Source organism: Tinamus guttatus, unplaced genomic scaffold, assembly GCF_059628265.1.
Source record: "Tinamus guttatus ecotype Peru unplaced genomic scaffold, ASM5962826v1 Tinamus_guttatus_pri_ptg000366l, whole genome shotgun sequence".
In the NCBI taxonomy this organism is placed as follows: domain Eukaryota; kingdom Metazoa; phylum Chordata; class Aves; order Tinamiformes; family Tinamidae; genus Tinamus; species Tinamus guttatus.
The window spans coordinates 307,896-379,984 of record NW_028288900.1 but is presented as its reverse complement, the minus strand read 5'-3'; the positions used below and the strand labels follow the sequence as shown (position 1 = coordinate 379,984).

The 72,089-nt window shown below is 41.1% G+C and overlaps 2 protein-coding genes across 5 annotated transcripts; both read right to left on the bottom strand.

Annotated features, from left to right (window-relative positions):
• Positions 1 to 17,263: 17,263 nt before the first annotated feature.
• Positions 17,264 to 28,184, bottom strand: KIAA0408 (KIAA0408 ortholog). The gene is made up of 6 exons (XM_010213315.2): positions 28,079 to 28,184; positions 23,821 to 24,018; positions 21,810 to 22,151; positions 21,373 to 21,452; positions 19,262 to 20,627; positions 17,264 to 17,437 (listed from the first exon to the last, which is right to left on the bottom strand). The coding sequence occupies exons 2-6, from the start codon at positions 23,953 to 23,955 to the stop codon at positions 17,264 to 17,266; spliced, it is 2,097 nt and encodes a 698-aa protein (XP_010211617.2). The 5' UTR covers positions 23,956 to 24,018; positions 28,079 to 28,184.
• Positions 23,903 to 62,929, bottom strand: MTCL3 (MTCL family member 3). Of its 4 annotated transcripts, XR_015913682.1 has the most exons (8): positions 62,030 to 62,926; positions 61,335 to 61,559; positions 57,706 to 57,864; positions 39,620 to 39,691; positions 37,761 to 38,936; positions 36,041 to 36,375; positions 28,079 to 28,185; positions 23,903 to 24,018 (listed from the first exon to the last, which is right to left on the bottom strand). XR_015913682.1 is itself a non-coding variant. In XM_088530319.1 (6 exons), exons 1-6 carry the CDS (start codon positions 62,924 to 62,926, stop codon positions 36,265 to 36,267), a joined length of 2,640 nt encoding a protein of 879 aa, XP_088386445.1. In that variant the 5' UTR covers positions 62,927 to 62,929; the 3' UTR covers positions 36,174 to 36,264. The 4 variants fall into 4 exon arrangements, 3 of the variants coding, with proteins under 3 accessions (XP_088386445.1, XP_088386444.1, XP_088386443.1); XM_088530319.1 differs by lacking the exons at positions 23,903 to 24,018; positions 28,079 to 28,185 and having other exon boundaries at positions 36,174 to 36,375; positions 62,030 to 62,929; XM_088530318.1 differs by lacking the exons at positions 23,903 to 24,018; positions 28,079 to 28,185 and having other exon boundaries at positions 36,290 to 36,760.
• Positions 62,930 to 72,089: the final 9,160 nt, after the last annotated feature.

The following is a 72,089-nucleotide window of genomic DNA, read 5'->3' as shown; positions in this document are numbered from 1 at the left end:
GGAAGCCCGTAACGGAGCATGTTCCTGGGAGACAAGTGGCTACAGATCCAGCATGGCAGAAACAGGAGGGCTGCCCCAGGGGCACAAGACCTGATCACAGATGTGTCCAAGGACACTGGTGGACATGGAACATCTCAAGCAGGTTTTCCAGCGCCAGGCTGAGGAATGAGCCTACCTTTTGCAATACAGAACTGATCTTCACTGACACCATGACCATTTTACATGAGGCAGAAAGTGTAAAATATCATGAAGGAGACATAAATTCTACATGGATTTGCTCAGAGGATGCTTTTACTCTGTAATTTGCAGCCAATGAGAGACAGATCCAAAATGCCCAAGTTAATATATCAATATGGTTCCATGCTGTATTATACCACGAAGAGCAAATGAAGGGTCTAATCCTGTCACAGTATTCAGGGCCTGTAGACAGACCTCATTGACTGTTTATAGCAGGGTGCCCATCGCTCCACGGGGCTCAGAGGTCAGGGTCTGCTATGGCAGAAGGATTCACGGTCAGCAGGAAGCTGTATTTGTTCATGCTTAGTAAATAACAGAGCTTGTTGTAGCTTGTCTTCCACTGCTGTTTGCCATTGTGATGGTGGCCACTCAATTTTAAATACTACCCATTTTCCCTGACAGAAAAGTAGGTAATTATTAGTAAAGAGTAGAAAAAAATTACACTGCCAAAGTAATTCTTACTGAAATGCAGGCCCCTCTAAGGTGTGAATCACACCAACTTAGCCCTGCATAGCTATGCTAGGACACAAGAAAGGGAAAAAAACAGAATATTATATCCAGCTATAGGATCGTAAAAGAATTTTCAAGAGTGCTTCCAGTAACACACTCTTTTTTTCCTTTTTGGTTGAAGGCTCCTTTGCTATCACCTTTTTCATTCTTTGGCTCCAGTTCAGTGAAACACTTAAGCACATGTTTAAATTTAAGCAGTTAATCTTGTCCTTATAAGTGTTTTGCTGAATTGGGGCCCTGATTATTAACTGCCTGCTTCATATCACTAAGGAGGGTTCTGTACTATAGCAAGCATTTGTTAACCTTCCCTCTGAGGCTCTGTGAGGTTACTGTAAACATTAACCCCAACAGATTTGCTTGAGAGCATTACAAGTTGCTATTTCCTTGAACACCCGCGCTTGCTGTCTTAGCATCAGTCTCAGCTCACGTACATCTCACCCTTGGGATGGCAACTCTGCGCGTGCTCTGCAGAAAGCAGACTTCGTGCCGGAGGCTCCATGTGACTCTGCTCCACCACCTTCCTGCTGCAACAGCACTGAAGACAGTGGTCTCCAAGTGAAACCCTCCACAGCGTTGAAAGCAAGGAGCAGGACGCATGTGTTACCTGCACATGTCTTTCGCTGTGACTGTGCATGTGTTTGCGCTGTATTAGCCTATTTTCCCACTTGCATTCCTATTAATTTATACTTCATTCACCTGACATTTGTTTCTCTGTTTCTGTATTACAGTTTAAAGCATAATGGATTTGACCGAGCACAACCCTTGTGTTCCTCTGCAAGCAATTTGAGAACAGCTTCTCCAGGGACTGCAGGTTCATGGAGGAGAAAGCTGCAGAGCTGGGCACAGAGCCACTTTTGCATGGAGAAAAGACCCAGGTAGCACCATCTGCCCTGTAACCGTTTCTGGCAGTGCAGACATGCATATCACGTCCCTAATGTGTAGCACTCCCCCCACGCACAGAGAAAACTAACAAACATCCCTTGTTAAATCACACTCTCTTTTCCCTGGATTCATTTTGCTTGGAGAGTCTCGTACAGCAGAACTCCTTAAATGTGAAGTTCGCGGACTGGTTTTAGGCACTGCCATTGACAAGCATGAGTTAGCGTGCTAGCAGGAATGAGCATTTAATGCTTTCTTCATGATTGTGCAATAAGGATGGAAAAGCTTTAATGATTGTTCCATGATGTAGACACTATAAATAGAGTCTATTATAAAGGAGGCTCTCTAATGCATTCTGTTCTAATCAATAACAACAAGCCGACTCCAATTATATTTTATTGTGTTTGAGTGAGAAAAGTATTTACATCGCAGAACTGGTGTGATTCACAGCAGTGGTTTAGTTAGGAGTCACTTTCAATTAGGAAAGATTCAGACTAACAAGTACTGTTTTCTGCACTCCGGCTCTGCAGCAGTCACTGCTCTTGCTGCAGTCGGAACGCACGTCCCTTTGCTGGACTCACGTTACTCTCGTACCTGGCTCTCTTCTCAAGAAAGCTCTAAGTTCATTGAAGCAATATGTTCATGTGGCAGCTGCAGGCAAACCCCAACAGGCATAAGAATTCTTCACATGGTGAAGTCCAAAGATCCCAGTGATCTTTCAAATTTTTATTATCTAAGTAGATGGAAAAGGAAAAAAAAAAGAGTATGGTAAATACAGTTATAAATAACTCATATTTACGTTATATAGCAGCATTTGCATGCCTCGTTTTTTCAGATCACTTAATACGTGACACTACTTGTGCTATCACGATTTTTTTTTCAGTTGCTGGGCAAGAGAAAAATATGTGGAGGGGAAAGAGGAGGCAGAGAGAGAAAAACAGGTAGCACTCTGACCGAAGTATGAAGTAGCCTCAAGAAAAAAAGTGTCCTTTCTCTTTTGAATACTGTTATCTATTGATGATGAGAGCCTTTGCTTTCAGTGAGTTACAATCACCAGAAGCCAGGAACTTGCACATTGTTAGCAGGCTTAATCCACAATACCTTTCTCTTTGAGAAATAAGACACTGGCATACTATTAGCTTGTGCTTCTTGACCATTGGGAGTATGAGCCATGACTCCGTCCTGGGGTCTTCCTAACATCTGGAGCCCAAATTCCAGGGAAACTGTGCATTGTTGGAGGCCTGAATTAGACTGACATTTTGCTGCTGCCCCTCTCTGAAGCAGAAGACTGTTTTCTCTCCATTTTGCAAAGTCTTGTTAGCACTCAACATGTGCCAAGTTGTACTTCCATTGGGGATGTTCAGTGGGTTTTGACATGAAATGGGAATTCACATTAGCAAATTCTTGCTTGCCCCATGCTTTGGGGATCTAACAAAACACACCAGGTATTCCAAATGTGAAAATCATTGGCAGCTGATGACATCATCATCATCATCCTCCTCCATTCCTGGCAACACGATCCAGTTCCCAAGGCAGCCCTGAAGCCCCTAGGGACGGCATGTCCACAGCTATGTAAATAGCATCACCAGGGTGAATATGTCAACACACAATGTTAGGAGGTGGCAACACCTGATATTCTCAGTACATACCAGACTATAGTTAGTACCTCTGCCTTGACCTAGTCACTCAGAAATGAGTTATTGCTGATCTCTTGAACTTGTCGAGCCTATGAGCTCATTTGGTAGATTTATCTCATTTTGCATTAAGGTGTCTCAATATTCGCCTGCATAATCATAAGAAATGGAAGGCATAAGACTCCACTTGATGAGATAAGTTGCACTAGAGTATTTGGAGATGCAGCAGTTATACATATTTTTGTTACATTGTTTCCAGAGATAGCTTCCACTTAACTCTGTCTACAGTAAGAACATTTAGCACAAGGACAAAGCAACTTTTTCTCTACCCATTTCTTCCAGTTGATTCTGTGTACTGTTCACGGCCACAAGTTTTGATCAACATGTGTTTATATGTGTCTGGAGTTATGCAGCCCACATCTCCCCTGGTGCCGCCAAAAGATCCCACACCAGATTTATATTTTACATATGAAAATACAGTTCTATGATATTCAGATGTTTTCAAACTATTACCCAGCATGTGATTACCCTTTCGTTTTACTTTTTCTACTCTATTTTAAAGTGCATCTTTTCTTTGAATTCAGCTTGTTTTCGTAAACCTTAATTTTCTAAACACTAAATGCCTTCTTATAATCTAAGAAAACATTTCCCTCACTGGAACAGAATTATCCACCTAAAACACATCTTTAGATCAAGCTAGGAATCAGAAACACTAAACAGGATTGAGACCTGAGCAACTGGTTTCTGTGTACTGCGTCTGCATGTTGGGTTTCTCACCTTCTTTAAAGGGTGACCTGGGTGATATTATACAAAAGGAGAGAATCAGCAACTTCAAATGAGCATGTGCCACAAAAACTTGCTAAAAGTGCATTTCAGAGGAGAGACCTGCTCCGTCCCTGAGAGGTTGAAGTGGTGCCCTGCTTGTGCAGGCAGCAAACGGAGGCTCCTTTCAGCAGAGCAAGCTGTGCAGGCCCAGCCCAGACAGTGAATTACTTATGAGCAGGACTACTATATAGGCATATAATCTCCATTTTATATATGTATTTGAAGAGTAGCTTTCAGCTAGATTTTCCCCATACTTTTACTGCTCGTCTGCCCCTGAGGAATTTGTAGCATTTCTACCAGCCATTGGCAAAATGCCCTTGGCCTTCAATGTGAGTTAAATTTGGCTGAAGGAGACATGTCATTTAGTCTGTGTGATGGTTTTCAGCCTTTCATTAGCATTTGCTGCCCACTGCTATACAAAACAAAATGACAGGTTTCTAAAAGGAAGGCTGGTTCTTTTGTATGCATGTTTTCTAACTACATGAGCAATAAATAGACACAGCAATTTCCCTGGCTGCAAGTGAGTATCATCTGGAGCCTCTAAACATCATCTTTCAGAGCCCATGAGTGACCCTGTGGTGTTTTGTGGCCATGCCCTGAGGCACCATGGATGTCAGAGGTGCAAGTTCCATTCCCTTCTCTACCAAGCAGTTGCAAGGCAGGAGGAGAGGCAATAGGAGGCCATAGGCTGAAATGTGGTTTGGAAACCTAAATCCCATGAGAAGTCTCCACAATCACACACTTCAGTGCCTTTAAAACATGGCTATAAAGTGGGAACAACAGCACTGCACTCCGTCCAAAAAATCCGGGAGGACCTATCCTTCAAAGCTGAGGAAGCGCACGAATACAAGCAGACCTGGAGAGCAGACCAGGGGACTGAGATATTCTCTTCAGAGCAAATTAGCTCAGTTTCTCACTCCTAGGTCCTTTTTTTGTCCTCCCAAAATACATGAAAGCGCTGACCTCAGCCCAGGTCTAGCTGGGCTGCTACTGTAGCAGCAACGTTCCTGCCTACTGGTCTAACACCAGCGCCAGTACCACGAAGCAAAAGGAGGGTGATTATAGTGTCAGTGGGTCTTGCCTGGGACTCAGTACCATTATCCCCCTTCCACAGTCTTTAATCTTCAGTGACCAGACTTACATCCATGTGTTTTTTCCCTCATCTTGACCTTCAATAACAAAGCATCAGAAAAGCTAGCAAAAATAGGAGCCAATTATTGTCAACTGTCTCTTTACTTATCTTCAGGAGAGAAATACAGCTCCAAAACTACATGTCCCAACATGCAATCTCACACCTTAAACAGAGTTGAATATTGGTTGTGTAGGAATTAAAAGTATTTGCAGCAAAACTTCTATACTTATGACTATGTGAACAAACATTGTCATATTTGCACTGCTTCTTCCTGTAAACTGCTTGGGGCATTTGGCACAGCTAAGTTTGTAGGTGAGGCGGTTTAAAGCACCAAACAGCTACTAGAGTCACCGGAGGAGAAAAAAAGGAGATGCAGCTTTTTTTTTTTTTTTTTTTATGCAGCATTCTGCACAGAATCGGTATATAAATCACTCGGCAAATATCAGAAGATGGTGTTTGGCAGAATGTCTGACCATGCTTGAATAATCAGGTCATTCTCACTTGTTACTGTTCCAGTCTCTCCTACAAAAACTAGCTTCCTTGTTTTATTGTGGTTCACAAAGGCCCCGCAACCATCTGTGATTTGGCAGCTTCAACTGAGTTAGAAAATATCAGCTGGAAAGAGGAGGGGTGATTAAAGAGAAAAAACAGAAACTTTTCCAGCCGTCAACTTTCCTTATTTTTTTTTTTCCGTGTGCTTTGTGTGAGCTCTGCTGGCAATACGTACAACTTCTTTCTTTCATTAGAACATCTGATTTTGTTAACTGTGGTTGACCAACACTTGATTAAAGATGTGTTTTTAACTGAGAAGAGTTCAATTAAATGTGAGAGTTATATGGATCCAAGACGTTAATCGGAGCAGGAGAATAAAGTGTTGCAGACTTGGAACTTACTGCATGGAATCCGTTAACTCATATTGACTGAGAGAGACCAGCTCAGTTTTGAATCCAATCTGCCTTATATGGTCAGCAGTATTTTAATAACTTTATCCACTAGCTTGATAATACGAAGTTCCTTTTATGACAGTTTGCAAGTTTGTCAGTTGGCATTTTGGAAATCCAAAACATGTTCTCAGTACTATAATTAAAACTCAGCAAATTTTGCCAAAGCAGAATATGGAAATAGTTCCTAATTAAAGAGAAAAAGGGGAGAGGAGGTCAAAACCCTTCTTTGCATCTGTGCAGGTCCCTCTTTCATGGCTCCTTTCCACAGAACTCTCACAAACAAATTCAACAATTGGAAATACTAGCTGAAAATTATCTTCGCCACATGGGGCATGATCCAGGCTAGGGAAGACATTTACCAACTGTGGTGGATTTGGGATTTGTTACTATTCCTTCTGCACTTAAAGGGAGAGTTGTCCCCTGGTTATGTCTGTAGAGCAACTAACATGATCTAAACAGACAAGTCAGCCAAAGAAAGTATTATTATAACCATTGTTTTGCAGAAGGGAAACTGAAATCCAGACCCTTAATATATATATAAGTAAGTGCTTCTCTCACTCCTGTAAAAATAAACAAGTATTAGACACCTATTTCAGAATTTGACCCAGTGATTTGAGAAAGATTAGCTAAGGCATCTTCTAATAGATCGGCAAGACTCAGCATAGATGTCTGAAGCCCCAGCCCCTTGCTCCATCTTGCTGCTGTTTCTATTCTTTGCATTAAGCCCCTATAATGCAAAGACACAAAACTTACAGGTTTGCCCTCTTGACTTTTCTGCTAACACAACATCAGCTACTGCTACTCATCATTCAGGTGACGTGAACCACTCTACCAGAGAAGCGGGGTCAGAAAGTCTTCTGTAGCGGGACAGTAACATCATTGGCCTCGAGTACCTCTCTGGGCAGGAAAATCTGCCCCAGCTCAGGCCACAGTAAGACAGCCATGGCAAGCACATCTAGCTGGAGAGCTTAGTACCTCCTGCTGCAACTGTGTCTCCTCTCCGTGCAGAAAGGCTCGCCTTCTCAGGGAGTGGTACAAGTTCCTCACCCACTTCAATGCAAAATCAGCTAGATTCCCTCTTCCCCACCACCAGGTGAGCTGCCCCAGATGGCATAAATCTGAGTTTGTGGCTTGTGAGAGAGGGAGCTTGTGAGACCTTCCCCTGCTGAGGGGACAACAGCATGTCTTAAATCACTGCGGCTGTTTCTGCTGTGATCTTCTGTTCTATTTCCTAAAAAACGTTCCCAGAAAGTGCTGTTTCCTGTTTGTTTTCTTGGTGCTTAATTTTCCTTCTCTTCAAAAATGCAAGTGGTCATGCTGGCTCTGCAGGGCTGCAGAAAACACAGCTAGCTGGTGTTTGTACAGTGCTTAAAATAAACATGTACCAGTGCACTGCTTCAAGATTTAGCAACTCATAAATAGCGTGTTCTCACACTGTAACCTGCCTGTGAGAAAAATGATACTTTAACCTAGTGATCTTCTCCATCCTTAGATTTATGACTTAGCTGGATCACAATCATTTATTCTACCTCCAAAACAAAGTCTAGCGACTGGAAGGTTTTTTGTGTGATTATAAAAGGGAATTTTGCAGACCAAGATCCGTCTGAAATGATGGAAATGGAAGAATGCCCTGATCCTGTTGATCCAACTGAAAGCAAAAAGCCTTATGTTTTTAAGCCAAATTAAATTTAAGGAAAAATGAATACCAAACTCTCTGCATCTTTGCCAAAGAAATAATGAATTCAAGAATGGCATTTCCTTATTTTAGACCTGCCACATTTGGCCTTTTCTGTAATATTCAATTAGTCAATAGTGGATAATAGTACTGTCATGAAAAATTATCTTTTGTCAGCAGTGACTAAGTGTGTACAAACAGAGAGAGCTGAGAGTTTCACAAAGAGCAGAGGTGAGGATGATTCTCTGTTTCCTTTTATTTTTTTTAACTGTTTAAGAAACAGAACACTCTAAGGTTTACCCTCTGACAACTCTAAACTTGATATGAATGGCAAAATCCTTTCTTTCCTCCTCCTTTTCTTGGTGAGCACCAAGCAGTTCTGCAACAAATAATTAATTACATCAATCAGTACCATCTCATTGCACAAACATATATTTCGGTTCACCTCTGCCAGCTGTTGATCTTAGAGAGAAGTCAGTGAGATCCACCTATGACCACAGAGAAGTCCCTGTGATGCTTCTAAACGCAAAAGGAGGTAACTTTTCCATACCCATCTATGGTGGTGCAGAAGCCAATGCAGTAAAGCTGGCATCAGTTTCATCGCTGTAGTAGACATGTCCCAGATGTAGTTGCAGCTTGGGCATCTTCTTTTGAATTTTTCTGTTCTTGCTCCTGTGGGTGGTGGGACTCATGTCTTACACAGAAGGCTTTACAGGTTACAGTGGGGACTACCAGTGTGAAATATCAGTAGGAAATTTTGAGCAGCACAAAATGCTTTGAGATTCATTATGTCTTTGTATCCTGATTTTAATACAAATGCATCAGATGCGAAGCCTCTCTTTGTGGTCATTTGGAAATGAAACTCTGTGGGAGCTATGACAGTTAGCAGATGATTAATTTGAGATTTGCTTTTGGATTTCAGGAAGTTCAAGCAGCAATTGTAAACCAAAGACCTGAAGCAGAAGACTCCTTTCCTTCCCAGCTTTGGCTAAATTCAGACCGCTTCCTGTTGGCCCCTGTACACAAAATGACTGACCCCAAACCAAAGGCAGTCATCATGAATTTGGGAAATCTTTATTCTTGCTCCAAATCTGTTCTCTACAGCATGCCATTCTCCAAATCAAACGAAAACTCAAGAGAGAAAAATATTAATATGCTCAAAATGGTCCTGTAGAGACAGCTACAAATCTACAGTTCTCAAACAGAGATTCATGAGAAAAGAGTATGATAGCTTTGGCTGAAATGAGTAATAACATCTCCTTTCACTGGGTTTTTGGCTGAGATCCCAAGCCCAGTGAAATGCCACTGTTTGCTTTAGTTAAGCTAAGACTGATTGCAACTGGGCACTGGCCCCACCATTGCTGTTTCCATACAACAGACTAGCAGTGCAAAAGTAGAAAGGAAGCAGTTAAAAAACAAAAGGAAAAAAGCAGCTCCTATATACATGTGTGCGTTGTATACAGCAATGTGTGGATACGCATAAAAGCAAAGTGGGCACCCTGAATTAGTGAGCTCTGATTTCTCAAATATCACAGAACCACAGAGATAGTGTCTCCAGCATTGCACCAGCCTGGTTCTCCCACATGTATTTAAACACATACCTCCTTTGAAACGCAGTTCTCTAGACCAAAAGATATATGAGTTGGCAATGAGTGCCATCTCCCAGGACAGAGTACCTAACGTGGAACTGGAGGCTGCACGAAGAGTGCAGGTTTACTTAAATCACAAGACCGTTGTTATTTGCCTTTCTGAATATTGCAGATTATTTTCCTCATCCTCTTTCCACTCACTACAACAGAAACAAGTTGGCTAATTTCCCAGAGCTGAGCTTAAAGAGACAGCTCAGTTCTGAAAGCCTTGGTGGGCTGACTGCAGATCACTTTGGCCGGACAAACAGCCAAACTTTAAACACTTTTCATTCTTCTTGGCCCTTTGTCCATCTAGTTCAACTTCTGGCGAACTTTCAATAGAATATCAGGAATCCGTCACTTCCGGTCCAAATCGCTGTGAAATTTTGCTGCAAAGTTGATTCACATTGCAGAAACCTATCCCAGAGGTTGTTGAGAAGGAGACAGATTTGTGCACAGAAGACAGGAAAATTTCCTCTGAAGTTGAAAAGGAAAAAATACCTCAAACTACTGAGCCTCAAAGTAGCTGGAAACTTCAGAGAGGAAAAATGGAGGTGCAGCCTCTTTGCATGGATAGCGATGAGATTTGCTATTCTGAGCTGTCAGAGTGCTTTGAATGTCTCACGCGCTTTCACAGAATGATGCTGGTCATTTCTAGTGAGAGCTGGAGGATTGTTCTGACCATCCCTTGTTTCACTTTTTTTTCCCCTCCAGTGCGAAAAGCAAAAAGAGGATCAAAGCCTACGAGATATGCTGAAGATGCTTGGATGGAAGAAATGACATGCATAAACACTTTATTATTATTATGATTATTTAAAAAATTAACTCCACTTACTTGCTCGCATGAAAATGTGTTTTAGGACATTGCAGGATTCCATTGACTCTCATGCTGTTTTTAATGTGCAAAGTATTTCAGCACCGCTCTTTGGGAGGAGTCTGTTTGCATACTATATTACAGATAATTTATTTCTATGTAATACATGCTTGGCTGTCATAGATATATATGTGTATATATATACATATATGCACACACACACACACACACACACATATATATATATATAGTAAATGGTGTCGGACACAGCTAACAAACAGCTCCATAAGGCACTGTGGGGCTTCCAGTGCATGAACATATATACCCCGGAGATGTGCAAAGATAATAGCCAGTTTGTGAACATCTTCCTTCCTTGGGAAGCCAAAGTAGATATTTCGGTTTTGGAAGAACTCCTGGTAAGCTCATACCAGAATAGCTAGGGCAGGCCCCCTGCCTTCAGGTGATTTTGAAAAAAAGCAATCCAACTGCACCCAAACCTGCCAGAACGTCTTTGTGGAAACTGGGAGGTTTCTATAAAAAAGGAGCAGTTCATATGATTAACTGTGCACTTTTACATGCATTTTTCTGGAGTTCTCTTCCAACAGTAATATCTTAAGCAGCTGCATCATAAATGGTACCGGCCTATCTGACCGTCTGCAGATATCTCATGATGTAGAAGTAAAACTCAGTAGATGTCCCGTGTCACCAGGCCAGGCATCAGTGTGGCATTTGCAGAGGGCACATATTAGTGCAACTTTCTTTTTAAGAAACATTCTTCTCTACTATGCGTGTGATTTGGTGATCCAGCAGATTCTTCCCGCTGCAGTGACCTGCTCAGGGAAATCCGAGGGGCGCTGGCAGGACACTGCGCACTGAACGACAGGCGGGTTCCTCCAGGCAGCAGTTTGAGAGGTGGTTGAACCGCGGCTCCATGGCATCGAGATCCCCACGACACGGGACTTTTAGTCCCACACTACCAGAAGCGCAGGCACTCGCTGAGATCACTTATTGAAGCAATCGTGGCTTTACTGGGGTGGGAAGTCAGGGGATTTTAGCGCACGCATTAATGTCAGCCAGTTCAGCTTGCCCACACGCATTTCACACCCTAGGCACACGTGTGCTGTGCCTGCTCTTCTCCCCATTCAGACTGGGATCACTGCTGCTCCATAGCAAAGGGAAACAGCACCCTAGGAAGTAGAACGGATTATTTTGCTGCCACATTAGATAAAGTTATTTTAAAGTGTAAGATATAGGGAGTTTTCCCTAGGGTGTCCTTTTGCAGTGAATCATGGCCATACACACATAAACATGTACCATTAGGAGGAGTCAAACTCTGGCCCCTTCGGCAGAAACGTTGTAGACTTCAGCTGCTTGAGAAAAGGCATAGCACAGCAGCCCCTGGCTAGCTACTCAGAAAATAATAGTAATATACACTAACTACTCTTTTTTTTTCTATTTTTTTTCACTTTTCTCTAGAAAATAGTATTTAACACTACATTAAATGAACCCAATCCAAATTCATAAGGTGCCCTGTCTGCTTCGCCCTGGTTTCCCAGACGCCACTGCCGAAGGCCATCGCTGCAGAAGACACCTCAAGATTGTAACTCACGTTCCCAGTGCAGTAAAAAGCGTCCTGTCCTGAGGAGGGCAGTTGCTTGTACCGTACTCTGGCTACCTGTCATGACCAGAGGAGGTCAGGTGCACCCCGGCTCCCGTTTCACTCAAGCACGGGGTTGGTTGACATTTATTTTCCGGGAACCTCCACGTTTCTGCAGTATGACAAGGTGCGCCGTGATGGGAGTGCTGTGTGGGGCGAACGGCACCGTCTGCTGTGAATTCTGCCATGGTCACGCTGTGTGTGTCACACACCTCCTCGTGCATGCCACATACCTACCGGCAAAACCAAGGAATTAGCAAATGAGGTAAACTATTCTCCAAAAACCACCATGCCAGGAAAAAAATGGGAAGGTATTAATCTGAAATCGGTAATGTGAGTCCTTCAGTAGCTCTTGCAATCACATGTTCACAAAGTAGGAAAAGCGCACACACACAAAGATGCTGATCAGGAAAGAGGCAACACATTGCTGGAAGTTTCAGGTGTATGCAGCAGGTAATACAAAGAGATCTTCAATTAGAAGCAAAGAACCAGCCACAACATTCACTACAAGTGTTGCACCCTCCTATTTGATTCTTCTACTCTCTTTCCACTTCCGCTTTGACCATTTTGAGGATTCAGTCCATCTTACCCCATGGAAATTCTGACACAATTCTTTCCAGAGTAGCACTATTATCAAGGCACCGTAAGGAATGAGATCCACAGCCACACAGCAACTGGATGAGCAGTGCACATTAGAAACGTGTCTCTGCTGAGGGAAGTACTTTGCAAGACAGAAAATAGGAGCAGGGGGTGAGGGAAGGATGTTGAAGGAAGAAATGAGAAGCAAACTCCAAAGCAGATTAATCGTCATTTCACAGTATATACTGTGTACCACTAGCAGCTCATGAAGAAAGTATATTTGTGAAGGTCAGTACTATCATCACTTTTAAGAATAGAATGTCCAAAAAAATATTTTGATAGCAATACAAACAGAAAATCCCATGACATATGCATACAGAAGAGTGGCAAGATACTGCATAAAAACACACATCTACTGGGAATCGAGGAGCAGTAGAAAGGCCAGAAGCAAGAAGGAGTTTTGATTTAGCTGAGGAAAGCAAATGCCTTCTGCCTTCCAGTGCAAAGAGCATGTACACAATCAAGGAGACAGATCAGTTCAACAGAGAATATCAACAGTATAATGGCTAGAGTTGTACAGTACAGGTCCCAAAGCCAAAGAAATTCTTGGCATAGCAGCCCTGTGAGAATTGCATAAGTTCTTGCATGCTAGGAAATTTAGGCTTCATCCAGAAATAATAAAATTTGTAAGGGAATTAGCCTGCCTGCTGCGATGCTGTATAACTTTGCTGTAATGCCGTTGAAGCCATTTGGATACAAAATCCCTATTTACAAAGACAAATTCTTAAACAGACAACTGGAGAAATAACCTGGTGCTCTGATTGCTCTGGGAAATTGTAATACACCAATTGCCAAGTCTTTGCAGTGTGTAACAGCTAATTCCCCTTACCATGTCTGTAATGGTCAGAGATGATTGCATTGCTGCTGGAGAACAAGCAAAGTTCATCCTTTCAGCAACGCTTTAAAGATTCATGAGTAGACTATCGCTAACACAGCAAAGATAAAACACTCATTGGAAATGCACTCTGAATTTGAGGATTAATATCCAAAGGTTAATAGGAAAAGTTTTTTTCTCTATCCCTTCTGCCTCTATGAGTGAGGCATTTTTTTAGCGTCAGGAAGTTTGCTGTGCTGTACGTATTGAGAAAACCTAAATGACTCTTTTCCAAGTCTTACCGCTCTGCCATCCTCCTGCCTTCCGGGAATTTAGGGAAAGATGATGCCTCCATCTCCCACTGCAATGGAGACTTCCTCTTTCTGCCAGCTGACTACCAGCCAGCTGATTTCTGGTGACAACCCCTCAGCTTTGACAGTTTGTGAATATTTCAGTGGGCCGTTTGTTGTTTTTTCTTTTGTGTGTGTGTGTGTGAGAGAGAGGACGCAGTTTAATGTGTCTGCCCTGTTACTTATTTTGAAGTTTTTATAGCTCTGAAACTCCCTGCTGTATTTATTTCATTACAAATGACCCTAAACATGCAGTACAAAGAATCTCAGGCTTGTTCAGAATTAAGTAAAGAAAAGCTGTATCTGCATTAAGACTTGGGACAACATGCAGAGGAACCTGCCATTTTAAGAGTAGGTTTGCAAAACTAAACACTCCTATAGGTGATCTAGGATTAACAGAAAGGTCAAGTTACCCTTGACTGGACTCTTTGTGGTTCTTTATTGAGTATGTGTGCGTGTGTGTGTGTGTGTGCGTGTGTGCAGACTCTCTTACCTCAGAGCTCGCAAACGCCTACGACACTCCTCTGTCGTGGCCTGTGTGGGGACACCTGGAAGCCGACAGAGCTCTTCCCTCCCACAGCAGATAGGTGGGAGCTGTGGTTTAGCAACCCAAGGCCTGGGAACTAAGACATTCACCATGATGCACCAGTCCTGTCACGGGTATGGCTGAAGAGACAAAGCAGTCTTGGGGCAAGTTTCTAAAAATGGCATATCCACCTAGACATCCAGAGGCCGAAAGCACCAGTTTTGAAGATTTGGGCCATCAAAACCAATGTGTATGGACACAAAACATCTTGACAAAAGCGACTTGTCCGTGACCTATTAGTTTATTTCCAAAACCTCCTTTTGATTAAACTTACATACATCAGGGAGTGCTGTAGGTCCTTTCGGTGTTTTTCAACAAGGTTATTTATGTCAAAAGTAATCAAAGAAACTGAAGTGAGCTAAAAAACCACCTTCATTGACTAATAAGGGAAACTGTTCATACAGTTACATACTCCAAACAAAAGTGCACCACCATTTTTTTCAGAACAAAACTGTCTAAGATTACCATGAGGTAATTTCAAGAAGAGTTTTATCACAGTCAACACTGACTGAAATTAAAAATAATAATTTACACAATTCTGTAATATTATCCTCTCCTCAGCTTTAGGCAGTCAAAGCTGTTCAGCTACTCAGGCATTTAAAAGTCAGTTTGCAAGGCATTTGGTTTGCTGATTTTCACAGTTAGACAGAACCTTAAGCAACGCTCCAAATTAACTTAAAAGCATCTATAGTTTTTCTATCTCTGAGGAAGTTTGAACGGAGTGCAATCTGTAAATTAGGGCAAACAGGTGAATCTATATTTCTCTTGAGTTTTCCCTCAAGCACACAAATTTTTGTCTCTATCCAACCAGCAAAAATTTGCTTCAGGATTTTATGTCCTCAAAGCTTTTCCAGTTATAGCTTTGCACTAATATCTGAAGACATTCCCATAAACTGTTTGTCTACTTGAGGCCTTCTTAGGTAGATGTGGGGTGTTCCACCACTCACACATGGAAAGGAGCAGGAACTCTAGATTGGGCAAAGTCTCTGAGCACATCTTTGCCATGCAGGCCACCTCAGTGGTGTGATAAGGCTGGGTTTTTGGCTCTAACGCCTGTTTGCGCCTGCAAAGGTCCTGATACTGCCACCCAGGCTGTGGAGCTCAGAAAGCATGGTCTTCTGTTTGCTCTCCCTGCAAATGTTTAGCTGTGCAGAAAAAGGAAGAACAAGGCCCTGAAAGGAAGCAGGGAGTTGTGGATTCTCAACATGACTGGAGTAGGACAAAAAACCACTATCAAGATAAGCACAGCTAATTTTCTCTATATTGCCACACATACAATTCACTAGGACAAAAAGCCTACACTCTCTCTGAAATCCTTTTTACATTCATGTAGGAAGATGTGCATGTTAATGCATCGTGGGATGATTTCTGAAATGCCTTTGAACACACTGTCTTTATCCAGGGGAAGAAGAAAAGGTGCAAGACATAAGATTAGGCTGATGTTGAAGAAGTGCTTCTTTACTCCTTTGAACCTAGACATGCTGTTTAACGGTAACATTTATCATCATTAGCACACTATGCATCCAGCAACAGCCTGGAGAAGGGTGCAAAAATTCCAGGATGTGGGACACGGTCTTTCTGAAAGTTCAAGACGAGTTTTGGTAGCAGCCATGCATACGCATATCCACACACATCATCTGGGCGGCCAATAACACAGAGTCAGACGATGGCAAGAACAGGCCCCCAGTGCTGTTTGCCTGGGGTTTCTGGCACCACTGTGATCACACCTCCATGCACTAGTTCCACACCATATGCAGCTTGTTGCCAGAGTGTAAGTAAACGTCGTAAGCGACTGCCGTAAGTCAGCCAGGGAGCAGTGAGTGGCGAGAGACTCAGGCACTCTAGTCTAGAAGAGTAAAAAAGAAGGGTGTCTGCAGCACTGCGGACAACAACAGTCCTTGTTCTCCTGCCTTGAGTGAAAGTAAACGAGTCCATTGTTATCTGACTTTGCCAAACCTCAAAGAATAATGCTAGAAGGAAAAATAAGTTTTACAGAATTGAGCATACACAACCCTTCCCTTCATAAACTGTATATTACACTAGTTGAACCTACTAAAGTTAAATGTTTACAATATGCTATATATATATAATGGCACATTTAAGCTTTTTAAGGGGTTGGAATATTTCAGGAATGTCTCTGGTGCTGAAAAAGGCTAACGTGGTATAAATCATATAATATTTTAATTCAGAAAAAATATGTTTGGGTACTTTGACCTAGCATCATATGGATTAGGAAATTGAAAAGGATGCCAACGAAGCATGACTTAGGGATCAGTCAAGCTAGTCTGCTTCAGATACGCATTGTGCAAGGCATTATCGCTGCAGTCAGAGTCACAAAAATGCATATTTAGTTTTTGTACATTAAATACTACACCTGTGAACCTATGTAAAAGATATACAAAATATAAATGTCATCAGGACTGTATATTTCAAACTTTTTAAAATAAACACAAAGTATATATATATGTAGGCATATAAGTTGTAATTTCAAAGTCAACACTAGCACAGTTTGTCTCTTCTAAATACAGACCTGTATACTTCCTATTCCAACACATGCACCTACAAACACATGATCATGCATACAGCTTTACCTTCTGCTGTTTGCAGAAGAGTCAGAATATACAGCACTATACATTGTTTTAACTCAAAATTGAGTGGCAAATTAAGGAAGATGCCATTCAAAAAAAAAGATTATTGTGAGTGATTACCAAAAAAAGAAAAAAAAAACAGAGAACAATGGGGGTATAGTTACTTCATCTCAATAAAAACACTGAAGACTGTGACGATGACCCAGGATCCAAAACGCTTTGTCCGGCAGGTCAGGCGAGGGGACCGCGCTCGGACGAGGGCCGGGGCGCAGAGCTGGTTGCTGTAGCACATCCCCAGCAGCTGCAGCCAGGAGCGGAGCTTTCGCAGCACCGCCCAGCCCAGCTCTGGGCTCACACTGCCGAGGTCTCTGAGCGAAAGGGGACGGGATAGTTGCACGCCGCCCTCCTCGTAGCAGGCGGCGCTGACGGTGACCTGGAGGCCCATCTGGAAGGCAGGCGTCGATTTGCTGGCCGAGCTGGCCGGGAGAAACCTTTGCCACTTGAACACTTAGCAGGCATGGATACCTAGAACACAAAGGGAACTCCTTGCTTTAGCAAGCTACAGCGCAGAAGGCTTCTGTGGAATGCAAAGGGAATGCAGGAACACATTTGGGGTGACCTCAGAACAGGTGCTCTTAAGCTATTAAAAGGCACAGAGTAATGCACAGAACGCAAAAAAACAGATATTTCTGTGCCTAGGGATTCTCATGTCAGTTGCAGCTTCAAACACACGGAGACAAGTGCCACACACATTAAAAGGTGTAAAATGTTAATGTAAGCCAAGCCTGACATTCACTGATCCTGCAGATTTCCTTTATGCTTGGGAGTTTTGTGAATGAACTCTGTATACTGTTCTATATATAAAACTCAGAGTACGGTCTTACATTAGTAAGATTCATGCACTTTTCAGGCATCTTTTTGATAGACTTCATTTCAGCAATCACATCTGGAACCAAGAACTAGTTCCATTAGCGCAACATGAAGCAGTGTATAGCTTGTAAATTATTTATGGTGCTTATTTATTAATGCAGTGCCACGTCTGCACGCAGAGTCTCTATATACAAAGAAAATAATAACAGATTTTGATCTGTTACAACACAAATCTGAAATAGTGAAAAGAACCAAAATCCTTCATGCCTCTTGACATTTGCAATTCTTTACATCTGTGAGAAGGGGGTGCTGTTGCACTCGAAGCTTAATAACGTTACTTACACTCGTGCTGTTACTTACTTAATGTTACTTACACACTGGTGTAAGTAACGTTATTAAGCAAATGTTTTTTTAAACTTTTTCTTAAAACTTTTTTTTAACTTTTTTAACTTTTTTTTTTAACTGGGAATTTTTTTTAACTTACACCATAACTGGTGTAAGTTATGACCATTACGTGGTCATTATTTCTTCCGTACGTATCTACTGACAAAAATTTGTTTTCCTACCAAATCTTCATTGCATTAAAATAAATAAAAAAAAAAGATTCATGTATTTCTTTTCCTTCTAAACTGTAATAAAGATGTTTCTGCTAAGCATGAAGTTGCACCACCGCGAGACTGACATAAAGACATGCAGAAGAAAAAAGACAGGGCCAGATTCTCAGCTGTTTAAGTCCACACAGCTCCACTGAAATCTCTGGACTTGTGACAGTTTTAGGAATACCAGCTGACAATCTGACCCATTTAAGTTTTTCAGCTCCAAACACATTGCCTGACTCTCACCTTAGGTTATAAGGGGCATATCTCTTTGTGCTCTTTGACCAATGAGCTTTTGGGGAGAACTGAATTTTCTTTCTTTGTGGCCATTTACAGAACCTCTAACTAATAATACATTTTCCAAAACATCTGTTTCTCATTTTATTATGAAAGTATGTAGGCAAAGGCAACATTTCTAAACTTTTGCAAATAACATTCAGTCAAATGCAAATTAATTAGTTATGCCATACTCTTCTGTTCCTGTGAGTCTATCCTCCTGGATATATGTTGCAAACCTGAAACTGAGACATGAGTAAGAGGAGTTTACATTATTTTTAAAAGCTTAAAATCTGATTGCAGTTTTCATTAGTTCAGTTTTTAAATATCTGCACTGCAGTGACATTGCAGTTAAGCTCATTTTACACCAAAGCAGCAGAGATCAAAATCTGGTGCATGTCTTCACTGTGGTCATGCCTATTTATATGCTTTTACCTTCCTGTAGCTCTAACTTCAGATGATTTACTCTTGATTCATTCAGATCTTGGCCTAGAATGTCTAATTTTACACCATTATTTACAATACCATGTTAGCTTGCCCCGTTTTAGAATCTGAAGTTTAATATAAAAGTAAATTATTTTGCTTTTGCCAGTCTTACAAATCTTACCTCTGGTAACTTCTGCCTCTCTTTTCCTTGCTTGAATTGCTGCCCAATATGTCTGGCTGAATTCCTTGGAAATTCTTGCTTTCCTTGGTTAGTATGGAGCGTTTCTAAATACTGACTTGATGTCTCACAACCCCCATCACTGAAATGAGAATTTGCCTGTGCCCACCTATCTTTGCAGTATTTTGCAGTACACGGAGAAGTCACTGCTGATTTTTCATAGTTTTTCAAAAGCTTTTCAACAACACCATAGTTTGACCTTGAGTCAGCTGAACGTGGGCGACCAGATAAATTACTTGGTCTCCAGTCATGCTCATGAAGCATGTGCCTGTAACCACTAGTATTTGGAGGTCCATTTAGTTGCTTTTGTTGCCCTGCTGCCCTGATAGCTTTGCTAGGGTTGCTGGTTTCTTGTTCCTTTGCTGTGGAGATCTTGGGATTTGAAATACAGGACATATTTTCAGTCTCTGTCCTGCTAATTTCAGAGTTACACAGAGAGCTGCAAGGTTTGTGATCTTCTGGTACAGTTTGAATAACTTGGTTTTCTGGCAAAGAATTGTTACATTTATCTGTATGAAACACAGTCCGGTTAAACTCATCAATCTTTGCTGCTAAAGTTTCATTTTTGGGGGTCTTTCCCAAAGAACACCTAGAGTCTCCCAGAAGTTCATTGTGCAGGGCAGCAGGGGCATAAGAGTCATTACTGTAATAACGACCGCCATGCGACTTGAGATTTTGTTTCTGGTGTGACTTGTTTTGGGCCATATTTCCATCTGAACAACTCTTCTGGGCTGGCAGTGCGGAGGGCTCACGTTTGCTCTCCTTTCCAAGCTTGCTCACGTCATACGCCCACGTGTTGTGGCAGAAACTCACAGCTACGTTGCACTCATTTTTGCTTACAGGTATTGCAGTAGTTACAATCACAGGACCTTTGACAGTCTGTCCTTCATTTGCACAGGTCGTGAGAGTTTCATCTTGTTTCACAGGTGAAGGATTCATCACTTTATTTCCACTCCTACAATCCTGAACCTTGCAATTGCTTTTGACAGCTGGATCTCTTCCTGGTGCTTCAAAAAACTGTACAACTGCAGCAAGTGAGTTTGTCAGGTGCCGAGAAGTGCTCCGAGGAGGAACCGGTGGAGCTTCTTTTTTTGGCCACGGTCTAAAGTCTGTTCCTCTGTCACCAGCACTGCAAGACAAGTCCTTCAAACCTTTAGCGGAACTCATCAGATTCTTCCTATTATTATGCTCCTCTGTTTCAAAAGCAACTGAAGTCTGTGATTCATTGCTGGACACATGGTTCCTCTCAGGCAGAATAACCGTGTTTTGGGTTTCTCCAAATTCCCCCAGGAAAGGAAGTGACTTCATTCTGCACATAAAAGGAGAGGCATTGCAAGGAAGAGTACTAAGAATATTCCCCCAGGGGACCTCAGCCTGGATTCATTCTTCCCACAAACAGGTGTTTTAAGATTAGCTCCTTAAAAAGGATTTGGGAGCAGTTCTGCTGCAGCTGATACACCCAGAATATTTGAAACATACATGAAGAACTTGAAAAAATCTCAACGAAGGGAATCTTCTATTCCTTTCCTATGTCACTGATATTTATTTTCCAGAGGCTTTTCAGATAATTAGTTTTTAGTTATCCCATAGGAAAATGAGTAAGATCTCAAGGGTTTTAATAACTGAGTGAGATTCTACTTACGAACTGAATGAGGAAATCCTTAATACATAGGGCAGCCCTTGTGTAGCTTTCCTAGCATTCAGCATGACAGTACAAATCTAACTTTTGAGATCTGTTTAAAAATCACCTTCCTCAGCCTGCATTTAGGAACTATTCATCACTTATTACTCTATTTGCTTTAAAGTTATGAGCCATAATCCAATTGCAGTAATAACGTGGAGACACCCAGCAGACTGACTCTCACAGCCTAACATTTCAGCATATTTCATTTAAACATTTTACTCAGAGCACTGAAACACTCAGAGCTCTGATGGAATCCACTCAGACCCTAATAAAGTGAACTGCACCTCCCTACTCAAAATGAACAGAAGCCCAGTAAGTCTCATTATTCATTTTCTTTCTCTAACAGAAAGAGGCCAGATAATGTTTTTACCTTTTGTGGTTGGACTTCTTTCGAATTTCCTCTTGATAGCTGCATAATTCTTCACTAACTCTGGCAAGTTCTTTAAGAGCCTTTATAAATATAAAGATATTTCTTTAACACAGGCATTTTTAAATGGTACCTCCAGAATTATTTTGAAACTTGATTTTGATTTTTGTGTCGATTTACACACGAAAATCAGAGCAAAGTAGCAGAAAGATAGGAAATTGCTCCCAAGTTATGAACTGAGGTAAAGAGCACACTGTTAACACATTTAATCACTGCTAAGACACTCCTCAATATCAAACTGAGGAGAAGTAGAAGATGGAATACCAGTCTTTTGGGAAGATAAAATCAGGGGGATCCATTCTTTACATTAGCCTTGATAGGCCAAAGACTTCATTGTTTTCCTCATCCTTTTAACTAAAACATGCCAAAACTTTACTTACTACATTGAGGTCACCAATATAATTCTTGGTATTCTTCTTGGAAGCTTTGATGCTGAAGTTGTTTTCAGGTTCCTCATGGTTCTCAAAGGCCAGATTGCCCCTCAACAAATCATTGGTTTTCCACTTGGCTCTGGTTTCTTTACAGTCTTGTCCTGTTTTATTGAGCATATTCCCTTTTTCCTTCCTGTCATTTGCCACATTGTATTGATAGTTCAGCTCCACTGTGTCACTCTCTTCCAAAGCAGGGGAATACATGGACAACTGCAGCATCTTGCTATGAATGTCTTTATTATCGAGGACATTCATATTGTTCTCCCGTCTAAGTTTTACCTCCTGGTAAAGCTGAAAAAAAAGAGTAAAATCTTCTATTAAATCAGGCTATCTTGATGATATTCATGATGAAAGAATATACTCATCTTCTGTTTTGAATCATGCTTCACTTAGCAACATTGACTGTGGATAGAAAGACTTGATATATGTGTTAGTAGATGATGGAATTTCCAAGTATGCCTCTTTTTTTTCTAGTCAAGTGACTTTGGGAAAGAAATTTTAGGAAATTGAAATCAAGGCAGCTACAGACAATTTAATAAGCAACCTTTAGGATACCAATATTCTCAGAGTATCTTCTGTATTTTGTCTGGTCCGGAAGTACCTAGATATTTGCTTAATTCTCTTGCCCTCTACTCCATTCCATTCTTCGTGACTTTTTCACCCCATCATGCTTTCCTAAGCCACTTGCTAACGAAAAAACACGTAAAACACATGGTTACCAGGACTTACAATAATGCTATCATGCCAGAACACCTTATCACAACATAGGGCCTTCATTCCAAAACAGCTTATAAACCAAACAAAATGATCTTAAATCAATTACACATATCACTTCATTAACTTTGAAGCACTTTCACCTTGGTGTAATTAAGAAAGACATCACAGAAATGGCATAATGCAAAAGAGCAGAACTATCATGGCCATGACTACTGGCCATGACTATGATACCAAAGTCCAGCAAGACTGCAGGCAAAACTTTAGAGAGCTGACATTATGGAGCTACGCTGCAAAACGAGGGCAGTGTATGGCTGCAATTCACTTGGCGTTGATCTTTTCCTTCTCATATTTTCATGTGAGCAGTCTCTGCCACACATTCCTGTGCTGTTCAGCCACAGGATGGTGTTGGCAGAGAGCAAGCAAAACTACCTCTTGTGTATATTGGAATGACAAATGCGGAAAGCTCACTGATGAATAGCTTGCCCATATATATTACCAAGCAAGATTCAATGTGTGCATTATGGAGTGCCAGAGGGTTCTGCTGAAGTGATAATTTGGGGATAAAAGAATAATAAATAATTGCCTAAAGTATTTCTGGAAAGAGATTCATTAGAAATGGGAAAGAGAGTTTGTTGCTATGTGTAAACACAAGTTGTGTGAGGGATTTCATGATATTTACCATAGCCATTTTCTCTGCTAAATGTCATCCATAAATGGAGCAGACTCTTGCCAGAATAATTCTACATCATACAGTGTTGGATGTATGAAATTCTTTTTAATATTACCCTTTATGCCAGCAGATTTGCTCCAAATAATTACCTTTTACCAGAGAATTATATTATGATACCTAGATTGAAATTTTGCTATTACATATACATTTTCCTAAACCTCATACATGCAGGTCTGTTCAGCATGTCCATGCTTGCAAAAAGTACATCTAAAATGAGCATTGCGGCTTATGCCCAAAGAACTGGCAGCAGTATATGCAGCCAACAATATTATAGCAAATCTGACCCAAAGTGACATTTAAGATTCTGCTCCTTATTTATGAGTATTAAATGAGAAGCTGCAAATACTGCTTCACCCCAGGCTTTGTATCCTATCATCACTTATTAAAAACTCTCAGTGACAGGGATGAATAGGGAGTAGGAAATAATTCACAGAAAAATTCATAGAAGTGACCTCTAGTCACTGACAAGACTTAAATGAAAATGTTAGTGTTCACAGCTTTGTCTAAAAGTACCTCTTCTATTTTCTTCTGCATAATCTTCCATTGACATTCCCATTCTTTCCTTTCATTGTCAAATCTTTCCAGCAATTCCATCTTCTCTTTATTCCAATTCTTCTCAGTATTCTCCAGTTGTTTTTGTAGGTCCATGGCTACAGTTTGTGTAACAGCAAGAAGATAGCTCTGTGTTTTCCCTTCTTCCCCGAATGTTTCCTGGAAGTTTATCAAAATAAGTCTCATCTGTATTTGATTTTAGTTTTAAGGGGAAAAAAAAAAAAACCACCACCACAACAACAAACAGCCCCTCTCCCCAAACAATTAACTTAAATTGTCTTGCAAGAGACAATAAGACGATATCACAGGATTTGCATGATCTCTGTCTGCAGTATGACTGCAGTATCGAAGAACTACGCACCATGGGCAGCACACCCAGGCCCCATCTGAACAGGCAGGGAGGGATGCACATCCAGCACTATATAATCCAGGAATGTCTACTCCAGCACGTTGTGCATCGTGGCCACTTCACATTTTTGCCATCACTCTTCACTAAGCCTGCTTTCAATGAAATTTGAGCCTGCATGACACTGACTGGCACATTAGGGCACTTTAAGACCTTGGCAAGGTCCTGAGGATTTGTGTTTGTTCAAAAGACAACTGTAAATGTAAAGACACAGTGTTTTTTTTTTTTTCATGTCATCTTTTCACACATGCCTGTAGCATGACAAAAACTAGGACATTCTAGTAATTGAAGACTATGAACTTCATACTTGAAGCAAATTTTCATGGTTATATGAATGCCTTAGAATATGTGAAGGAAAACAAGAGAGAAAAGCCATTTACATTTTACAAATATATACAGTAGAAAGCATCATTCTACTATATGAAGAACTATAGGGCACAATAACGAGTTCATGGAAATTGGATATATGGATCTAAATCTACAAACATCAGTTCTATGACTCGCTTAGGAAGGAACATATTCTCTGACTACATCTATTGAAATTTAGCTGGAAATCTTCTAACTTTTGGGCTAAATGGTTCTAAGTTTTAAGGGCTGGCACTCCTCTTGCTTTCTCAGGTCTGAAAACGGAAAATCTGCTGCTATTGGAACACTTACTATGTCAAAAAGGCCAATCACCCGAATTCATTCCTTTACAACAGCTTGCACGTACATATCAATACTCTTGTAAACTTCGGCCGCAGAGCAAGCTGTTGTGCTAGTTGGGAGGACATGGAATCTAGTTCTAATTACCACAGGCTTCTGGCTTTGTCTCCTAGCAGAAGGCAATTGTATGGGCGGATGAACAAATCATCGCAGAGTTAACTAAGGGTAAGCCCATTTCACCCCTCCGAAATTATTCATTTTCCTGACTGCGAGTCAGTGTTTGTCTGCACACAGGAACTGCTCATTTTATCTTCCACATTTTCTTTGATATAGTGAATATTCATTCTTGAGCTTCATTCAAAATTCTTCCTCATTCTGTATTCTGTTAGGCAAATCATGTTGATTCAGCTGTGGCCACTACACAATCACAGCTTACCAGTGTCTGCACTATTTCAGCAGATTTGTGGGCTGATGCCAAACTTGGAACCAGCTTCTTTCATTAACAAATAAGCAGAGAGCTCAGCTGAAGCCCGACAGGTTGCTCTTGTCTCTGGATCATATGAAATCTTGCTACAGGATGTTTCAACTGACAAGGATCAGGTGACCAATTCAAACTCGTGGTAGCAAAACCGTTCATCCCAAAGAGTTTTGGACTGAAACCTTACAGAACAGGCTGATTATGTTCTGAACAGCTCTGCCAGGCTGTTTCACAGCAGTGTCACCAAGCCACCATGTAACATGACATTGGAGCTTAGCTCTTTCAAGCTTTGCCTCCCAGCTATCTTGGAGCTCTGTTCCTGGCAATCTGTTCCTGAACTATCTGCAGATTTCAGATTTTTTCTTTTTCCAGCTGCCTAGGAGCATAAAGAGCAGCTTTACCAAAATATAAAATTCCCTTCAACTAAGAGAGGTGCTGAGAGACAATGCAGTCTTCTCAACATAAGAAAAACCAGGCTCCGTTTTGCTCACGGATTCGCAGAGAAGGCAGGCAGACTGTAGAAACTGCACCTCTCCAGACCAAAGCTCCAGCTTTTTGCCAAAGACTTCAGTAAGTGTTGATGAAAAAGAACTTGCATACAAAATATGTTCTGTGAAAGATCTGTTGCAATCTTAACATCTACTCCTAAAGAACTTTACAACCATTTCAATGCGGTCTCAATTTGCTAGTTCAGAGTTGTAAGTAAGTCATTTACTTTTTTTGGGCTACATTTAGACTTTTATAACTTTTCCAAGACATCCCAGAGAAATATATTAAAATAATTTCTCTATCTCTGCTCCTCTGGATTTTTTCAAATATGTGCCAGAAAGACACAGCTAAACTATGAAACACTGTCACATCATGAACTAGAGATAGAGGCATAATCTGCCTGCAAGCTGCAGAAATTACGAGTCTCCCAGTGCACCATTAGTAGTAATGATCATGATTCAATAAGCATCAATAAATACACATTACTGGAGAAAAACTCAAGACTATTCACTATAATTTTAAATAGACATAGCAGAACAGATATAGAATCTGTAATCCTTTCAAGTATGCATATAGTGTTAAAAGACTGCTCGTAGTTTCTTAGTGCTGGGAACTATTATTGCCATGTTTGCATCCACCTTAATGAGGTATTTATATGGAATTCTAATTATAGAAATAGATTGGAGACCAAATTGGATCAAAAATGCAATCAGATTTTGGAAAAGTTTAGATATGGAGAGTTACATGTAGCTCCAAGTTCCACAGAAAGCTTATACTCCTTCTTACACTTCCCTGATTTCCTTTTGACACAAATACTGAGAAGAGAGCTCATGTTTATTGATGTTAGCAGCTGGTGGATTTTGCTGCTTTTGTATGTTGGGGAAATTCCTCTGAGAGCTTTAACTCCTATATCTTTGTGTCTCCTTCCTTCCTTCCTTCCTTTCTTTTTTTCTTTCTTTCTTTTGTTCTTTTGTTCTATTTGTTCTTTTTCTTTCCTAGGAACCAGGAATAAACTTTTATCTGTAGCCTTGGTAACATACCCTCTCTCTGAGGGCAGCAATAGGATGTCCTCACAGGTATTTCACATCGCTTATGCAACATAGTAAGATGTACAACACCATTTCTCTCTTTTTTTAATTTAAAAATCTATAACATTTTTGTATAAGCAAAAGACAGGCAGGATTTTAATTTTCTGTGTGGATCAAAACAGTGTCTGTGCTCTTGCAGTATTGGCTTTTTTGGGATATGTCCTAGACAAGGTCAGAAACTCATTACAGTAATCAACTTAGAGCAAATAATCAATTTTGTCTGCATCAGCTGCATTTTCCTCTAGTCTGCCTTCCTCTCAAGCAAAAAAATAATATATATATATTTTAAGCTACTATGTAATATCAATGCAACTATCACCCCCATGTCTTATCTATACCCTTTCTATCCACACATTAAAAATGTAAAATAGTTTGAAACCAATCTCTATATGGAGTATGAAAATTCTGAAAATAAGCTGTAGCATCCTCATAGAAAAGACTACATTTTTCAACAGACTAACTAGATTAGGTGTGCATAATCATTCAGATATACAAGGTTTTCCTTGATTTTAGGAAAAAAAATCTATTAAACTATATTTCCAACAAGGTGCTGTATTTTGCATGACTAAGGAAATTATAAATTTATTTATTCAGTTATAAAAGAATGTCAGGTGTTATACTACCTACCTTCACACCTAAAAAGAAATGACGTTTGAATGAGAGAAAAAAAAAGGAAGAGAGGCAGAGAGGTGCAGAGAAAGAAAGCAAGAAAAAAAATGAAAAAGAAAGCAAGCAAGAAAGAGAAAGAAAGCTAGAAAACAAGAAAGCAAGCAAGAAAGAAAGAAAGAGAAAAAGAAAGAAAGAAAAGAACAAAGGAAGAAAAAAGAAAATAAGAAAGAAAGAAAACGAAAGAAAGAGGAAAATGGAAAAGAAAAATACAATGACTAAGTGCTCAGAATGATACCTGTCATCTCTGTTTTGTTAAAATATCCGTCCCTTCTCTGGAAAAACTGACTGAACCCATCAAGAGTCCGTACAAATAAAGAAGAACATACCTAAACACTATATAACATATAAATAGAAATTGTCTCATTAGTAGTTTTCACTGTTTTTTAAATCTTAACTGTTCAAAACTGCTCAAAAATACTAAGTTAAAATAAAACAAGACCATACCTTTCATGGAGTAATAAATCCTTTGAAAGTTTTGCAGTCCGTTTCTAAACAGCAGCAAAAGCAATGAAAGGCATAGCTAGCTGAGATCCAGTTCTGCAAATCTTGATCTTTAAAAGCAAAAAGAAAGCTAAACAAGACACAACCTTTCAAACGGGGCAGCATTTGCAAATCTCTTAGAGTAACTCCGCAACTTTTGCAAACTGAAAAACAGTTCCGTTTAGCATCATCCTAGCAGCTGGCTTCCATGTGACGTCAGTGCGTGGAGGACGGTTTTAAAGCCATCTCTTCCAACCCCCAGCTCTGTAACCTTATATCTCCTCATATTTTGTGTAAACAACTCCAAGTCCAGGACATTTTTAGGTTTTACAGTGCAGCCCAGTCTTTAAAGCTTGCCAAAGCAGCCAGTGTTAATATTAAAGCTATGACAATAGGCAATTTTAGACTTCTTTTATTAGCATCTATGTTGTAAAGGGAGATTATTTTGTGTTGTCCAAAATCAGTTTTCAGGGCTATCGTCTTTTTATTATTATTTTGAGCTTTGCAGCCTGATCATTATAAACTGTTTTGTAAAGAAGGTTGGTTTAAAGAGGCAATTTTATTGATTAACTATCTTAAAGAGTGAAAAGCAAACTGCTCCTTCCTAAATTTTTTTTCTATATTAAAATATATTATCACTTACAGAGGTATGGAATTATTGGGTATTGTGTAATCTTATTGTCTGGCATTCTGTGAATGGTGATAATGGTTTCTTTGAGATACACCCCAACATTCCTGCTACTTTCTAGGGATTCTGAGTTGGAAACTCCAGTCTGTTAAGATAGTTTGTGTCTCAGCAAAGGAAAGTGGTTGAAATTGGATGGAGAATCTCCCTTTCACAGGGAAACTCACCTCCAATGTAAGACTGGCAAGGATGTTTCAGACATGAGAGCATTACTCGGAGGCAGAGAGACTTGCAAACCCTGTCAGATTGCCGTCGCCGCTCGAGAACTTCACTGTAACTGTCTGTCCACTACACGTTACAGGCACGAGGAGACTTGGCCTGGCTTCCACTCCATCCGGGCAATGCCAGCAGGCACAGTAATCACATGTTTTTTCTACCCTGATAATTTTAACTGTAGCTCTTTCCCTCCCCCTGTTTGGGACCCATTCCCGCAGACACTCTTTCAGAGAAAAAAAAAAATCCTTAGAAAGAAGAGCCCTTAGCAGCGTGGACACCAGCTGGTGCCATTTGGCTTCACAACAGCTTGTTGGGCTGCTTTTATTTGCGCCCAATTCTTATTTGGCACAGTGAGGTCATCCCACACAGGCAGAGGCTGCACCCAAGCACCACCACCCTGCTGGGGCCTTGGCCACTGCCACATGTGGATGCATCTGTGGACAACGACTGAGACCAACCACTGTAAGAAATTTCATGTTTCAGGAAACATTTCTCCCTATGTATATCTGGAGAAGGGCCACAAAGTGTTTGCCTCGTGCTACAGGGCCATGACAATAATAATGGCCAAGCGCTGCCATCAGATATGCATCTTCAAATACACTGGAGTGATATATATTTCTGTGGACAGAGCAGATCAGCCGATGACAGGAGGATTTGCGAGACGTAGGACACGATAGGAGGATTTAGGCATCCTTAGCTTAGTCAGCACTTCCCTCTTGAGAACAATGAGCCGGATCTGGGATAAAATCCATGCACGGCATAAAGATTTTAACTCTGGGTGCATTTTGCTGTAAATACCAAAGCAGGTTTCAGGGAAAACACATTTTTTCTCCTTATATGGTCTAGCCGTAAGTCCCAGTGAATACATTACTTGGGTGCTTATTCTGCTCCCATGTAAGAGAAGCAACGGGACTTAGGCTGTTGCAAACTTTTCAAAAGTCACTGAAAATTGAACAAACGTGCTCAAGTACGCAATGAAATGTTCCTGAAGAAAATCCCCAGTCTCTGTACTCTCAGGATTTAAAAACCCTCCTTTGATAAAGTCACAGTGTGCGTTGTAGTCGGGAGGTGGCTTCCAGCGGCGGCAGCCGGCGCGGCGCGGCTGGGAGCGAAGGCGGAGCGCGCGGGAGCCGCCGCGCTGCCTCCTGCCACCACCGCTGCATCGCCCAGAGCAGGGCAGAACCCACAACACGCCTTCTTCACTCCTCCCGTCCCCCTCAGCATACGTTATTATTGTATTTAATACGACCGACGCAATGCCCCTTGTCCTGTTATGCAAAGTCTTTGAAACAAAATGCAGTAGAATTAAAGAAAATAAGAGGCTAAAATAAGAGGTTGAGTTTTCACTCAGGTAAAATCCTACATTCTTGTCAATGTGAGAAATAAGTGGGGAAGAAGCTGTTTATTAGGATATGGGAACTGAACACCACTCAGATCATGGCTTTCACTAAAGAGGCAGAAGATTGAGGTTCACAGGGCTGTGAAGGAGCTCTGCCTTCTCATATCCATGATTCCCTGAACTTAAAACAGTATTGCTTCCTTGTCTGAGAGCAGAATTTGACCCCTAGCCCTATTTTTAAAGCGCTGTCCTACTTCGCAAAAATTTTTGTTTGAAGAAAGCATTTTCTTATTTAATAAAAGTGTCCCCATATGTTCATCATACCTGCTGAAGTCCTCTTCTTAATTTCTCTTCATCATATCCCTGACACATTTCCATAAATGTGGTCATGGTCTAGATAGTAGGCTGTGCCCATATAGGAATAAAGGGGCCAATGTAACATAGGCCTCATTTAATACTTTAAATATATTTTTTATTTTTATTAAATATAATAAATATTTAAATAATCACAAGACTGAAATCAAAGGAGCATGAGTATTAGCACGGGCTATAATATTCTGGATGCTATACAGGATCATTTTAGAGAGGTTTCTTCACCTCTGCTACACTAGGCAGATTACAGCACATCCATTTTGCTGTGCCAGAATAAAACTGGTAACAAGAAGAACAGAACTGCTACCTCTGCAATCAACACAGCCACACATCAGATTCCTGAACAATGTTATTTTTTACACCTCAAGAATCTTAGCAAATAAATCCCAATGGTGTACATGTATAAGTCAGGAAATGGGCAGAAAGGAATACAAATTCAGTCTCCTCTTACCATTGTACACTTCTTCAAATGCATGTATTATATACCAGCAGGGATACAGAGCCAAAGAAGTCTTACGTCATGACACTTCTCCAAGGTTATATTGGAAATCAGTGGTGGATACTTTAGATGTTTACTTTAAATAAAGCCACTGTAATTTTCCCCATAGGCATCTGCATGTGTAATGGCAGAAGTTGGGTTTGAATATCACTTCCCCCAGCATTAAAAAAAAAAAAAAAAAAAAAACGGGAACAGAAATCTAAGCCAAAGGGAAATAGGTCCCTGATACTGACGCCTTTAGAAGTCTCCTACCCACCTATCAAATTCTGGGGTGACTAAGGGGAAGGGCATCCAAAATGCCAAAGCTCTGCTGCTTTTCTGTAAACAACCCAAAGTTCATATGCAGTTCATGTCTTTTTATAACACATATTTAGACAGTCATGGTTTTGGCCATTTTCTGTATTCCGACTGCTGGGCATATTTCTGCACTACGGCACCTGCTGTCTTCTAGTGTTCATTCTGAAGCACTGGTGACATGTGTCAGCAGACACTTACTCTCTCTAACTGGGGCTGCAGGCAAGGCTATTTTTAGTTGAAAGAAATATCACTGATCCTGGAGAAGATGATCTCCCTAGTAGCACTGGATTTTTTCTGTAACAGTGGAGGAATTATTTGTAAAAGTAAATTGTCAGGGCATTCAGAGATGATGCTGAATAGGACACAAATATTTGTATTTCTCTAGTTGCATTGAAAGGAAAAATGCATACCCTAACTGACATAAAAAATCATCTGAGTTACTTCCAATTTATGCAAGTGAAAAGGCATCAAAATCAGATGTATATAGCCAAGAAGATCTGTTCTTTCTGGAAAAACATGGAATGAATGCTGTGAGGACATAAGAAACAAAATTCATCTTTCAAAGTAACGCAAAATTAAGGCAACCTAAGGTTTTTAATTTTTTTTTCTTTTGAAGACTGCAAAATTAATCCTAATATTCTGCCCAAATTTAGATTTGCATTAATTCCATTCCACAGAACAAGATTCCTACATCCAATACAAATGGATGTTGCTTACCACTAAAAGGTTGTGCAGTATTTTTGTGTTCTCTTGCATAATCTTTCGAACACTTAGACCTCCCTATCATGTATGAGTTGCCCCATTTACTTCAATAGGCCTACCAAGAGCAATAAATATTGCACTCTATAGTTTTGTAAGACTGCATACTTGTGTCATTCCTATACTGTGCTCCTGAGGAATTGCACATCCTTTGTACATTAAATGACTTGAGATGAGGTACACGGGTAAGCCGTAATGATGATCTTTGAGATGAAATGTACTACCTAAAAGTTGGTTACCATGATGTGGAAAGCTTCTTTAACATGTGAGCTTTACTCTATAAGCACTCTTACAAATACTAACACTACTTCAGTTAATTAGATCTTATTCTTTACTGTCAAAGGACCTTTCCTTAATTTGAAAAGAAACTATCTCCTCTCATCGTGGGTTTGAGATCAATTATTTCTTTAATCTCTTATTATTATATTATGCATATTAATACATAGGTAGAGTGGCCTCTCAAGTAATTTATGAACTTTGTTATATCTCCTGTGTTTATATTACTGAGGCCTGGATCATTTGAGCAGCTCCGCACAAGAAAAAGCAATGGTAGAGGTAGCTGCCTCTTCACAAGTGCCTTGCTTTTGTTCAGCCCATGACAATTTGGCTGAACAGGTTACTTGGTTAAATTTTCTGTGTTTCTCTGACTATGCTGTATGCTATCAGAACAAACATGGACAACTAGAGAAGAGATCACTAACTGGGGAGTTGAAAATCACTGAAAAGCAAACTGGCAATGTCAGAATCACTCCTCCTTTTATCTGAAATGACAAGAGTACCAACAAAGATGTTCAACAACTGATCCATGGAGGCAAAACTGTTTCACATACCCACTATATTTCGCTACTGCAACACATTCTAAGAAGCTAGTTACTTCCAAAAGGGGATCTGCAAATCTGCCATCAGCATAATTGAAATTTGAGCAGACAGACAACCTGGAATATTTGGCTTGTTTGTCACATAAAAGCGTTATCTTATGTTCTTGTCCTTACTCTTACTGCATTAAGAATTATATTCTATGCAGCAGACAGAACTTAATGAATCAGCAGTGCTCTGCCTGGCGCTCTGGCCGGTGTGACAGTGCTAGGAGAGCAGCCAGGTCCCTTCTTTGCCCGATTCCCATGCACTCCAGGTAAAGGATGCAGATGTGCTGCACTGAACTTACTGGCCTGTGAGCTAGACTTTGCCCACCTGACCAGTAACTGGGCAGGAAGAATCTGCCTCCTTTCCTAACAGGTGTAACTACATTTCTTCGTGAGGCCAAGTAATTTCAATTTAACAAGACAGAGCACATCATATTTCTTTGGCTAGATGTTACCTTTTGGCTATGGATAGATGCCCGGGTTGATTTTATTATCTTTCATGCAGCTTTTAAAATAGTGCAGAAAGGGGGGCTGTGAACTTCTCTGCAGTATTTGGTGTGAAAAAAGATAAGCAGCTCATTGCTCCCTTCAAGCTGGATGCAGTAGACTGTGATAAAAATGTCTCATTTCTCATAAAGGTTTCTCTATACCGAGTTCTGCAGGGGAACTCACAGTTTTCCTCACTCATCACAGATATAAGGCCTGCGGGAAGCTTCTGAAAGGGCTTGGGATGCCTTGGGATCCTTTCATTTCAGCTTGTCAGCTGCTGCAATAGCTCCCTAAATGTCCAAAAATTTTGAACTTTGATTTGCTTTCTTGATGCCTCACTGAAAAAGGATTAGGAAAGTTCAGCTCACATGAAGTGAAACCTAAAGTATAACAAAAAAATTCACAGTGAGAAATTAATGAGGTTATAATTGCCAATCCTGTATATGGGTTTCTCCATTTCTTGACATAAAGGTTCACTGACATTCACCTTTCCTGATACCTGAGAATGAAGCACATCTTGTCCAAATTACTTCAAAAATATATTCAACATGTGAAATCAGTGTATTATGTTTTCTCACTATTTTACATTAGTACTGATAATCTCAAAGTATATCAAGCCCCCTCTACACATCTCAATTTTGTATGACTGAGAAAGGGATGAGTTAAAATCAGAAAGCTTAGAACACCAGATCAGAACTGAGTATAACTTTTTCTTTTAAGGGAATGATTCAATAACATTTAAGAAAATTGCATTTTTCCCCCAAGTGGGACACTAAAAAAGAAAGAAAAACAAAAAGCCAGTCATGTGCTAAGAATTGGTGTGACAAGTTTAATCCTATAATTATCACTTTTTTGACGTCTGCATTGCAAATCGAGGTTACTAGGCTTGAAGAAAGTATACTGAGGGAAAGCTAGAGAAATAAGGAGAAAATATGAGTTTTGTTTAATTCTGAATGTTGTGAGTTTACTACATTTTTAGCTCCCATAATATAAATTGCATTGCCTAACATCTGCTCGCCTGTCAAAATGCAATTATTCCATGCAGCAGGACACAACCTTTGGCAGGATTCTGATTAGCTGGGGAGAGCTGTTCACTTGGATCAAGTGAAGTGAACAGAGTGCTGGCATGAGAAATCAAAGGGAATCATTATTGATATGTGGAAAAGGAGCTACTTTATTTAATACTGGTTATTTATTACTAGAGGCTTTATCATGGCATCTGCCTAATAAAACTTCATTAATAGAAGTTCGACTCTGGAGAATTCCAACCTGTTTCAACACGGGTTGAATAAATTAGAAAACAAAACTGAGCTCTATTGACCACCTCAGATGAAGTTTTCACAGTGGAGGACCTGCTACTCCTGTCACACTGCTCAGATTCAGTGTGACAGGGAGAGATATCATGAGTCACCTTAGTTCTCACGGCAGCCCCTCTTAAGCAAGACAGGAATACAGAGTGGCCATCCATGCAGAGGAACACAGACACGCACCTCACTCGCCCCCGGCATGGCTGGGTGGCAAGGTCACTCATCATGCCAAGAGTCATCGTGTTCATTCTAAACTTCTTCTGAAACCTCAATGCGAGCAAACAGGGCCCTGGCAGCTATCAGGCTACACTGGAAAATGTTACCTGATAAAGGTTGTTCGGTTGTTAGGAAATGCTGTTTTGACACCAGACAAGGTAACTAGTATTGCTCGCTTTAGTTCAAGTCAAAACACTGACATTTGACAATGGACACCATATTGTGTGACACTATTTTTTCTATAATAAATACAAACAGCCTACTGCTCTGATGCACCACCCTGGCCTAGGTCCATCTCAGGGGCTTGGGTTTCTTGCTCCATTTCCAAATGAACCTTCTACATCAATCACTCTTATTTTGCCCCCTCCCTCTCTCCCACATCAAACTCAGTTAACCAAAGAAGTAACTAAGCAGTTCTCTAGGTTCTCCAGTGTGACGTATTGTGTTCACACTACAGAATTAAAATGAGATGTAAATCTAGAACTCTCAGAACTGTAATGAGAAGCTGCAAAATTTCATCTCTTTTGAAGCAGACTAATGCAAAATTGTTACTATAGGATAGAACTTGGGTGTCTAATCAACATAATATCATGCTGAAAAAAGAATATCGTCAAGATCATGCAGAACATACACAAGTCATGAAATACAGCTGCAGAATATACACTGAAAGTTATTTATATATGGCTAGAATACAAATTCATTTTCTGGCCCTGGGAAGAAAAAGGGAACAGACTCCTCATACTCACCATGCACAATTCTGTTTTGCTTCTAGTTTGGTACAACTTAATGAATATTAGTTGAATTTGTTCAATTCACTCAGAAATATTTTATTTTAACATGATAAAATCAGACAAAATGAAAAATACCATTTTCTGTTTGCTTACCTGGAATACCTTGGTGAGAAAATTTCCTGTTGAACCAGGTGACTTTTTGGTATGTTTTGCTTTTTTGGTTTTGTCTTTTTTGTTTTTGGCAAACAAGTAGTCTTCAGTGTTTTTACAGCAGTGGCTATTACAGAAACTATGTCTCTTGCAGTTCTTATCTTGGAGGGTGGACAAAATAAACAAACTGAAAATAATACTACAATGAATAGTAAATGATGAATGGCTTACAGTACAAAAAACAGTGTAAAAAGGAAGACAAGCTTAAATATTGTTGTGTATGAAAGGGATGAAAATAATACAAGGATGAGAATAAGTAAAATGATAGGCTGGAACATCTGGGAAAGTAAATACAAAGACAAAGAGAACAGTCAATTAATGGAACAGCAAGTCCAAAGTTTCAACAAAATAAACAGTGAATTAGACTATGCTTGTGGAGGGACCAGCCCACCTCCCATTGGCTTAAGTAGGAGTTCTGCATGGTCTAGCCCTTAAAAGACAAATGTCACTATTTCTATTACTCTTTTAAAGAAAATACTAATTATTTTACTCTAAATTTGTATAAGACCATGCAGTGCTCTACCTTTAAGTTAATGGGAGCTCTACAAGCTCAGAGCTATTGCTAGATCAGAAAGTGAGCATGCTAAATGCCTTTTCTGTTTGATTTCATGCAGTACATGTATAGTAATTGATTAGCTTTAAACTCACTGCGTCTGTGACTTTCTGATACAAGGAAACAAAAGACTAATTAGTCAGCATAAGAATAAGAAATAATAGCTTTCAGCTTCACTTAGCAAGTATTCTGACTGCAAACTAGCAGGACAGCACAAACTCAATTAACACAGTAAGAGAGTTACTAAAACATTGAGATAATGTTATGAGCAACAACAGTATTTGTCAATTATAGAATTACATGGTAATTTTCATTTCACATTGCAAAAGAAAATAGACAAGAGTGAGAAAGGATTTTACTCCCTAAATCCAATCTGGAACAACTGCACGACATGCAGGATGTTTGCTGGCCCTTTTCTTCAGGGACAAGAGGTAAAAAAGAACTGCAGAAAAGACACAAGTCACTGCTACCCGACAGCAGCAACCCACTACCCATCAACCAATGATGCAGTCGGTTTCAGCAGTTCTTTTATTCACACACTGCAGTTCAGTTCTTTGACTCTAAGAAACAGATTTTTAAAGTTTACTTTTCCCTATGGTTTGTGGTATCTTTATCATTTTGGAAACTGAATATTTCCTCCTCTTTTTAATTATTGGGTCTTTTTTTTCATTCATTTAACAGAAAATCCACTACAAATAAAACATACATGTTCATTTTCATTTCTGTTGTGAAAATACGAAAATAACACCAATAGCAGTTTCACAGCATTGCCTCATGGCAAAACTTCTCTGCTCTGCCTTTGTTCGTGATTATGGCACAATTCTGGCAAATGCAATTGCAAAACCAGAAGGAATATTCTGTCCCTTACAACACTCGTTAACTACAGTTATTCTTTTAATTTCAAGGAGACCATACTTAGTCATTGGTCGCAACGGAAAACTGAGGGAAAGAGGTTTTGTATAATCAGCTGGCTATTTTAAATAATTCAGAACATGGAGATTTCTGTCCATTGTGTAAGATAACAACTTTAATGTGCCATACATAAAATTTTAAGCTTAATTCATTTGGCAGAGCCTTTTTACCTGTAGGCCGTAATAAGTAAAAGTCTACCTGACTCACTGACAAAGGTTCATCTGCACTTCGGTCCTCGGATGACTTTGGAACTTCAAGTCTGTCGATGAAAGTCTGGAGCTCCTTCCTGAACGCCTTCATCTGCGCATTGATCCGGTACAGAAGCTCATGCTCACGTATTCTGCTGCCATCGTCCTCTTCATCCATCAGTCCAAACAGATCCCCATTGGCTACAAATATTCTTGCCTCCGTTATGATGGTACTTGTGTCAGAAATCAGGCGATCTATTGTCTTGCCTAGTCGCTCCGCTTCGGAGCGGATGTCCTTCATCTGCTGCCTGTCGGTGAAGCTCTTCTGCCACCCACTTGGTGAAGGATAAAAAGACCTCGTGGGTGTCAGGCATCGGATATTTCGTACCTCTTCAGAGTCACTTTCCCCACCAATGGGGCCTTCCCTTTTGCGGTGAGGGGGGCGGGAATCATCATCGCTTTCTTTTTTTCCTGCATCGCTCTCAGCATCACTGTCTCTAGGACTGCCACGGATCCCAAGATGAGAGGCCAAATCATAGCGCTGCATGTTGGACATTAATACTCTGTTCTCGTACTGCAATTGCATGACTTTGCCACTCAGCTCGTTGATTTGCATTCGTGCAGCTTTTAGCTCCTCCTGTAGTGCTTCTGTCTTGGCATTATCATGGTGCCTAGAGCTCTCATGGGCCCCAGATTTGTACTTATATTTGTTCAACTCAGCTGTTATGCGCTTGTTTTGTTCTTCCACATCAGCTAAATTTCTCCTCAGCAATTCTGTCTCATCTTCTACTAACTGCAAATGCTGTCGCAGTTCTGACAGGGATTCACTCTGTTCTCCCAGGAGTGGATTAGCAGTCCCTGAGAAATCATCTCCTCTTAAATCATCAAGCTCTGCCTTTAGTCCTCGGTTCTCTACTTCTAGTTCCACTATTTTCCTCCCAAGAATGTTCGCTTCCTCCTCCACAAGTCTCAATCGAAGCTTGAGTTCAGCTTCTCTTGTAGTAGGTGGCCCACCTGCTTCACCTTTTGGCAAGGGACTGTCCAAATCGCCATAAAATGATCTATATTTCTGCAGCTCGTGCTCAAATCTGTCTTTCTCCTTATCAATCTTAGCCATTTTCTTCCTCATCAAGGCCGCTTCCTCTTTGACAAATTGCAACTGGCATTTCAGGTCTTCATTATCCTCCTTAGCAGAAAGAAAGAGAACTACTTGAAGAAACATGATGTAAAACAGGAGACCTCCAGTGGATGATCTCAAATTACAAGATTAATAATCAAAAGTACTCAGCCTTAGCTACTAAGAGATTCCATTACAATCTTTTTTTTTTCATTGATCAGCAAATTAAAGAAAGACAAATACATATTTTCTTTTTAAAAAGAGGTAGAAAGACTATAGTACTTGCAATGAAAGTCTGGACAGTCCCCAGAAAATAACTTATTGAGGCCCCTTACAAAAACAAAATATATATTTTCTCGACTTGCTCTACACAACAGTAAAAACAGTGCAACTTTTTAAAATTATATATTCCAATGTCAGGTAACTAAATTCTGTCTCACATTATAAAGTGTTTAAAAATCCGGAAACGAGGATGCAAATATTGATTCATCGGTGCTCCCATTTATTTATTTTGCCTAAAGAATACAGTACATGAAAGTTGGTGGGCTCTGTTGCAGCGCCCAGCAGTTTATTTAGATGGTCCTTGACACAGACTGCACTACTTGGGTCAGAGTTCTCCATTTCACAGCATGCACAACAACAAAAAGCAAAGTAAACAAGCAAGGGACATCCGAATCTACATATCACATACACTTCCACAGTATCCCTCAAGCCTCAACGTGAGCATCCAAGGTGCTGTTCGTTTAGCATACCTCTGTTGGTGTCTGCTGGGACTTTTTTTCTGATTTTTGCAAGTCTTTGCTCCCTCTTCTTTTCAGTGATTGCTGCAAAAACAACATTATTAGACATGCTGAATATCTCTCTAAAGACATATAAAATTCAGTCATAATTTTTTAAAACATAGTGAGCCAGGAGTAACTACAAAGGAAATTATTTATTGTAATCCTGGAGATATCAAATATAGAGGCTTGAGAAAAAAAGATGACCAAAAATGAGAGAGCAGGGAAGTCACACTAGTAAAGTATTGGTTTAATCAGGCTGTTTCATCTCTTTATTCAACACATTTAAGACTAGCACATGATGAATGCTTAACACATAGGTCAGGAAGGTAGAAAGAAAGTATTTCAAGTTGTAACTAACACATGGGAAAACTGAGAAAGGCAGTGACACCCAGCATCATTCTTGCCCATTGGATTGCATTTTACTCCCAATGGGGACAAGACATTTAAAGACAAATCTACGCATACAAGTGGCCTCAGTCCATGTACCAGGGAAGCTATAAGAAGCAGTGTCACTACAACAGCACAGACTTCTCTCACCAAGTTCCTGCCTGCCCACTTGAGAGGACATCTACAAGTACATACTTCTCTGTGTCCCGACTACAGACAGCTTGCAGTGTGTTTTGGTCACACCTCTACCTGATTTATGTAGCAGATAAATTCTGTATAGCCAAGATCACTTACAGAAGGTGTCACTAGGCTTGTTCTGTTTCCAGAACATATTCAAACAGCTACACTTCAGAGCTAGAGTGGATAGAAAAGCCAGATGTGTTGTAAACATGTTTCCTGATGCTTTAGCCTTCTTTCCTGTTCTTTTGTTGTCTGCAAACAAACCTGAATATATTAGTTATTCAGCAAGGTTGCCTGAATCTTTTAGGTAATTAATCCTTACTCGTGAACTGTCTACAGACAAACCGTGTGCTCTTCTAAGAGCACGACAAATCTATAAACTCACACAATATTATTTTGACTATTCCATTAAAATGCTAAAAGGTATTAAACGGAGAACGGCAAAAGATGATTGCATGAGTAATGGAAATCAAGTCAGCTTCTGGCTTCTGCTCTGCACTTATGTCCCTTCTGCATTTTTAAGATCTTTGGATGGCAAAGAGGGATCAAGAATCTCCCATGTCTTTTTGAGTCACTCCTTATTTTGCATACAGAACTATCAGGAGAAAAAAATCAGGAAAAAAGGAGGAAGACTCTTACAATCCTTACATATAAGAGGGTAATCGCTGAGTCAAAGTGTAAAAAAAAGGCATAGTCTAAGACCAAGGTAAAAGAAACATCACTAAAAACAAGCTTTTTCACCTCCCTGCCTTGTGCTAAGAGCATATGAACCTCGTCGCAGGTTTCCATCAGGTTACTGACCATAACAGCGAATGCTCCTCCTTGAGAATACGTTAATGAGAGTATTCACATGCTGTTGATTCAATACTAAAGTTATTTCTGAAATGTTGAGGAGAAAAATCTATGTGTGAATATTTCTTGAACTTCAGTCAAATAGATATTTGAGAAGAATTCTAAATGACACTACTTTTGCAATATTTAAACAGCTCTAAACAGCTCCAGGTAAAACCACTGCAAATAAAGTTCTTTATAATACTCCTTCCTTTATAATACTCCTTCAGCATGAGATCTGTAGAGCACAAAATTGATCTCTTTGGTGCTGAAATATGCATTACTGAGATGAAGGAATTAAAGTATTTCTGAAAAAGTGCCATTGCCCATCACAGTGGCCAATATACTTAAGAGATTAACAAATTTATTTTGCCATCTAGAGGGTCTTTAGGACATGCACTCTGTGCAAAGCATAATTCTGCATGGTTAGGCAGAAATACCTGAAGTAGCAGAAATGAGCCAGCTCACAGATTGCAACAGCTCTGACTCTGTGTCACCTGCTTGGACAAAACAGCCCTAGTAACAAACAAAACAAAACAAAACAAAACAAAACAAAACAAAAAAACTTTAGAAGCACCAACACATGATCAAGCTCCTTTGGTTTATTCTGCTCTGATTCTGTGCCACTGAGGTAGGCAGTGATACCTACCACCACCACCACCTTCCTCTGAGATTATTCACTAGCAGAAGGAGCCTTTATGCCACAGTGAACTGAGAACCGCACACTTCCTTGCGCCAGCCAGAGGAGAATCCAGACGTTCTATAAAAGTGAAACCACTTCTGCTTAGTAGGAATTAAAATCTATTCATAATCCCCAGGAAACAGACCAAACCTGCAAGTATGTTGTATATAACCATCCTGTGCATCACCTGCCCACTGACTCCAACTGTCCTCTCTCTTCTGCAGACCATCTTCATAGCAAATACTGAGCTCTGCGCACTGTTCCTTCCAAAAGGAAAGTCAGTACCACAGAAATGGCACATACAAACATTAGAAAATAGTTATAATAATTCTTTTTTTTTTCCTTTTAAAATAAAGTAAATGATTTAAGGATCAGTCTATAAGCAAAATAATTCTTCTCCAAGGTCAACATCCATTGCCTTGTTGAAAAACTGGTATGGGCATATGGAAGGACTTTTTTTAAACAATGAATGAGGAATACAATTAATTCTGAAAGTAGATGTCAGAATTGGCAAATTTATAAAGAGTTAGGATTTCAGAGGTGCGGCTTCCTCCTATGTATTACCACTAGAAAACTTCATTTTCAAATCAGTTAGCACTACAAACTTTTCTTTACACCAGACTCTTGCCAACACCACCCACTGGTAAAACAACTAGGGGATAGTGAAATATATTTCTGCTTTATTAACTAAATTCCTCCTATTCATCTTGCAGGGCTTAGCATCTTTTCAGATGCAATGAGGTTCTGAAATGCAGCTTATTTTCAGGTGATAACAACTACATGAGAAGGTATCCTATGACCATAAAAAGAGGTGGGAGAACAGAGAAATCTCTTTTTTTAATAACAAAAGTTCTTTTTCATAGTCAGGACAGTAACATTTTAATTGTAGCAATACTTGTGTCTATCTGGTGATGACACACTTTTTATTCTGCTTTACTTGAATTAAAACAAGCCATTCACAGAACCCATATTATTCTCCAGTGAAATGATGGTGTTTAGCAACATAATTTTATAGCAGAAAGCAATGAAAAATATACACAATTCAATTGGCAGGATAGTTTGGGTAAGCAGATTAGACCCAGCTAGAAGTGGCATATAATCTCTTTTCTTGTGAAAAACACCATGAGACAATTTATAATCATTAGAGGTTAAGATCTCATTTGCACATCTCATCTGATAAATGACATGTTCAAAATTGCCATGCCATAACATGATGTTAGGGCACTGAAGCAATACTCATACTGAAAGAAGAATGCCACTTATCAAGCACTATATCCCATAACCTCTCAATAATAGATTTCTGAGGCTTTTTTTTTCCAGAGAGGTATTTAGCAATTTACAGCAGCTATTGCTTTTATCTGTTCATCTCAAGCCCTGTCCATTCTTTAAAAAAGCCAGTGATCCAATTTTCAACATATTAAACAAGTTAGTGTTGCTAATGAGAAGAAATGCATCAAGGCAAAATAAAAAATTAAATTAAATTCAAATAAATACAGGACAAAACCAAAAACAGCAATCCAACTTGCATGTTAATCTTCAGATTATTCCTGCCACTGAGTACTATTAAAACTGTCTCCATCTTGCTTGTTTTGCCATATTAACAGTTGAGAAGACAAATAATTGACTCTGCCACTACCATTTACAGAATATATTTGCTCAAAAGGTTTTACATTTCGACACCTTCAACACAATTCTCCGTATGGTATGACATACTGAAGTGCCACTAAAAGCTCCCCCTGCTGTTTCTCAATGATAGTAGAAACAAATCTGCCTCTCACGTTTTAGAAGTAGTTTTGAGAGCCATTTGTTATGTCATTAATTTTGCAGCCATGGTAATTTTTCCTTCATAGCTCTTAAATTATATTCAATTTAGTGTAATTATGATAAAAAAGAGAAAAGTAAAACTGATAAACGTAAGATTTTTGCTCTGTCTGATTTGTAATGCTTATCAGACAGTTTTACAGTTTTAATAACCTTGAACCAAGTTATGCATCTGCAGGAGAGAAGTAAAAAATGCATATAAGCCTTTCTACAAATGGGGAGTTCGAGAACTGTTCAAGTAATAATGAAATATTCCAACAGTGCTAGGGATAGTAAGACTGGTGCATGTACCATTTTATTGTATACTTTATGCTTACCTCTGGGAGGCAAGGAGGTAAAACTGGGTCTGGCCTGACTATTCTAGCACTCACAGAGGGCAGCACACATGGGGCAGAACAGTACTGTTCTAGCAACACTGAGCAATTCTCATTGTCCAGATCAGACCACAGACGACACCTGCGTGAGAGGCACTCCAGACCATACTGCCCAAAACAGGCAATTCCACTGCGCTGCTCATCCGATGTCTTGCTGGGGATGCTAAGCCCTTTTCAACACCTGATGGTATGAAATCCTTCTACTGTTAGCCTTAAACTGCAAGTCAATGTGCAGTCCTAACAACACCTGTGATGCTGAGCTTCTCAGAGCATAAAATGATCTGAACTCTACTGTATCATAATTCAGTGCAGAAGTCATGGTAACCTGCTCTGCTGAGTTGCAAAGCTGTAAAATGAACTCAAGTTCTTGCTACCTGATCCTAAACTAATTGATTTTTTCCCTCCAGTTAAAAAAACCAACCCTAAACAAAACATACCAAATTTTCAAGAGATTTTGGTTACATTATTTTATATTTCAAACTCGATTCTAGCGTCAATGATGTAAAAATCCATGTGAGCCACCTCAGCAAGAATTCCCACCAGATAAAGGCTTCTATGGGTGCACAGGCCTTTCTTAATAGCCTTTATCCTCTCTCAGCAGAGCAAACCTGCCTCTGTTTGGCCAGAAGGATCATGATCAGAGAAATGGAAATACAATTTAAGATTATTTTTGCATTTTCCTTCATTGGAGTAGGGAAAATTCTGAAATCCACACTTAGATCTAGAAGCCTGAGTAGTGGACAGGAGATATTCTGTTAACAGGGAGAGAAATCCACCCGCCTTGTCTCTGCAATCATCTTTCTGTCTTCCAGGTATAAGGAAGGGTATTATTTTTGTCTCCTTTTCGTCTGTGTTTACTTCGGAAAACTCTATTGTAATACTAACAGTCTGCAAATTGGCTGAAGAATGTTTTCCATAATATGACATAAGAGGAAACTTAAAAGGTGCTTGGGAATTGAGGTTATTGAAAACAGAGGCGCAGTCTCTGCGGTGTCATCAAGGTATGATACCAGTATGATCATGTCACAAATTAAAACTGAGTTTTAATCTAAACTCTGCTGTACAACTTATATAAAGGAGGTTCTCTGTCAAATATACGGCAGAGGCTAGAAGCAAAAATTGAAGGAAGACATTTTAGCAGTTTGCACAAACCCATACCCACCCTCCTCACTGTATGTGGCATCAGCCTGCCGCCCCATTACCCTGCACCCAGTATTTCCGTAAGGCAAAGATGGACATGAAGGCAAGGGGAACATTGCGGCACTGGCTGGAGCAGAACGGGCCAAGGGCTGCCCTAACTACAGCAGGCTCAGAAGACTTCTGTCTGGCCCCCACACCTCTTCTTCCTAAGTTAAATTTATTCAGCTTTTTATTAGCAGCAAGGGAAGGGGCTGTGGCTCTTTGTTTGACTTTTAAAACCTTCACGCTGCAGCTAATTTAGACTCTTCTTTATTAGTTCTCCTTACTAGGATGGTGAAAATCTCATTCTGAAATGAAATTTGACAGTTTTCAACTCATTATAAACATTTGATCACTAGGATGCATTTTTAACTAGCTATCATGAACAAACATCCAACTCTTTAGCATTTATCACAAATGTCACCAAACCAGCAGATCACCTGCAAATTAATGCCACAGCAGTTCTAATAGGGTCACACAGGAATCAATTTGCAGTCCTATGCTAATTAACATTTTTAGTTGCTGTCTGGAAGAAAACTTAAAATAATCATGGATAAACACCACAGGTAGAATAATGGCTGGAAAATGTTAAATATAAAAAAAAAGGACAGTCACTGACAGAAACCTGGATGCAATAAGATAATGTATTTTAACATGACCAAAAATAAATATTAATGTGGAAGGACAAGGAGTGAAACTTATGTTTAGACTTTAGCAAAACAGCATAGAGAAAATATCTTGCAAGTCACTGTCTCTGAAAAAGACTCTGGAACCACAGAGGTTTGAGTATAATTTTGTATCCAGAAAAGCTTAATTTAGTATCACAATACGCATGCCAAAATTAAGGATCCCTATGTATTCCACAGAAATGGACAGGCATCTCCAGAGGTTCAGCCCATCCTCAAACAAGTAGAATGAATCACTTGCAAGCAGTATTCATCTTTCTGCCTCGAGAAGGGCCCAATTTCTACACAGGTTAACATCTTAAGGTTTATAAGGCTAGATGATGTCTACCCCAAGCAGGTAGATAAAAAACAATGTGGATGTTTGCAAAAAAAAAAATCTGCTACCTGGTTGGCAACCTGTTTTCAGTTAATTCAGGTGAGAGGGGAGGTGTGAATTTTTAATTGCGATTGGAACAGTTCAGGAAGAGTTGGACTAGACTGTTCAAAACTGTCATGTTTAACACAGACAGACCTGCATGCTTTCCTGAAATATTGTCATCAGCTTAAAGAAAATAGCACAGGAGTATTTAGGAAAGTTATGCTGGAGGCCAGAAGTGATTGATCAAATATACCATCCTGACCTCCTGAATATATGATATTTAACTGAATTTGGGAGCATGACACCACCACTAATAGAAGCATGCCACATGGAACATGAACCTTTCAGCGTATGTCTCTGTTTGCAAACCACCAAGGCAATGTTCCATTTCAAAACTCTTTTCTAGGGCACTGTTATTGGTTCCTCTAATTAATCACTTAATCAGACCCCTAAACTACTAGCATCTGTAGAAATTAAAATTATTCAGCCAAGCCTGTAAAATAAAACACTTCTGGTAATTAGGCCTCTACAATGTCATCATCAGTCATGCTTTAGGGGGATGCAGAAGTCTCTCATTACACATAACACTGACGGAAGCAGATGCACGGCAAATATCTTCTAAGTGCAAGTACTCATCTGTGACCTAAGCAGGGAGCTCAGTGATTATCCTAACCTGGATTCATTGCTGAGGTAGCCAAATTCAATTAACACAATCATACAAGCAGAATCAGCCAAAGCGAAATGGAATTGATATCCACAGGTCTCACTCTACACATCTCAAAACATGCTGTTGTTAATAATGGCAATGGAAAAAAACACATACTATGTCAAAACAATTCAACAAAAACAAACACTTCAGAAAAATATGCCTGAACATCTAAGATATAAAATCAATGCCCTTTACTTCAGAATAATAAATGTCAGTTTTGATACTTATGACTGTGGAATACTATCAAGAGATAAATTTGTTAAAATACTAGAGGGCTGAATTTCTTGATGTTATGGCAAGTGCAAAATAAGGCTGTAGTCTGTAATGACCAAAAATCGAAAGCCTGGTGTTCTTTCTCCTAACTCAACACCAGAGATTCAGAAGAGCAGCCTGACTCATCCCAGATGCCAGCACACCCTATAGCTGGTGAGTCACGTGAATCACCTCTATGCAATATGCAGTGACGTACACCACAGAATATGGCCATAAATCTATACAAATGCAAGGAAGAATATGACTCAAGATGTTGGACATTTCAAAGATCATTCAGAGGTAAAGCACAGGTAGTATGCTGACAGTTAATGAAGAAACAACTTGTTATCTTGCACAATCACATACAATCTTTAATTCTGTATGGTCTTGCCACAAAATACACTTGTTAGACAGTATTTCCTATCACTGTGACATATATCACCATTCTGAAAAGGGAATAAATAGTACATGTATCTGAGTTTTGTTGCATATGGCACTGTTTTCTATGTTCCCATTTGAAGTTTTGCCTTTTTCACCTGTTTTATGCTGGAAAATGCACTGGTATTACTCCCTGAGGACCTATGACTTGCTTCAGAACAGCCATCTGTATTATTTCAAGTTTCTTATTCCTAGCTCCGGCAGCTGAGTTCAGCTGAGACACAGCAGTGCCTACTTCTATGGTGCTACCCTCAGCTCAACCTCACAGGCCAGGGATAAACTATCCAAGGCTGTGGGACTTTGCTCAAGGGCTGTAAGGACCACATGAAAGACACACCGGCAAAATCCACGTGCAGAATAACTAAAAAAATCTGCTAGGAGACAAGAGTGTCCAGGATTCTTTATTAACTGCATGCACGCTATCAGCACCAGAGAATGTAAAACAAAAAAATTGATTTCATGAGTGCCTACTGAAGAACTCAACCCCATGAGAAAGAAAGCCCTGAAGAGAGCAGTGAGCAAGCATGCACTAAACAAAAACAAAGCAATGGTAATTTTCCCTTCAATCTGAAACATGCTGCGCTTGACCTTTAGCAAATAGACTTTAGGATTTAAAATACACCCTGCAAATGCTGTTTTTTTCCAGGTGCTTCTTGAAGAGACAAGTGCATTGAAGCAGCGGGCTGAGAGCAGTGGTGTAAGGGGCAAAAATGTATACATATATTTTGCTTTTCTTCAAGGTTGTGGTGAGACTTCCAGCAAAAGATTAGGACATTTGGTGCATATTGATTCCAGAACTCTAAGTGTATCCAGAGATCTGGATTAGCATTAAGAAAACTTCCCTTTCCTGCCTCTGTAAAGCCTTCCAGCTGATAGAGAGCCATTTTAGAAAGTTATCTGGATGACCTATAAAACTAGAGAATCCTGGGCTACCTCTGTATCCATCTTCATACTTTCATAGCACTACGAAGAGGTTGAACTTACTTAGACTATTACCCAATCTCTTTCTTTAAGAAATTAGGCAAATTAAACAAACTGACTGGTTCTTCAAGGATAGAAATTCAGAGACTAACCAAAAAAATAACAAAATGGTCAGAAAAAAATATCACTGTGAATTAAAAAAAAAAGACAAAAAAAAATTTATTCCTATAATTATGGCCAATGCATTACTCAAGGAAAAAACAGCAAAAAGAGAACCAGTGTAGATTATGTACTAGCATGGATACAACTGTGAAAGTTAGTATGACAGCCAATGTAAAACTAGTTAAAATAGCTCATTTTTATATTAGGATTTTAAGTTATCTGGCATCTTTTTTTCATTTGAGTAATCAATTTGGTACCTCTTTGTTTAATATATCTTTTTGGACAACTAAATGTGCACTTCGATAAAAGTATTTTGAAATTGAGAAGTACAAAAATGAAAATGTGTCTCCTGGGACTGAAGACGATACAGATTCCTAAAAAAATGACTTTTCCCAGAAAATAAGTAAACTTCTCAGGCTTACGAAGAGCACAGTGCTAAAAAGTTTAGCAGATGACTTACTGCAAACCAAGCAATAGCAGATCTTTCAAACTTTCCCACATTTGTTGATATAGTATGGTATTTTGAAGACCTTATTGAAATCATTAATTAGCACCACTGCCCACTTGGGTAGTGGGAATCATAAGATGATAAAAAGAATACTTCCTCCTTTAGGTCTCAAGGATATCAGCCATGCCCTACAGTCTCTAGCAATAGAGACGCATCTCTTCCAGGCTGCCCCTCTGGGGGTTCAGACTCACAAACCACTTTCTCTGTGATAACAAGTTCCCAGCCACGACCTGTGTCACAGTCAGTGCACATTCACTTCTCACACAGGCACTTGGCCATACTAGTTGTGGTGGCACTGCGGCTGCTCGCAGTTGCCCCTTGCGAGTTTTCCTCTGCAGTAGGAATTCACACGGCAGCAATGGATTGGATTTGCTGTTCTGTGTCTCATTTGCTGTCACCTTTGGCTCCATAATAGCCAGGGACCTTTGCCCATTTTTACACTCACAAATGAAACAGGTCAGGGACTGTTCTCAGGATCTGATGCCAATCAGTACTCAACAACTCAGTCTACTTTCAGCTAAACCGTTAAATAGTCAAATTGATAATATAGATAAGCTTTCTTACAGCTTCCTCCCAAACAGGCATGAATGCATCCAAGCTGTCAGTCAGGAACAGACTCAGCCCCAGCCTAGACCCCCAATCATGTCCAAGCATTGGAGCAGCAGTAGCTTGCACAGGCCAAAATCATAGAATCATAGAATGTCTAAGGTTGGAAGGGACCTCTAGAAGTCATCTAGTCCAATCCCATATCATCCAAGGGATATGCTAGAAGTTGCAGGTTGGAGTGTGGGCCCGTGCCTTAGCGTGTACTTAGCGTTAGTACTGTTTTTAAAGCAGCAAAATATTTGGGCTGGATATGAAATGTAACAGAATTCCACGTAAGTTAATTCTGACAGAAGTAAACATGGATTCTGCATCTGCAGAGATGGGGTATGGAGAGAATCACTGAGCTGGGTTTGGAGAGAGAGAGCATTTTTGCTTTTTGTTGTATAAACCCAGGCAGAGACTTGTTTCTAATCTCTTTTAAAAGAAGTCTCATTTTTTTTTGTCTTCTTCACTGAATGAAATAGAGTTTTCATTAGGCAGCAAACTGAGAGCCCAAATCACTGAAACCCTCTTCCTAAAGTTACTGTTAGTAGCAGTGTTGCTGATAGACTCAACATTGAGTCCTCCAAAAGACCTAGGGAAGACCTGGGCCAGTAAGAGACTTATAAATCCTCCCCTGCTGCCATCTTGTGCCAGGAGTAAGTAAATTACTGTAACCCTTCAAAGAGTATAATGACTTCACTGATCCTTGACTCACCAGCCACTTCAGGAGGCACATCAACATTCATCTCCCCCTAGCCTGTCTCTACTCTCTCCGTGACTATTGCTTTGAAATAGGGGAGTAGCAGGCTCAAACTGAAGGGAAATGGAGCCATGGCGGGGCAATTAGGAAGAGTCTTGGGGACAGCGTGATAGAGGACACTCACACTTTCCCTGGTAAAGCTGCACAACCAGAGATGCAACCCGAGTGGCCTGTATGCGCACACCATGGGAAACACACAGAAGCTGGAAATTCATGCACAGCTACGGAGCCAAGATCTTGCTGCAGTCATGGAGACATGATGGAACAGATCACACAATTGCATATGGGCTATTTAGGAAGGATGACTGAGAAGGCAGGGAGGAAAGGTTCTGCTCTGTGCAAAGCAGCAGCTCAAATGAATTGAGATTTGCCTTACGGCAGATGATGGGCCAGTTGCAAGCTTATCAGTAAAGATTAGAAGACAGACGAGCATGGATGACATCGTTTTGGGTGTCTACTACAGATACCTCATGAAGAAGCCAAAATAGATGAAGTCTTCTTTAGACAGCTAGAAGATGTCACAGATTAGTGGCCAGTTACTAGAGATGTCCCTCATGGATCACTGCTGCTTAGTGTCTCTGTTAAGGACCTGGACACAGGATACAGCGCATATCAGCAAATCCACAGGTGATACGGGATGGCATGGATGAGGGGCAGACAGGCAACGTTCAGAAAGTCAACTGGGTTGCTATTCAGAGGTAACTTGAAGTGCTGGAGAAATGGACTGACAGTAATCTCATGAAGTTCATCAAAGACAAATGCAAAGTCCAATATATGGGATGGAATAAATCAGTACAGCAGAATACAGGAGTACATATTAAATGTCCACTGGATAGAAAGCAACTCTGCAGAAGTGAAACAGGCTGGGGATCCTCATGGACAACAAGCTGAAAATGAGTCAGTAATGTGCCTTTTCAGCACTGAATGCTAATTGCATATTGGACCATATTAACGTAGACAGTTGGTCAAGACAAGAGATTTTTCTCCTCTGTTTAGCATTCATGAAAATGTATCTGAAGACACTGTCATACTTGGACAGGTCGAGTAGAGGACCTCCTAGATGATTAGGAGACTGAAGCACAAGACATGCAAAGACAGGTTGTTAGTTCATTCTGAAGAGGAGAAGCCTCAAAGCAGATTTAATTATTGTCTTTGGCTACCGAATGGAAAGGTACAAAGGAGACTGAGAAATACTCTCCTGAGAGATGTATAAGGATAGGACAAAAAGCAAGTGGCACAAGGTCTGATTAGGTAAAACATTTTACAATAAGAATGATCAAATATTGGAATAAGCGCCCAGAGAGGTAGTGGAATCTGCTTTCTTGGGGAACCTGATCTAACCTGGTCCTGCTTTGAGCAGGGGTTTGGACCAACTGAACTTACAACCTATATGATTGGTCTCTTCTGATAAATGAATCTATCTGGAAAGCAAACAAAGCAAAACAACAAAAAAAGCAGGACAAGAGCATAAACAAACCAAGTAGGTTTACCTCTGAGAGTATAGCTGTTGATTAACATTCTGTAACACGAGCTAACAGGTAGTTAGTTCTATCATTCATACTTTTGCTGATTCCTGATAATCTCTGTGCACAGAATGTTAAAAAAATAGTATGAGGAAAAGGCAGCAAAAGAAATTTCTAAACTCATTACTATTTAAAAAAGAGATGCACTCCCATCTTATGAAAACAATGTGTACATTCCCAAAGCTAATAGCAAGAAGTAAGGTTATCACACAAAATCAATGAGGCTTTCAATTAAATACTAAAAGCAACAACCCTGCTCATTTCAGCTTGCAGCAGTGATCTCAGTGGTCTATGCAAGCTATGCATGTCGTCTTCTGAATCCTAAAGTTTTTACAACATTTGACAGCAGGAATATATAGAACTCTTCCTCAGTTATGAAAGCATCTACCTGCAATTTACCTAAGACACTTTTTAACTAGTCAGCCTGTGACAGAAAGTTTCATTTCTGGGGGCATCCAAAAGACGTAGTAACTGTTGTACAATCTGGTTGCCTTATCTTATGAGAATGTTGCAAAACATTAACTTCATGAGACCTGTTTCCAGTTTCTTTTAACTTTGTCATCTTCTAGATGTTGGAACTAAGATTTTACATACTAAACATCTGTCTCAACATCAAGGTTGTTAATATTTTGGAAAATTTTAGTAAAATAATTTAGCTCTTCAAGAAGAGCATACCTTGTTTTGCTGATATTAAAGACTTCCAGCAAGTGTTCTTTGAGAAGCTCCAGTATGCCTGTGCTCTGGAGAAGAGACTTTGTGTTTGTATCAGACATATACCTCTTGCTTTTCTAATTGTCCCAGATCATGAATGGGAAAATTATAACCTTTCAGAAAACTCTAATTCCTATACACAGTCAGATGGTTATTTCTTGGAGTTTACCAGCTAAATTTGCTGAAAATTCTCTATTTACAAAGTGCCACATCCTGTTTGCCAGTTATTGACCTGTTTGCACATTCACTCCCAACTGGTATAGCATTTTCTGACTCCAGTGTAGGAGGCAAAGCCTGACCATTCCTGCAGTGTTGCTCCATTTCAGTCTAGAAAAGGTTAAAGCCAGGAATGAGAACCAGAGATAATTTTCTCTTGTGCTCATAGTCATATAGTTGCTGTTCCCTCCTACAATGAGTGATCTTACACTGTTCCCAGTCCAGATGCAGAAATTAAAATTTATACTTGGAAATAAAGAAAGGAACAGAACAAACCAGAGAAGTTGACTGTTTTGAATGAGGATGAGTAAGAAGAATAGGATAAAAGGGACAAAGTTCATAGATGAGAAAAACTGTGACTAAGAAATAGGGATAACTGACTGGCAGTGAGCATGAGGTAAATGAACTAAAGGGGCTTCAAATCCAGATGGCTTGAAATCCAGGGGGAAGGTCAGACACTGACAAAGAGATGGAAGGATGAAAAGAAAGACAGTAGGGAAGACTCCAGGAAGTCTTCCCAGGTTCCCAAGTAGGAACTAGAAGTACTACAAGACCCAAAGACAACCTGGAAAATCTGAGACTCCAGTAGGAGTCTCATAGTAGGAACTACTACTACTCCATAACAGGAAGCATGGAAAGAAACAGTTGTGATGAAAAGGCAGGAGAAAGAGCTTAGGAAGACAAAGATCTGTGAGAAAGGAGAGACAATGGATGTTTATCGAGGACACATAGTGGGATAAGACATAAGCAGGCTGACACCAAATTATTCACTGCTGTTGCTGATCAAGGTTCTGAGACTGGGTCATCCCCCACCAGTCCTTTTCAAATCTCTCCCATTGTAGCTTTCGTTTTCAAATCTCCAGCTACCCTCCTAATTTCTAAGTAGGCATTCAGAGATGTGAAGAGAGCTAATCTGTAACCCACAGGCTACATAAACAAAGTAGACAAAGGTTGTAAGAGTAGAGAACTACTATTTTTTTTTTGTGGTCTCACAGCAGGTTAGTATCAAAATCAGGAACAGAATTAAGGCTCCTCTCTCCAAGTGCCCAGTTTCCTAGTCTGTACACTCTTGCTCTGCTTTCATGCAGTGTACAATATAGACTAATTGACAGAGAGGCTCCATTCCAAGAAAACACCAACATATGCAGGGAAATATAAATTCCTCTGCCTCAATTCTGAAGTAAGTGGACACAAGACAAAAATCTCATCTGCATGCCATATAGACACTGCTATATAGTAGTTTGAGTACAACATCACCCTAATGGGCCTATAAGAAATAAGCTGTTTTGCATCTGGCCAGCTTGGAGCACTAGCAGAGCAATCCATAGATTCCTATCCACAAAGCCATATGTCTCTGAAAGCACTTCCTGCAACTACCTATCTGCATTGCAGTGAAGACTTCTGAGGTCCCGGGTCCAGTACATCTCTCATATTCTCTACTTATTTCATCTCTCTCACAACCAGCCATCTAGAGCATGGATAGCTGGGCATTTCCAACACAGACAGAGCAACTGAATGAATTCTTATTTCATGCTATTAGAATGAAAAGCTCTACAAGAGTTAGCTAGGCTTTGACAAATTGTTACCAGCCTTTTTGAATTACTAAGCCTTTATCAGTTTTCATTAGCAGTACAGTTGCAGCTTTGAACAGTGTCCTTGCTGCCTTAAAAAGAGAATAAAACTAAAAACAAGTTAATGAGCATAACTCAAGGGGTCATTCGTAAGGAATCCAACTCATTAACATTTTTTTTTACATATAAAAAAATATATGTAGCTAGTTATTTCCCTAGTTTGCTTTCAGACTCCAAACAAGCACTGTGATTAATAATAATGAAGTGTTACCAACAGCAGTTGCTAAAAAGAAACTATGAAAATGGAGAGTGCAATGAAAAAATTGGTGTTTCTGTGTGGATATATGCAGGACATGTGGATATATTCACTGCTAAATGAAATAGCTGCAGGGGAGTTAAATGGGACTGCATGGAAGAGCAACTGATAGAAAACCTATACTTTACTGGAATACCTTACAAATTCTGGATGCTTGCAAGGTTCAGTTGACATCAGCAACATTAACTTCCATTTGCCAGGTAGTAGTATTTCACAATTCTTCTTTCTCAAAAGTGCCAAACCAAGAAAGGAAATACCAGCTACCTCTCTGTATTAATAGATGTATACACTCACAAGTCTATCCACCCAAAGGTTCAGTGGAGTGCTGGAGATCTGTCTCTACACAAACACATCTGTTGTTGGCATGTATCTTTTAAACATTTGCAGTCAAGTCTACCCACATTTTTTTAGAACAGTGGAGAACCTCTACAAAGAGAACTTTGACTCTGATAATGCTCTAGAGACTACCTGACATAAAATGCCACTTCTCTCTCCAACATTTCTAGTACATCTTTTAAATGTTCTCTGCTGTCTTATACTGTTCATCATAAAAGAGCAAATTTCCCAAGGCATCTACAAAAAAAGAGATTTTAAAAAGAATGGGAAGCTTTTGACAGCCGATGCATAAAACTAGGGTTGTGGTTTTGCACAACATGATGACATAAAAAGACAGAAATCAGTTATACATATGGCAGGCACTGTTATTGTGCTGTAAAGTAATAAAAAAAAACCTTTATTGATTTTGGTTGATTAATTCTATCTTTAACTATAAGGTCAATAAAAGTTAGGATCAAAATCCAGACAAAATGTCTGCACTCTGCAGGCCTGTTTATTCTGAATAAAACTTAAGGAGGAGGTTCCATTAGTTACAGTGAGTGCACTGAAACGAGAAAGGGTTATAGAACAATGAACCCAATGGAAATAATTAACAAGTGAAGAGAAGATGAGCATTATGACCATGTTATGATGACATCTAAGACAAGGAAACCTCTGATTAAGAAATAATAATAATAATAAAAAAAGGTATTTGTCACAGAAGAATTCTAATGAACTTCAAACTGCTTGGGGTTGTTTTCATCATTTTCACAGCTTCTTCACAGATCCTAAATCTGAAACTCATAAGAATTAGTACTCTTCACCAGCATCCATCCAGTGGATCTTCAAGTCATGGCATGTTTATAAAGTCCATAATAATTAGCCTTCACTTGAAACTTGTTTTTTTATGGCATGCATTTTCTTAACCACTCTCCAACTTCCTCCATCTAGTACTGTAAGTCCTGAGGTCTCTTCTTTTACTCTTTTACTTTTCTTGGCTTAAACATAATGTTTTCCTGTCCTCTGAAGTACCAGGTATCTTTCTGCTGATAACAAGTGCAAAGACAGAAAGTGGCAAACACTTAAGCTAAAGAAAGCAGTGCAACAGAGAACAGCAGAATCACAGTTCAGCAAAGGCTGAACTCTAGCATGTGTAAAATCAGGATAGGGAGAAGTGATCACAGATGACTGAGATGAGAAAATCTATTTATTGGGTTAATTTCCTGCAGCCTAAGGTATTAAATTCCCACTACACTTATTTTTATCACAAAGACCCAAGCAACAAGGTAAAAGAACCTAACTGTGGCACAACATTCAGAAATAGGAATCTGCAAGAATTTACCAGTCCACAGAGTCTAAATGGACAAGAATAAAGGGATATTTGGAGTACAGCCAAGTCTATAAACAAGTTATAAGGATAATTGCAGAAAGATCATGGTCTGGCAAAGAAGATGGTCATGGCAACAGAAGGCAGTAGTGTTTGATGAGGAAAACCAGAGAGTAAAGAAAAGAGAAACATTCCCACGCAGAGGAGGGAGAAGCTGAAGAAGGGTCTAATTTTATGTCCTTTTCAAATTTGCAATTATGTGGAAAAACAGTAGAAGGCAGCAATAAACACCTCTACTAACATGTCTAAAATTCATTTCCTGTAAGGAGAACGTATTTTTAATTCTACCTCACTTTAAGTAAGTCTTTTGCAAGAGTAGAAAGATAATCTAACTTGCCATACAGCTGAAAATCTCCTAACTTTCTTAACAACTGCAATAACATTTCTTCTGGTTTGTACAAGATCAAAGCACATGATGGACTTCCTGCTAGGGAATATTGCTAAAAATGAAGATCAATTACATTCATTGAATCAAGAGTTGTTTATAAACCTGTTTTGAGAATTCATTGTTAGTTGACATTTTCTCTTTTTAAGGCTTGCTTTATTATTTCTGCCATGCTATTACTGCTGAAGACATTTTCTGCTTACTTGATAAGACAGTGTCTTCATTTATATATTGGCAAATGGAGTAATTGTGAAACTGAATTGTATATATAATTATGCTTAAACTGAAAGGTTGGGTAGAGCCACTCACTCTCCAATACTCCAGAATAACCTATTAGAACAACATGAGGAGGTGGTTAGATCTCCAGTCTTCAGTGTGCCCACTGGTACTCAACAGCAGTTAGAAGAGAAAAATAACGCTCCTTGTAAAAACAAATAGGAAAAATAATTTTCAAGATTAGATACCTCTAACTCTCTCCAGCATTCTTTTTCTACCCATCTTATACAAGCATCGTGTCCTAAAGCTTCTGAACTCAGTTAATCTCAGTTCCACATTTCCTTCCTTACCCAGGGAAAACAAAGCCACATTTTGTTTTCTCCTTCTTCTAGGAAACACATTTTTTCTATGTTTTTTTTTCTCAGTTTCCCATTAACCAAGCTGTACTATACCACCCTTTGCTACTTTCCACCTTTATCTGTCATATTTTGTGCTTCCAAATCAAGTTATAGGAAGATAAATCAGAATAAGAATTTGAGTACTTCAATCACTTTATGTAAAAGCAAATATTAACACTGACCTCTTTCATCTTTTCCAGTTCATTCTGTAGTGCCTGTTTTGCAATTTCAACTTCTATAAGCTGCTGTCTTAATTTTTCATTTTCATCTTCTGTCACGGTACGTTTTTCTTCCACGTTTTCTAATTCATGATGAAGTCTCACCGATACATCCTTTGCAACCTAAACAGTATAGCATTTCAAAAGAAAGAAAAGAAAAATAATTACTGCTACAGTACTAAGTGTCTAAGCAACCATTTACAGGTGATTATTAAAAAGTTTTATGAAAGCAGTATGTAAGAAAACACATATTCACAGATAGAATTCTGAATGATTCAAAATTCAAGCCAATTTCTACAAAATATTTAATATTCTTCTCGTGGACTTAATTGAAAAGCACATTAGACATCAAACCACTAAGCACTTTCTCAGGTTTCTTTATGTCAACAGTGAAACAGTATCTTCATTATTCTTAGAGGCAAGAAGCAGGTATTATCTCTCAAGCATTGCCAGTTTACCGTCCCCAATGCACTGAGGAAGATGTCCTTCAAAAACGTAAGATGTTGAGGCGTCATGCAAAAGAAGGGTCCATATTCTCCAGACCTACTCTACCTATGCACTGTATAGGGCTACAAGCAATTGGAACACATTTTCAGTTCTGTCTGCCAGTGTCTCTCTCCTTCACACACGGTTATATACCAACACCTGGTATTTACTGGTATGGATTACTTTGGAGAGTAAAATAACAATCAAACCTTTCTACTGAGCTTTTTATTCACCCAAATAATGTGCAGTATTTTTAGATGAAGATGCTCACTAATATTTTTGCTTTATATTTTGAAAAGCATTTTCACAGAAACGGAGTTGAAAGGTAGATGCCAAGATCTAATTCCTTTTCCTTATGTAAGTTAATGAGAGTATCACCATTTGAGTCACTTGCATTATGTTTTGTGAAGCCATCAAAATTATAATTACACATTAAAATTAGTTAAATATATACTAGCCATTGTTATGATGGTGATTTTGACACACATGGTTTGAAAAGCCTGATTTGTTGCTTTTTAGAACGTTAGAATATAATTAGTCCTTTTTAACATTAGCTAGAGGACCTCAGAGAGCTATCATTTATGGCTTTCAATATGACAATCATGTTTTTAAGAACTTTCTTTGACACAATAAAACTCTGAAGAAAAACTAATAATTGCAAGCAAGCAATCGAGAAGAATCTGATCTATAAGAAAACAGCAGCAGCCAGTGACTCACCCTCCCCAACATGAAGCACGGTGTGTGCAAGTTGCTGATACCACATTGCAGTGTAGCACAAGATCATTCAGTACCCTCCTCCACCGCACACACACTCGAGACACAAAATGCCCAACAGAAACAGTGAGTGGAGAGGAATTTCAATGATAACCATACTTTAAAGAGACTGTGGGATGAGGTTAGAATCACATCAAGTCATACGGCTATCTCTTGATGTCTTTTCCCATACTTGGCCTTAAACTGTGCTTATCCACTGTGGTTATGCACTCGAATAAACAGATAACCACTGAGGAAGGATCTAACAGCACCTTACCAGAATCTGTCTTTTGATGTACAAACGTTGTCTATACCAATGATTATAAAGAAATAATAAAATCATTTTCAGCAAAAGAATGGTAGAGTCACAATTAATAAAGAGAAATCCTACACAGCAAACTAGATCCCATGGGAGAAGGGCTCACCTACGCAAAATGTGCTTTAATATGGATGTATGCAAGATCATACCTCTAAGGGACTGCACTGCGTAATGTATTGCCCTTGTAAAACGGACCGTAGTATTTTGTATAGAAATTCTTTGGAAAGGACTTATGAATACTACAAAGAACTGCACATGAGCGACAGTTGCAGTCAGTTAGAAACAGGAATTCCATTTGGCAGAATCTGGCGTTTGATATTCATTCCTACTCCAAAGCAGAGCACAATCTTGATCTGGACGAAGATTTTACAAGAATGCTACTCCTTTTCAAAATAGGCATCTGGTAATTAGGAAGACCAGTAACAAATCCCAATTAAAGTGACGCCTTTATCTAGTTCAACCTAGGTCTTGAACTAACATTTGTGATATGGCAAGTGAGCACCTCACCACAGAATCAATTTCTCTCCTAGTTCCCATGAATATATTAATCAGTAATACAAAGCAGCACTGAGCCAACAAAGAAATCAACTCTATAGGCCAGAAGCATGATATTCTCTTAGGACATGTAGGTTCATGTTCAAACTGTTTGCCAAGCTGAACGTCTCAGCTATTCACCTAAACAGCATTTTGTGTGTGCAAGATGTCCCTTGCTTTGATCAGAAATTCTATCCTATCCCTGGAAAAGTTTTTTCCACTAATGTTGTTTCTGATCAGAAAGCAAATGTTTAGTCAAGAGCCATGTGATGAGCTCAACTTATAGAATGGCCATGGCTAAAACAGCAGATATGATTTTTGAATATGCACAGAAAAGGAATATTAAGTAGAAATACAGGTGAAGAAACTAGCATTCTAAATGGCATTCATGACAATAATGTGTCTTTGCCTGGAGTCCACACCTGATAAGAAGGAAAACAAGCTGGAAAATTTTCAGAAATGATAATCCAAATCTGAAAAATAAGTCTACAAATAATAGACTTGCAATCTATTATACTTATCAAAAGAAGCTTAAAAATGACCTTGTTCATGATCCTATACTAAATTAGTGTTTTTAACTGTAATCAAAAGAATCCAGCCAAGCGATTATACGCAAATAGTTCTGGGCATAAGTGTGATCTATAAGCTCAATTTTGCTGTACTGAGGTCGGCATTTCCACTGCGGGATGTCTAGGAGACTCCTCAACTGTTCAAAAAGTGAAAAGTGGTGATTCAGTAGAAAATGCCTTAACAAGATCTAGTGGATGGAAGTGGAAGATAAACAACTTCCACAAGAAACATTTTGTTTTCCAGTAAATGGAGTTATATGGAATGGAGATTATGATACTTTACCCACAGCAATCTTTCAACAAAGATTGAAATTCTTCTATGGGCTACACTATGGGCTGTGGTTCATTCAGAAGTCGCAGACTGGGTACTGAGACCACACACTGAAATTCTGTGGGCTGTGCCTATGATTTCAGGTAGATACGGAAAACTCTGGCTTTACTGAAGATAACTACAGCTTTCCTATTGACATCAACACTCAGGATTTCATGTTGTGACTTTGCAAATGCTGAACCTAACAGTGCTGAAATGTGATCAAGGAGCACTGTAATCCCCTAAGAATCACTGGGACTGCTCAGAGATGTTGATTCAATGTTGTGGTGGTGGAGTATGTCATGTGTTCATCATAATAGATCTCAAACCTCTCGATCTTAATCCACATTTGTATCACTTCTTGCACATGAACTGAACAAAAGATGATTGGACTAAGGCTGTGAATAACTTCCTCATAAAACCTTACCACAGGGCTGCTTACTGAGATGCTTTCCAGTCTATTACTAAGGTAAGTTTGGGTCACTGCTACCCCCCCAATGCTGTAGGAGCTGCATGTTTTAGAGCAGAGGGCTGGAAATGCCTGAGTCACTGAAGACCAGAGAGCTCGGTCGTGTCTCTACCTCCCAATGTCCCTCTCCCTGGCACCTGCTCCCTCCTGTACCTTGAGGTCCTGCTCCATGCTGCGCAAGAGCTCCCCGTCAATCTCCCCGGTCTGCGCGTAGCGGAGCCTCTTGCGCTCGGCCTTGCGCAGCCGGTACTGGAGGATTCGGCAATTTTTGTTGGCTCGCTCCAGCTCGTGGCGCATTTCCTGCAGCTGACAAGCATCCTCCTCGAAGAAGGTGTCCCTCATCTCGTCCATCTCGGTCCTCAGTTCATCGATCTCATTCTGACACCGGGGCAAGTAAAACGGGACGCAACAGGTGGGTCGAAAAACAACAAAAAAAGAAAACATCAGAGAAGCCAAGCACAGGGGAAAGAGGCCAAAACAGAGCTAGAGGACAGGCTCTCCTCCCCACGAGGACACCAGGTAATTATGGCAGGGCTTAGCGTATGGAGGGGGAAAAGCACCGCTGTCTGCACACCCCACGGCAGGGCCATCTTGCGCCTCCCTCACGGCCCGTGCTGGGGAAGGGGGCGAGAGCGAAGCGCCCCCTCACTGCAGTGGGGAAACACCCAGCTTGCCCGGGTCCTGCAGCCCCTCACCCCCCAACCCTCCTGGCCCGGGCCCCTGGGGACGCCGCAGGAGCCTGCGGGGGCCCCTAGCCCCGCCCAACGGCCCCAACTGCCGCCCCAACGATCCCAACGGCCCCAACTGCCGCCTCAACGGCCTCAACCGCCGCCCCAACGGCCGCTCACCTTGAGGCTCTCGTTCTCCTCGCGCAGCTTCTCCATCTCCTCCTGCAGCTCCTCGTGCTGCTGCGGGCTCAGGGCGCCCTCCGCGCCGCCCGCCTCGCCCTGCCGCAGCCCCTCGGCCCCGGCCGCCGCCATGGCGGAGGGCGAGGAGGAGGAGGAGGAGGAAGGGGAGGCGGCCAGGGGAGGCTCGGCCGGGGCGGCGGCCGCCGCGGAGGAGGAGGAGGAGGAGGAGGAAGGGCTGCTGCTGCTGTGGTTGCTGCCCTTGGTTTGCATCTGGGCGGCCGCCGCCAGCCCCTTCCTGAGGTGGAACTGGATGAGCTCACTTTGCAGGCAGCCCTCCCGCCAGTAGCCGCCGCCCGCCGCCGCGCCGCGGCCCTTCCCCGCGCCCGGCGAAGATGGAGGCGCCGCCGCCGCCTCCCCCGCGCCCTTCAGCGGAGACCGCCCCGCTTTCCCCCGCCAGTGCCTGGGCGGCGGCGGCGGCTGCGGCGCCACCGCCCCCTCCCGCTCCCCGGCCCCGGCCCCGGCAGGGGGCGCCTCCTGGGCGGCGCGCGGCGGCTCCTCGGCGGGGGAGGCCTTGGCGGCGGCGGGCGGCGCTTCAGCACCGGCGCCGGCCTGGACAGCTCCCGGCGGCGCCGCGCTGCGCGGAGGCTTCTCGGCGCCGCGGCCGCGGGCGCCCCTGGGCGGCTGCGCGCGCCCCGCGCCGCCCCTGGAGGCGGCGGCGGCGGCGGCGGCTGCGGCGGCTGCGGCGGCGGCGGGAGCGCGGGCGGCGGCGGGCGGCGCTCGCGGCGGGTTGTCCCGGGCTCTGGCCGGCGAGGAGGCCCGCGGCTGCTTCCTGCCGCTGCTGCCCTCGGGGTGCAGGCGCGGCTCGGCGGCGGCGCCCCCGGCGGGCGGCTGGCTCATGGCGGCGGCGGCCCGCGGCGCGCGTCCATCCGCGGCGGCCTCCGCGCCGCCCTGCGGGGGGAGAAGAGCGGAGAGGACGGTCGGGGTGGCGCGGGGGCGGCTCCGGGGCCTCGCTCTGCCCGGCCCCGGCGCCCCGCACCTCGACCTGCACCGCCAGCCACCGGCCGAGGGTCTGCGGCGCCGCGGGCAGGGCAGGCCGAGGGCTGGTCTCGGCCTGACCTGGGGCTGCCTTCCAGTGGCTCTCCACATCGCCCGGCCGTGGCTGCGACGGGTTCCCCACCCGCGCCAGAGCTCTTCCCCACCACATCCTGCTTCTATCTCCCTCCTCACGCCACCTGCCTTCTCACTCGCCCGTGCTTCTGAGCCGAGTGCCAGGTTGGGCTGCCTGGGCACCTGCCGAGTGCCACCGGCTGCCCCCAACTCCTCCAAGGCCCCGTCGAGGCACCTTTCACAGCTGAGCGGGGAAAGGTGGTTGTGCCGGCAGGATCAGGCAGCCTCAGCACAGGGATTGGATCCGTAAGGGGAAGCGGGTAGATGTCAGGCACTCTCCAAATCAACTTCCAAGCCCAAATTTGCAATAATTTGATTTCTAGAGGCACTGCCAGGTCTTAAGACTGTCTGACCAAGGCTTGTTACAGGTTATGCTGACATAGGAATGAGGCGTATTCACTCCAACAGACTTTCAAAGCAGAGGCGGTAAAGAGTAGTACCCCTTGCATACTAGGTGTCGTGTGGCAGCATCCAGGGGTGCCCAGGTGACAATTTTCATCCTGGCAAAGCTAGAGCTTTCATGGTCACAATAGATTATGAAAAAGGGGTTGTTCAATGTCCTATCATGCTATAAAGATGCTTCTTAAAAGCATGCTTTTCTTATTCAGAAAATAATGGCTGTCATACATAAGCTGTTTTCACACAGCCTTTCAGTGCATGTCCTTAAAGGGAAAATGTGGACAAAAAGAGGAATTACAGCAACCTTAGCATGGCCTACTGATCTGAAAGCAACTGCAGCTCTGGGTCAAAATGGAATAAAGAAAGAAATGGAAAGCTTGCCAACGGCGCAAGCTGAGCACAGGCAACAGCCCATGCCCAAATAGCTGGTTCGCCCCCAGAACATCCTTGATGACGATGACACTAGAGCTACCCTGGCTCAGTGCCAGGGCACAGGGTTTCCCGTCAAATGCACTGTCATCCATCACGCTGGTCTTAACCACTGCTCTGAAAATGAACACTCAGACAAACGCAATTTGTCAGGAGCTTCCCAAGCAAAGAAAGGGGTGAGGAAATTTGTGAGAACCTATACTGGTATCATGACACTTTATAAAGGATCCAGTGTACATTGATTACCACAATCACCAAACTGCTGTTGTTCAGAGCTATACAGGTACAAAATCGCAATATTGAAATCCAGATCTTAAAAAAAAAGAAAAAAAGAAAAAAACTACAAAATGTCAGGACTCTGCTTGGATCCTGTACCTTACTCATTATTATGATTTTTAGCTGTTGTTCAGAATTAAAGGGGAACCCTACGCTCTGCCTGTGTCTCCCAGCGAAGTTTCACTGCAGCAAAGTCCCCAGATGTGTCAGCAACGAGACCCGAACCATGAGTGCTCCCGACCCTGGCTCCAGCTACTGCCTGCTGTGCAGTTGCCTGGGGCTTGGGGGGGACAGGAACGGGGGGATATTTTGTTTTCAATGGCACCACCAAATCCCCGTCCTCACAAAACTCCAACACAATCTCCTTTCCAGAGGCAAAAAAAAAAAAAAAAAAAAAAAAAAAACCCACGTGGCGTTTCTAAGAGGCGACAGGACAGTTGCACCTCTGCAGACTGGGAGCAGCTGCCAAGGCATTAAAAAAAAAGGAAAATAAAGAAAAAAAAAACGAAAAAAAAAGAGAGCGAGCGAGAGAAAGAAAATCAAAAAGAAAGGACCCAAATAAAGGGTGGCAGCAGAGGGAGAGCCCCGTGGCTCCGCCCGCCGGCGCGGCCGCCCGCTCGCCCCGGCCCCGGCCCCGGCCTCCGCAGCCTTTTACCCGGGTTTCAGGGGCGCGGGGGGCCGTTTCGCCGCTGCCCCTTGCTCTTTGCGAGGCTCTGCTGGGCGCCCTTCCCGGGGAGCGCTCCCTTTCCCCGAGGAAAAGCGCCTGGAGCAAGAAGCGGCCGCGTTACTCACCGGCACTTTTGTCTGCCGCTGCGCTGGCGAAACGCACGCGCGGCGGGACCGGCACGCGCGGTGCCCGGCGCCGCCGGAGCCTCCCAGGGAAATGAGGCGATATTCATGAGCTGACCTCACCGGCGAGCCTGGGCGGCGGGAGGCAGGGAGGGAGCGAGGGAGGGAAGAGAAAAGAAGGGAGCGAGCGGCGGGAACCCCGCCCAGGCCCGGCGGGGAGCGGCGTCCCCGCTTACGGCGCGAGCGGGGGAAGGAGCGCGCTGCTCGCAAGGGATGCGCCCTTTTCTTCCTCCCGCTCCATCGCGAGCGTGGATTCCCGTCGATATTTCGCGAGCCGGGTAGGAGGCGGCGCGGCGGCGGTGCCGGGGCCGCCGCAGTTCCCGTTGCGCCGCCCGCCTCCCGCGCGCAGAAACAAAGGCGAGCTCGTCCCTGGGGCGAGCGCGGCCCCCGGCTGGGCGCTTACCGTGTGCTAATATCCCGGGATAACGGCTAAAGGGGCCAAAGTCGTCTTTATAACCTGGAGGGTCTTGTGCCGCGCACCCACCTGTGTGTGCTAAGGAGAGCTGGGACACAGCTCCAGCACGAGGCAGGGGCATCTGGGCTGGAAATCCCCCCTTGGGTTGATAATCTGTGGATTTGGAGCCCAAGGGTGCAGGGATGGGGGGTACAAAGTTTGCACCCGGTGCACGAGGAGTAGGGCAGCATGTACAATGGTGGGCGCAGAAGCCCAGGAGGGCACCCACCTTATGTGTGGGTACACTGATAACCACATCATGGATATTTACATGTATATATATATATATATACACATGTATATACGCATGTGTATATATATATATATATACATGCTTTTATTTGTGTATACGTGCATATACATATGCATCTAAACATGAATTTATTTGTGTATACCTTTATTTTGTGCACACAAATACACTGCACATACATGCCGTATATGTGTATTCCTATACGCAGGCATACATATATGTATGAATATATCTGTACACACATATATTACTCCATGTAATTTCCCTGATCCCCAGGGAAATGTCCATGTGCTGGCCCAGGGTAGGATGACCAGTGGCACCTTCTCCAGCAGCCCCTGCCCCACAGCCCTTCCTCACCACCACAGCCTCTTCTGGTGTGATCCAATGAGCAGGAAAAATCCTTCAGCTTTGAGGCCAGGGACTGTGCAAAGTGGATATATATAGATGTGATGAGTTGAGGGTAGTCAGAAAAGAGGAGATGGAATAATTATGCTAAGGAGGAGAAACACTGGGATGATGAAAGGCTACTTTTTGAATTCATCATACTTAATGATTTAAATTAAGCTTTTGAAAGCTACCATAAATGTAGTCTGCAATCATATCAACTAAACAGACTAAGTGGTTGAAATATGAGACGTGAAAACACAAAATACTTCTTGAGATGGATCTAAGAAATAAATCCAGTATGATATAGTATTCCTAAGAAAATGGTGGATAGATGTTGTTAGAAAAAAGTCTGGAGTCCTTGTCGTAGTGAGTATGGAGAACAACAGTAACATAACATTTGGTCCATATAAAATCCTCCAGGAGGATAAGCAGAGCAATCCTTACCTTAGAGCACTGAAATGCAGTTATCATCCTCTCTACTCCCTCAGTCTTGTCACAATGGCCTTTCTATTCTAAAACAAAAATGAGGAGTGATAACATCTTTACTGTCTACAAAGAGTTTGATTGTGCTGTTGGAAATATCCAGATCCCTAGTGCCTAAATGGAAGCCAGCTCATCAGATTATCTTCAGTCATATCATCAAGCATTAAATCTGATATTACAGGCCAATCTTGCACCAGAATTCTTTCTTTTTTGTTTTAGTATCATTTGGTATGGTTGTTATTATATACAGTATTTCTATTTTGATTGAAACTCCCATGATGACAATTATAAAACTGACAAAGGCATAAACATCTTCTGCTCACATTGTTTACTGTTTGAGAGCAATGGCTATAATCTAAACTAAAGCATCCTTTTGCTGTTAAAAGCTGTATTTCCATTAGGAGGGTTTGTTGCTAGATGTTTGCAGGTGTTTTACAGGATCAGCAGATGTTTTCTAGGTAGATGTTACTGCATCTACCCTAGAATTAGTCCAATGCAGAGACATCTACTGCATATTTTTTTTTCCTGCCATACAGATAAATGTTAAAACAGTAAAAGTTACATTTATGATGAGATTTTGCTCCAGGTTCTCCAGAAAGCAAGCTGTGGAAGGAAATGATACACAGAAAAGAATATCTTAATTTTACATAGAAAACAAGAGGCTCTCAGCTGACTATTGTAATTCAGGGATGAAACCCTTTCAGGGTGCTAAACAGTTCAATAAATACTCAAAAGGAAGTCTTATTTGATTCTCCCTTTTTTCTCTGCCTTTTCCTCACTTATTTTTTATTCTTCTGCCTTGGATTTTGTGTCATGTAAGTAATTGACAGTCTCCTATACCCTGATATAGCATACGTATACTTTTTTCTGCACTTAGTGTGCACTTTCTTTCTTTCTTTCTTTCTTTCTTTCTTTCTTTCTTTCTTTCTTTCTTTCTTTCTTTCTTTCTTTCTTTCTTTCTTTCTTTCTCTTTCTTTCTTTCTTTCTTTCTTTCTTTCTTTCTCTTTCTTTCTTTCTTTCTTTCTTTCTTTCTTTCTTTCTTTCTTTCTTTCTTTCTTTCTTTCTTTCTTTCTTTCTTTCTTTCTTTCTTTCTTTCTTTCTTTCTTTCTTTCTTTCTTTCTTTCTTTCTTTCTTTCTTTCTTTCTTTCTTTCTTTCTTTCTTTCTTTCTTTCTTTCTTTCTTTCTTTCTTTCTTTTCTTTCTTTTCTTTCTTTCTTTTCTTTCTTTTCTTTCTTTTCTTTCCTTCTTTCTTTTTTAACTTCCTATAACTAAAAGTGTTTTGACCCAAATTAGAGCTGTAAATATTTTACTCTCTAGTTCCTGTTATCACTTACTCACATAAAGAGAGACTTCTTCATCCAGCCTACTATTCTATTTAGTTGCACTTGTGCAAGAGACAGAAGGGAACTGGACTGACAGAGGAGGAGGGCAAGTGAAAGAAGAGGGAGATTTTCTCTTCTGAAAAGAGTTGCAGTGCAAGTCATATAGATTCTGTTTCTAAGGTGAGGATGAGAAATGCCTTACGTAACACCTCAGAAGTATGACCCAGGCATGGCCTCCTAGCATTCAGTAAAGAATACTTTAAAAACAGATTTCCAAAGTGTCCTCCTCATTTCCAGTGGAGAGGATGCTTTTTCAGGAGGCTCCCTGGGTGGCATTTAGTTGCTTTGGCCGCTTTGATTTTCCCCTCCTCTCTCCCTGAGTCATGCTGGGGGTGAGAGTGAAGCTGCTGCAGCACCCTCTGCACCCTCTTATGCTTGCTACTACCCCTCTGGCACCAGCTGGGCCTTATCTCCCTTGCCCAAGATGTGCTCAATACAACTGGTCACACTGAGGCTAGTCTCCGTCTTCTCCATCCCCATAAATTTCAAAAATTGTGATTTTATCTCATTGTCTTCTCTCATTTTGTCTAAAAGGCCCTAATGTCTATCGTACCAAGCAGTAATTTAAAGGCGAACAATGAATTCTTTGTCACTGCTCTGCTTTCTTATTTACAGGGAAATAATAGAAAAGCCTTCAAGACTTACTGCACAGTAGGATTGCACTGCAGCAAATCACGGCATTTCGAAAAGAGGGCTTTATGATTACACTTCAATGCAAAAACAAATCTAAGGAACAAGCACTTTGAACACATATAACTTAAATAGAAACAAGTGCCAGCGGCACCGAATGGTTTATTAAAGCGGCCATACTTTGACACATGCATTTGGCCAGATTATTGTATAAAATAATAGCGATCCTGGCTGTCATGCCTCTTGTTTTTCTCCCCCTCAGCCACATATAACTGTGGTGTGGCACATCCCAGTGGCACCTTCTGTTCATCCACAGGCTCATACTTCATAGCACCCCCAAAAAAGAGCCCAGGATGTCACATCATGGGGACAGATACACCATTTGTACTCTGGCTGAGAAATCACCAAATTGAGAGAAGGAAGGTGTCCTGCTTTTCAGTGCTATCTGGAGGAAGCAGTTGCATCTGATCCACTGGCTTCAGCCTTAATTTATTTATTGGGCTGCTTCTTATATCCCGGTTCTGAAAGTTTGTATGTCATGCCTTGTGTCACGCACATCTTAGGCAAAGCTTAATTCTTGCACTGGATAGCTGGACAGGTTCTCAGCCTCACACTGAGTGACAAGAAACACAAAATGAAATTAAAATTAAAATTAGAGGAGTCCTTGGCACTGTCAATGTAGACTAAAACTAAGTGAAATAAGATCTGTAGCTTTTTAGAACTCAATTCTTATATTTATGGCATAAAGACTTGGTTCTGCTTTTGCAATCAAACATTTCATTCTTTCTGAATGCTGCAGGAAGTTTTATTTTCCTGCTTTTTATTGCTACAGAAATCAATTGTACCTATTGTTCAGAGATGATGACAGAATTGAACATGCCCTGAAACAGGCTAGTGCTTCTCAGCCATTTCAAATCAAAAAACTGACCTCTAGCAGTCTCCCTCTTGCCTCTCCTGAATTTGCTCTTCCAAAATTTGTTTTAGAAATAGTCATTCATGAATATGGGACTTAAGATTTCATTTACATTGAAAAAAAACAATCTTTCTCTATCACTCTATTTCCTGTAGCTCTACTTGGATCATTTTTCCATATTCAGAAGCTAGGATTATACCAAACTTGCAGAAATCCTATCATCTGCCCAGGCTAAATACTGCATTTGTACCTAAAGCTCGATGATTACATAATGAAGTTAATGTAACTCTGCGGATAATTTTATAGCTAAGACTGGAGGGATGAAAGCCAAAGTATGTAATTTCTCTGAATTAAGCAATCTTGTACCTTGTTCTGTTGCTTTTAAATAATATGCTCACTGATTGCTAAAGAAAACTATGTTCTTACCTGGGCCCTAAAATATTAGCAGCACATCCAAACTGTCAGTTCCAGGGAGAGATTTCGAACACACTGCACAAATATAGGGGTATGTGTTGGAAGACAACCCCCAGACCACTTCTCTAGTACCATATTTATTCTCTTAAAACGAAGCCAGTCATGAGCAGGTTGCACCCCATGGCCTGCCTGCATGCACGTGGCCAGCCGCAATCTGTGCGTTGAACAGAGGGTGCCCCACTCACAACCCTGAGGATTTTGTTACTCACCCTGTGTGTCTAAAGGCCTCTCTGGGGCTTGCTTAAACAGGTGAGAGTGTCCAACCCCATTCCGCTCCTCAGCTAAAAGTAAGTGACTGTAGGAGTCTCTGCATCTTGGGGCATTTGTACAGCTCTTCCTCTAGGTCTGAAAGCAGCAGAGTTATCCGAGGCTCATAGCTGTCTATGCTGGAACAGAATACCTTGCCATTTTAGCTTCCAAGTGGTATCACACTACCATATCCATAAGTTTCCAGATGCAAAACTCACCATAGTCTTACCAAGATCTAGTTTTAGACAAGATGCTGCCTTTCCATTTTTGGTGCCTCTTGAGTAGCTGTCTCCCTCATTATCGTCTTCTTAGAGCTTTATTTTCTCTTTTAATGACTTATTTGCAATAACTTTCATTTTAGGATCCGTGATTTTTTGTATATGTCCCAAGTTATTTGTGAACTTATTACCATTTGCAAAGGCAACTCATGGACTATGAATTTTCGAAAATGTCAGCAAGCTTCTCTCTGCTTGTCCTAAATGTCTGTAAGAACTTGGCATAAGTCATTTTGAAAACAAGTTTTCGTTTCTACTGCTAAGTGCTTCTGACTATGATGGCTGTTTAAAAAACTATACTTAGTATTTCTGGAATCCTATAGTAGAGGCTGACATTTTAGTTGTTAATTTATATTTGCAAAGGCCATGGAAAAATCTCCGTACTTGTGCAAGTTAAAAATTAATAAATCAATGGTGAATCAGTTTCTTTAGTTACCAATCTGTTGGACCATCTAACATGTCTATTATGTTGTTAATATCTTACATAATGCCCTGTTGCTTTTCAAGGAATTAGAGATGTTCTGGCACATACTGAAATAATAAAATCAGGATATCTTGTTTTCCAGGTCCATTTAAACACTGCCTGTATGGAAAAAAAAGAGGGGGAGGGGGTGGTTACAGGTTTTTCAAGAGGCAAATGCGTCAGGTTCATTGCATGGCTTTTGATTCAGGGACTGCATATGAGAATAACGATTGAGAAAACGATCCACCCCAAATTATCCCTCCTTTGTATGCTGATATTGCTTTATAAGGTCTCGAACTACAGGCAGTTTCGATAGGCTGTCTTATTATACCGACGGCAGCTTCTGCTCTCTTTCTGGGCTGCCTGAGAGCGTTTTGTGTGTGTGTGTGAATGAGGCTGGAGTCATGGTTTCTACGGCAACGTCAACCACATGTCACCTCATGAGGCAGCTCCAGCCGCTCTCGCGCACGCGGCGCTTGGCACCCGTTCGGAGCCGGCCCTGCCTGCTGGGCGCAGGGAGGCCGGAGCAAGGCGCGTTGCTGAGGAGCAGCCTGGAACACCACGGCAATAACCGTGCTGCCTTTGTGGCTTTTCTGATAGCCTCAGACAATGGGGAAAAGGCAAATACTCGTGATCTAGTTCCTGCGGGGTAGGTCGCCTATGGCGGCTATCCTTCTCACGTGAGAGACAAGACTCTGCTAGCTTGTTCTTAATTTGGATCCCATTGGAGTAATGTTATTCAGCACTACGTTTATTCTGGTGTAATTCTATTACAAAAGAAATAGCCATCAGGCTCAATAGGGTAACGTCAGTGCAGGGGAGATCAGAATTCAGCCCAGAGGCTCAGTATCACATTGCCATGATAATGGCGAACACTGACCGTTTGATGCTCCTGATCATGGAGACTCAGAACATTACAGGACAGATCTAAAATAATCCTTTATTGATCTGGGGCACTGTGATTAAAGGGTGCCCTAAAGC

Coding starts and splice junctions, on each gene's coding strand:
- MTCL3 (XM_088530319.1), bottom strand. CDS start 62,926: ATGAGCCAGCCGCCCGCCGGGGGCGCCGCCGCCGAGCCGCGCCTGCAC. Junction 38,937..39,619: donor CCCAGCAGACACCAACAGAG/GTATGCTAAACG, acceptor CTTTCTGCTAAG/GAGGATAATGAAGACCTGAA. Junction 36,376..37,760: donor AACCTTTGTCAGTGAGTCAG/GTAGACTTTTAC, acceptor TTACTTTCCCAG/ATGTTCCAGCCTATCATTTT.
- KIAA0408 (XM_010213315.2), bottom strand. CDS start 23,955: ATGGACCTACAAAAACAACTGGAGAATACTGAGAAGAATTGGAATAAA. Junction 22,152..23,820: donor TGCAGAAGAAAATAGAAGAG/GTACTTTTAGAC, acceptor CTTTTTTTTCAG/CTTTACCAGGAGGTAAAACT. Junction 17,438..19,261: donor AGAGGCAGAAGTTACCAGAG/GTAAGATTTGTA, acceptor TTTGTGTTCTAG/GTATCCATGCCTGCTAAGTG.